Below are 66,720 nucleotides of genomic sequence, written 5' to 3' on the forward strand. Positions count from 1 at the left end.
AAGGATTCAGGCCAAGGCTATTCTGAAGGGATTTAAGCCAACAGTTCGGGACAAGACTTTTCCTAATGGGTTCAGATCAAAACCTTTCCAAACGGGTTCAGACCAAGGGTTCAGGCCAAGGCTTTTCCAAAGGGGTTCAGGCCAAGGCTTTTCCAAAGGGGTTCAGACCAAGGATTAAGGGCCAGGGTTCAGGCCAAGGCTTTTCCAAAGGGAATCATGCTAGGGATTCAGGCCAAGGGTTCAGGCAAAGGCTTTTCCAAAGGGGTTCAGGCCAAGAGTTCAGGCCAAGGATTCAGGCCAAGGCTTTTCCCAAGGGGTTCAGGCCCAGGGTTCAGGCCAAGGCTTTTCCAAAGGGGTTCAGGCCAAGGAATCAGGCCAAGGGTTCAGGACAAGGCTTTTCCCAAGGGGTCCAGACCAGGGGTTCAGGCCAAGGCTTTTCCAAAGGGCTTCAGGCCAGGAGTTCAGGCCAAGGCTTTTCCGAAGGGATTCAGGCCGACAGGTTTAGGTCAAGGCTTTTCCAAAGGGATTCAGGACAGGTTTTTCCAAAGGGGTTCAGGCCAAAACTTCGGGCCAAGGCTTTTCCAAAGGGAATCATGCTAGGGATTCAGGCCCAGGAATCAGCTCAAGGCTTTTCCCAAGAGGTCCAGGCCAGGGCTTCAGGACAAGGCTTTTCCAAAGGAGTTCAGGTCATGATTTCGGGCCAAGGCTTTTCCAAAGGGGTTCAGGCCAGGGGTTTAGACCAAGGCTTTTCCAAAGGGCTTCAGGCCAGGAGTTCAGGCCAAGGCTTTTCCAAAGGGATTTAGGCCGACAGGTTTAGGTCAAGGCTTTTCCAAAGGGATTCAGGCCGAGGGCTTCAGACCAAGGCTTTTCCAAAGGGGTTCAGGCCAGGAGTTCAGGCCAAGGCTTTTCCAAAGGGGTTCAGGACAGGTTTTTCCAAAGGGGTTCAGGCCAAAACTTCGGGCCAAGGCTTTTCCAAAGGGGTTCAGGCCAACAGTTCAGGCCCAGGGTTCAGGCCAAGGCTTTTCCAAAGGGATTCAGGCCAAGGATTCAGGCCAAGGCTTTTCCAAAGGGATTCAGGCCAAGGATTAAGGCCAAGGCTTTTCCAAAGGGATTCAGGCCAAGGATTCAGGCCACGGCTTTTCCAAAGGGGTTCAGGCCAAGGGTTCAGGCCAAGGCTTTTCCAAAGGGGTTCAGGTCAAGGGTTCCGAGCAAAGTTTTTCCAAAGGGGTTCAGGCCAAGGGTTCAGGCCAAGGAGTCCGGGCCAAGGCTTTTCCCAAGGGGTTCAGGCCCAGGGTTCAGGCCAAGGCTTTTCCAAAGGGATTCAGGCCAAGGGGTTTAGGCCAAGGCTTTTCCAAAGGGGTTCAGACCAGGGGTTCAGGCCACGGCTTTTCCAAATGGGTTTCAGGCCAAGGGTTCAGGCCAAGGCTTTTCCAAAGGGGTTCAGGCCAAGGATTCAGGCCAAGGCTATTCTGAAGGGATTTAAGCCAACAGTTCGGGACAAGACTTTTCCTAATGGGTTCAGATCAAAACCTTTCCAAACGGGTTCAGACCAAGGGTTCAGGCCAAGGCTTTTCCAAAGGGGTTCAGGCCAAGGCTTTTCCAAAGGGGTTCAGACCAAGGATTAAGGGCCAGGGTTCAGGCCAAGGCTTTTCCAAAGGGGTTCAGGTCAAGGATTCAGGCCAAGGGTTCAGAGCAAAACCTTTCCAAAGGGGTTCAGGCCAAGGCTTTTCCAAAGGGAATCATGCTAGGGATTCAGGCCAAGGGTTCAGGCCAAGACTTTTCCAAAGGGGTTCAGGCCAAGAGTTCAGGCCAAGGATTCAGGCCAAGGCTTTTCCCAAGGGGTTCAGGCCCTGGGTTCAGGCCCTGGGTTCAGGCCAAGGCTTTTCCCAAGGGATTCAGGCCCAGGGTTCAGACCAAGGATTTTACAAAGGGATTCAGCCCAAGGGATTTCGCCAAAGGCTTTTCCAAAGGGCTTCAGGCCAAGGCCTTTCCAAAGGGGTTCAAGCCAGGGGTTCAGGTCAAGGTTTTTCCAAAGGGGTTCAGGCCAAGGAATCAGGCCAAGGGTTCAGGCCAAGGCTTTTCCAAAGGGGTCCAGACCAGGGCTTCAGGACAAGGCTTTTCCAAAGGGATTCAGGCCGACAGGGTTAGGTCAAGGCTTTTCCAAAGGGATTCAGGCCGAGGGGTTCAGGTCAAGGCTTTTCCAAAGGGGTTCAGGCCAGGAGTTCAGGCCAAGGCTTTTCCAAAGGGATTCAGGCCGAGGGGTTCAGGTCAAGGCTTTTCCAAAGGGATTCAGGCCGAGGGGTTCAGGTCAAGGCTTTTCCAAAGGGGTTCAGGCCAGGAGTTCAGGCCAAGGTTTTCCCGAAGGGATTCAGGCCGACAGGTTTAGGTCAAGGCTTTTCCAAAGGGATTCAGGCCGACAGGTTTAGGTCAAGGCTTTTCCAAAGGGGTTCAGGCCAGGAGTTCAGGCCAAGGCTTTTCCAAAGGGGTTCAGGACAGGTTTTTCCAAAGGGGTTCAGGCCAAAACTTCGGGCCAAGGCTTTTCCAAAGGGAATCATGCTAGGGATTCAGGCCCAGGACTCAGCTCAAGGCTTTTCCAAAGGGATTCAGGTCAAGGATTCAGACCAGGGGTTCAGGCCAAAGATTTTCCCAAGGGGTTCAGACCAGGCATTCAGGCCAAGGCTTTTCCAAAGGGGTTCAGGCCAAGGGTTCAGGATCGGGGTTCAGGCCAAGGCTTTTCTGAAGGGATTCAGGCCAAGGATTCAGGCCAAGGCTTTTCCAAAGGGGTTCAGGCCAAGAGTTCAGGCCCAGGGTTTAGGCCAAGGCTTTTCCAACGGAGTTCAGACCTGGGGTTCAGGCCATGGCTTTTCCAAATGGGTTTCAGGCCAAGGGTTCAGGCCAAGGCTTTTCCAAAGGGGTTCAGGCCAAGGATTCAGGCCAAGGCTTTTCCAAAGGGGTTCAGACCAAGGATTAAGGGCCAGGGTTCAGGCCAAGGCTTTTCCAAAGGGGTTCAGGTCAAGGATTCAGGCCAAGGGTTCAGAGCAAATCCTTTCCAAAGGGGTTCAGGCAAAGGCTTTTCCAAAGGGGTTCAGGCCCTGGGTTCAGGCCAAGGATTCAGGCCAAGGCTATTCCCAAGGGGTTCAGGCCCAGGGTTCAGGCCAAGGCTTTTCCAAAGGGGTTCAGGCCAAGGAATCAGGCCAAGGGTTCAGGACAAGGCTTTTCCCAAGGGGTCCAGACCAGGGGTTCAGGCCAAGGCTTTTCCAAAGGGGTTCAGGTCAAGGGTTCCGAGCAAAGTTTTTCCAAAGGGGTTCAGGCCAAGGTTTCAGGCCAAGGATTCCGGGCCAAGGCTTCTCCCAAGGGGTTCAGGCCCAGGGTTCAGGCCAAGGCTTTTCCAAAGGGATTCAGGCCAAGGGGTTTAGGCCAAGGCTTTTCCAAAGGGGTTCAGACCAGGGGTTCAGGCCACGGCTTTTCCAAATGGGTTTCAGGCCAAGGGTTCAGGCCAAGGCTTTTCCAAAGGGGTTCAGGCCAAGGATTCAGGCCAAGGCTATTCTGAAGGGATTTAAGCCAACAGTTCGGGACAAGACTTTTCCTAATGGGTTCAGATCAAAACCTTTCCAAACGGGTTCAGACCAAGGGTTCAGGCCAAGGCTTTTCCAAAGGGGTTCAGGACAAGGCTTTTCCAAAGGGGTTCAGACCAAGGATTAAGGGCCAGGGTTCAGGCCAAGGCTTTTCCAAAGGGAATCATGCTAGGGATTCAGGCCAAGGGTTCAGGCAAAGGCTTTTCCAAAGGGGTTCAGGCCAAGAGTTCAGGCCAAGGATTCAGGCCAAGGCTTTTCCCAAGGGGTTCAGGCCCAGGGTTCAGGCCAAGGCTTTTCCAAAGGGGTTCAGGCCAAGGAATCAGGCCAAGGGTTCAGGACAAGGCTTTTCCCAAGGGGTCCAGACCAGGGGTTCAGGCCAAGGCTTTTCCAAAGGGCTTCAGGCCAGGAGTTCAGGCCAAGGCTTTTCCGAAGGGATTCAGGCCGACAGGTTTAGGTCAAGGCTTTTCCAAAGGGATTCAGGACAGGTTTTTCCAAAGGGGTTCAGGCCAAAACTTCGGGCCAAGGCTTTTCCAAAGGGAATCATGCTAGGGATTCAGGCCCAGGAATCAGCTCAAGGCTTTTCCCAAGAGGTCCAGGCCAGGGCTTCAGGACAAGGCTTTTCCAAAGGAGTTCAGGTCATGATTTCGGGCCAAGGCTTTTCCAAAGGGGTTCAGGCCAGGGGTTTAGACCAAGGCTTTTCCAAAGGGCTTCAGGCCAGGAGTTCAGGCCAAGGCTTTTCCAAAGGGATTTAGGCCGACAGGTTTAGGTCAAGGCTTTTCCAAAGGGATTCAGGCCGAGGGCTTCAGACCAAGGCTTTTCCAAAGGGGTTCAGGCCAGGAGTTCAGGCCAAGGCTTTTCCAAAGGGATTCAGGACAGGTTTTTCCAAAGGGGTTCAGGCCAAAACTTCGGGCCAAGGCTTTTCCAAAGGGGTTCAGGCCAACAGTTCAGGCCCAGGGTTCAGGCCAAGGCTTTTCCAAAGGGATTCAGGCCAAGGATTCAGGCCAAGGCTTTTCCAAAGGGATTCAGGCCAAGGGGTTTAGGCCAAGGCTTTTCCAAAGGGGTTCAGACCAGGGGTTCAGGCCACGGCTTTTCCAAATGGGTTTCAGGCCAAGGGTTCAGGCCAAGGCTTTTCCAAAGGGGTTCAGGCCAAGGATTCAGGCCAAGGCTATTCTGAAGGGATTTAAGCCAACAGTTCGGGACAAGACTTTTCCTAATGGGTTCAGATCAAAACCTTTCCAAACGGGTTCAGACCAAGGGTTCAGGCCAAGGCTTTTCCAAAGGGGTTCAGGCCAAGGCTTTTCCAAAGGGGTTCAGACCAAGGATTAAGGGCCAGGGTTCAGGCCAAGGCTTTTCCAAAGGGGTTCAGGTCAAGGATTCAGGCCAAGGGTTCAGAGCAAAACCTTTCCAAAGGGGTTCAGGCCAAGGCTTTTCCAAAGGGAATCATGCTAGGGATTCAGGCCAAGGGTTCAGGCCAAGACTTTTCCAAAGGGGTTCAGGCCAAGAGTTCAGGCCAAGGATTCAGGCCAAGGCTTTTCCCAAGGGGTTCAGGCCCTGGGTTCAGGCCCTGGGTTCAGGCCAAGGCTTTTCCCAAGGGATTCAGGCCCAGGGTTCAGACCAAGGATTTTACAAAGGGATTCAGCCCAAGGGATTTCGCCAAAGGCTTTTCCAAAGGGCTTCAGGCCAAGGCCTTTCCAAAGGGGTTCAAGCCAGGGGTTCAGGTCAAGGTTTTTCCAAAGGGGTTCAGGCCAAGGAATCAGGCCAAGGGTTCAGGCCAAGGCTTTTCCAAAGGGGTCCAGACCAGGGCTTCAGGACAAGGCTTTTCCAAAGGGATTCAGGCCGACAGGGTTAGGTCAAGGCTTTTCCAAAGGGATTCAGGCCGAGGGGTTCAGGTCAAGGCTTTTCCAAAGGGGTTCAGACCAGGCATTCAGGCCAAGGCTTTTCCAAAGGGATTCAGGCCGACAGGTTTAGGTCAAGGCTTTTCCAAAGGGATTCAGGCCGAGGGGTTCAGGTCAAGGCTTTTCCAAAGGGGTTCAGGCCAGGAGTTCAGGCCAAGGTTTTCCCGAAGGGATTCAGGCCGACAGGTTTAGGTCAAGGCTTTTCCAAAGGGATTCAGGCCGACAGGTTTAGGTCAAGGCTTTTCCAAAGGGGTTCAGGCCAGGAGTTCAGGCCAAGGCTTTTCCAAAGGGGTTCAGGACAGGTTTTTCCAAAGGGGTTCAGACCAAAACTTCGGGCCAAGGCTTTTCCAAAGGGAATCATGCTAGGGATTCCGGCCCAGGACTCAGCTCAAGGCTTTTCCAAAGGGATTCAGGTCAAGGATTCAGACCAGGGGTTCAGGCCAAAGATTTTCCCAAGGGGTTCAGACCAGGCATTCAGGCCAAGGCTTTTCCAAAGGGGTTCAGGCCAGGGGTTTAGACCAAGGCTTTTCCAAAGGGCTTCAGGCCAGGAGTTCAGGCCAAGGCTTTTCCAAAGGGATTTAGGCCGACAGGTTTAGGTCAAGGCTTTTCCAAAGGGATTCATGCCGAGGGCTTCAGACCAAGGCTTTTCCAAAGGGGTTCAGGCCAGGAGTTCAGGCCAAGGCTTTTCCAAAGGGGTTCAGGACAAGGAATCAGGCCAAGGGTTCAGGCCAAGGCTTTTCCCAAGAGGTCCAGACCAGGGGTTCAGGCCAAGGCTTTTCCAAAGGGGTTCAGGCCAAGAGTTCAGGCCAAGGATTCAGGCCAAGGCTTTTCCCAAGGGGTTCAGGCCAGGCATTCAGGCCAAGAGTTCAGGCCAAGGATTCAGGCCAAGGCTTTTCCCAAGGGGTTCAGGCCCTGGGTTCAGGCCCTGGGTTCAGGCCAAGGCTTTTCCCAAGGGATTCAGGCCCAGGGTTCAGACCAAGGATTTTACAAAGGGATTCAGCCCAAGGGATTTCGACAAAGGCTTTTCCAAAGGGCTTCAGACCAAGGCCTTTCCAAAGGGGTTCAAGCCAGGGGTTCAGGTCAAGGTTTTTCCAAAGGGGTTCAGGCCAAGGAATCAGGCCAAGGGTTCAGGCCAAGGCTTTTCCAAAGGGGTCCAGACCAGGAGTTCAGGCCAAGGCTTTTCCGAAGGGATTCAGGCCGACAGGGTTAGGTCAAGGCTTTTCCAAAGGGGTTCAGGACAGGAGTTCAGGTCAAGGTTTTCCCGAAGGGATTCAGGCCGACAGGGTTAGGTCAAGGCTTTTCCAAAGGGATTCAGGCCGAGGGGTTCAGGTCAAGGCTTTTCCAAAGGGGTTCAGGCCAGGAGTTCAGGCCAAGGCTTTTCCAAAGGGATTCAGGCCGACAGGTTTAGGTCAAGGCTTTTCCAAAGGGATTCAGGCCGAGGGGTTCAGGTCAAGGCTTTTCCAAAGGGGTTCAGGCCAGGAGTTCAGGCCAAGGTTTTCCCGAAGGGATTCAGGCCGACAGGTTTAGGTCAAGGCTTTTCCAAAGGGATTCAGGCCGACAGGTTTAGGTCAAGGCTTTTCCAAAGGGGTTCAGGCCAGGAGTTCAGGCCAAGGCTTTTCCAAAGGGATTCAGGCCGACAGGTTTAGGTCAAGGCTTTTCCAAAGGGATTCAGGCCGAGGGGTTCAGGTCAAGGCTTTTCCAAAGGGGTTCAGGCCAGGAGTTCAGGCCAAGGTTTTCCCGAAGGGATTCAGGCCGACAGGTTTAGGTCAAGGCTTTTCCAAAGGGATTCAGGCCGACAGGTTTAGGTCAAGGCTTTTCCAAAGGGGTTCAGGCCAGGAGTTCAGGCCAAGGCTTTTCCAAAGGGGTTCAGGACAGGTTTTTCCAAAGGGGTTCAGGCCAAAACTTCGGGCCAAGGCTTTTCCAAAGGGAATCATGCTAGGGATTCAGGCCCAGGACTCAGCTGAAGGCTTTTCCAAAGGGATTCAGGTCAAGGATTCAGACCAGGGGTTCAGGCCAAGGCTTTTCCAACGGAGTTCAGACCAGGCATTCAGGCCAAGGCTTTTCCAAAGGGGTTCAGGCCAAGGGTTCAGGATCAGGGTTCAGGCCAAGGCTTTTCTGAAGGGATTCAGGCCAAGGATTCAGGCCAAGGCTTTTCCAAAGGGGTTCAGGCCAAGAGTTCAGGCCCAGGGTTTAGGCCAAGGCTTTTCCAACGGAGTTCAGACCTGGGGTTCAGGCCATGGCTTTTCCAAATGGGTTTCAGGCCAAGGGTTCAGGCCAAGGCTTTTCCAAAGGGGTTCAGGCCAAGGATTCAGGCCAAGGCTTTTCCAAAGGGGTTCAGACCAAGGATTAAGGGCCAGGGTTCAGGCCAAGGCTTTTCCAAAGGGGTTCAGGTCAAGGATTCAGGCCAAGGGTTCAGAGCAAATCCTTTCCAAAGGGGTTCAGGCAAAGGCTTTTCCAAAGGGGTTCAGGCCCTGGGTTCAGGCCAAGGATTCAGGCCAAGGCTATTCCCAAGGGGTTCAGGCCCAGGGTTCAGGCCAAGGCTTTTCCAAAGGGGTTCAGGACAAGGAATCAGGCCAAGGGTTCAGGACAAGGCTTTTCCCAAGGGGTCCAGACCAGGGGTTCAGGCCAAGGCTTTTCCAAAGGGCTTCAGGCCAGGAGTTCAGGCCAAGGCTTTTCCGAAGGGATTCAGGCCGACAGGTTTAGGTCAAGGCTTTTCCAAAGGGATTCAAGACAGGTTTTTCCAAAGGGGTTCAGGCCAAAACTTCGGGCCAAGGCTTTTCCAAAGGGAATCATGCTAGGGATTCAGGCCCAGGAATCAGCTCAAGGCTTTTCCCAAGAGGTCCAGGCCAGGGCTTCAGGACAAGGCTTTTCCAAAGGAGTTCAGGTCATGATTTCGGGCCAAGGCTTTTCCAAAGGGGTTCAGGCCAGGGGTTTAGACCAAGGCTTTTCCAAAGGGCTTCAGGCCAGGAGTTCAGGCCAAGGCTTTTCCAAAGGGATTTAGGCCGACAGGTTTAGGTCAAGGCTTTTCCAAAGGGATTCATGCCGAGGGCTTCAGACCAAGGCTTTTCCAAAGGGGTTCAGGCCAGGAGTTCAGGCCAAGGCTTTTCCAAAGGGGTTCAGGACAAGGAATCAGGCCAAGGGTTCAGGCCAAGGCTTTTCCCAAGAGGTCCAGACCAGGGGTTCAGGCCAAGGCTTTTCCAAAGGGGTTCAGGCCAAGAGTTCAGGCCAAGGATTCAGGCCAAGGCTTTTCCCAAGGGGTTCAGGCCAGGCATTCAGGCCAAGAGTTCAGGCCAAGGATTCAGGCCAAGGCTTTTCCCAAGGGGTTCAGGCCCTGGGTTCAGGCCCTGGGTTCAGGCCAAGGCTTTTCCCAAGGGATTCAGGCCCAGGGTTCAGACCAAGGATTTTACAAAGGGATTCAGCCCAAGGGATTTCGACAAAGGCTTTTCCAAAGGGCTTCAGACCAAGGCCTTTCCAAAGGGGTTCAAGCCAGGGGTTCAGGTCAAGGTTTTTCCAAAGGGGTTCAGGCCAAGGAATCAGGCCAAGGGTTCAGGCCAAGGCTTTTCCAAAGGGGTCCAGACCAGGAGTTCAGGCCAAGGCTTTTCCGAAGGGATTCAGGCCGACAGGGTTAGGTCAAGGCTTTTCCAAAGGGGTTCAGGACAGGAGTTCAGGTCAAGGTTTTCCCGAAGGGATTCAGGCCGACAGGGTTAGGTCAAGGCTTTTCCAAAGGGATTCAGGCCGAGGGGTTCAGGTCAAGGCTTTTCCAAAGGGGTTCAGGCCAGGAGTTCAGGCCAAGGCTTTTCCAAAGGGATTCAGGCCGACAGGTTTAGGTCAAGGCTTTTCCAAAGGGATTCAGGCCGAGGGGTTCAGGTCAAGGCTTTTCCAAAGGGGTTCAGGCCAGGAGTTCAGGCCAAGGTTTTCCCGAAGGGATTCAGGCCGACAGGTTTAGGTCAAGGCTTTTCCAAAGGGATTCAGGCCGACAGGTTTAGGTCAAGGCTTTTCCAAAGGGGTTCAGGCCAGGAGTTCAGGCCAAGGCTTTTCCAAAGGGGTTCAGGACAGGTTTTTCCAAAGGGGTTCAGGCCAAAACTTCGGGCCAAGGCTTTTCCAAAGGGAATCATGCTAGGGATTCCGGACCAGGACTCAGCTCAAGGCTTTTCCAAAGGGATTCAGGTCAAGGATTCAGACCAGGTGTTCAGGCCAAAGATTTTCCCAAGGGGTTCACACCAGGCATTCAGGCCAAGGCTTTTCCAAAGGGGTTCAGGCCAAGGGTTCAGGATCGGGGTTCAGGCCAAGGCTTTTCTGAAGGGATTCAGGCCAAGGATTCAGGCCAAGGCTTTTCCAAAGGGGTTCAGGCCAAGAGTTCAGGCCCAGGGTTTAGGCCAAGGCTTTTCCAACGGAGTTCAGACCTGGGGTTCAGGCCACGGCTTTTCCAAATGGGTTTCAGGCCAAGGGTTCAGGCCAAGGCTTTTCCAAAGGGGTTCAGGCCAAGGATTCAGGCCAAGGCTTTTCTGAAGGGATTTAAGCCAACAGTTCGGGACAAGACTTTTCCTAATGGGTTCAGATCAAAACCTTTCCAAACGGGTTCAGACCAAGGGTTCAGGCCAAGGCTTTTCCAAAGGGGTTCCGGACAAGGCTTTTCCAAAGGGGTTCAGACCAAGGATTCAGGCCAAGGGTTCAGGCCAAGGCTTTTCCAAAGGGGTTCAGGCCAAGCATTCAGGCCAAGGATTCAGGCCAAGGCTTTTCCAAAGGGGTTCAGGCCAGGAGTTCAGGCCAAGGCTTTTCCGAAGGGATTCAGGCCGACAGGGTTACGTCAAGGCTTTTCCAAAGGGATTCAGGCCGAGGGGTTAAGGTCAAGGCTTTTCCAAAGGGGTTCAGGCCAGGAGTTCAGGCCAAGGCTTTTCCAAAAGGATTCAGGCCGACAGGTTTAGGTCAAGGCTTTTCCAAAGGGATTCAGGCCGAGGGGTTCAGGTCAAGGCTTTTCCAAAGGGGTTCAGGACAGGAGTTCAGGTCAAGGTTTTCCCGAAGGGATTCAGGTCGACAGGTTTAGGTCAAGGCTTTTCCAAAGGGATTCAGGCCGACAGGTTTAGGTCAAGGCTTTTCCAAAGGGGTTCAGGCCAGGAGTTCAGGCCAAGGCTTTTCCAAAGGGGTTCAGGACAGGTTTTTCCAAAGGGGTTCAGGCCAAAACTTCGGGCCAAGGCTTTTCCAAAGGGAATCATGCTAGGGATTCAGGCCCAGGACTCAGCTCAAGGCTTTTCCAAAGGGATTCAGGTCAAGGATTCAGACCAGGGGTTCAGGCCAAGGCTTTTCCAACGGGGTTCACACCAGGCATTCAGGCCAAGGCTTTTCCAAAGGGGTTCAGGCCAAGGGTTCAGGATCAGGGTTCAGGCCAAGGCTTTTCTGAAGGGATTCAGGCCAAGGATTCAGGCCAAGGCTTTTCCAAAGGGGTTCAGGCCAAGAGTTCAGGCCCAGGGTTTAGGCCAAGGCTTTTCCAACGGAGTTCAGACCTGGGGTTCAGGCCATGGCTTTTCCAAAGGGGTTCAGACCAAGGATTAAGGGCCAGGGTTCAGGCCAAGGCTTTTCCAAAGGGGTTCAGGTCAAGGATTCAGGCCAAGGGTTCAGAGCAAATCCTTTCCAAAGGGGTTCAGGCAAAGGCTTTTCCAAAGGGGTTCAGGCCCTGGGTTCAGGCCAAGGATTCAGGCCAAGGCTATTCCCAAGGGGTTCAGGCCCAGGGTTCAGGCCAAGGCTTTTCCAAAGGGGTTCAGGACAAGGAATCAGGCCAAGGGTTCAGGACAAGGCTTTTCCCAAGGGGTCCAGACCAGGGGTTCAGGCCAAGGCTTTTCCAAAGGGGTTCAGGCCAGGAGTTCTGGCCAAGGCTTTTCCGAAGGGATTAAGGCCGACAGGTTTAGGTCAAGGCTTTTCCAAAGGGATTCAAGACAGGTTTTTCCAAAGGGGTTCAGGCCAAAACTTCGGGCCAAGGCTTTTCCAAAGGGAATCATGCTAGGGATTCAGGCCCAGGAATCAGCTCAAGGCTTTTCCCAAGAGGTCCAGGCCAGGGCTTCAGGACAAGGCTTTTCCAAAGGAGTTCAGGTCATGATTTCGGGCCAAGGCTTTTCCAAAGGGGTTCAGGCCAGGGGTTTAGACCAAGGCTTTTCCAAAGGGCTTCAGGCCAGGAGTTCAGGCCAAGGCTTTTCCAAAGGGATTTAGGCCGACAGGTTTAGGTCAAGGCTTTTCCAAAGGGATTCATGCCGAGGGCTTCAGACCAAGGCTTTTCCAAAGGGGTTCAGGCCAGGAGTTCAGGCCAAGGCTTTTCCAAAGGGGTTCAGGACAAGGAATCAGGCCAAGGGTTCAGGCCAAGGCTTTTCCCAAGAGGTCCAGACCAGGGGTTCAGGCCAAGGCTTTTCCAAAGGGGTTCAGGCCAAGAGTTCAGGCCAAGGATTCAGGCCAAGGCTTTTCCCAAGGGGTTCAGGCCAGGCATTCAGGCCAAGAGTTCAGGCCAAGGATTCAGGCCAAGGCTTTTCCCAAGGGGTTCAGGCCCTGGGTTCAGGCCCTGGGTTCAGGCCAAGGCTTTTCCCAAGGGATTCAGGCCCAGGGTTCAGACCAAGGATTTTACAAAGGGATTCAGCCCAAGGGATTTCGACAAAGGCTTTTCCAAAGGGCTTCAGACCAAGGCCTTTCCAAAGGGGTTCAAGCCAGGGGTTCAGGTCAAGGTTTTTCCAAAGGGGTTCAGGCCAAGGAATCAGGCCAAGGGTTCAGGCCAAGGCTTTTCCAAAGGGGTCCAGACCAGGAGTTCAGGCCAAGGCTTTTCCGAAGGGATTCAGGCCGACAGGGTTAGGTCAAGGCTTTTCCAAAGGGGTTCAGGACAGGAGTTCAGGTCAAGGTTTTCCCGAAGGGATTCAGGCCGACAGGGTTAGGTCAAGGCTTTTCCAAAGGGATTCAGGCCGAGGGGTTCAGGTCAAGGCTTTTCCAAAGGGGTTCAGGCCAGGAGTTCAGGCCAAGGCTTTTCCAAAGGGATTCAGGCCGACAGGTTTAGGTCAAGGCTTTTCCAAAGGGATTCAGGCCGAGGGGTTCAGGTCAAGGCTTTTCCAAAGGGGTTCAGGCCAAAACTTCGGGCCAAGGCTTTTCCAAAGGGAATCATGCTAGGGATTCCGGCCCAGGACTCAGCTCAAGGCTTTTCCAAAGGGATTCAGGTCAAGGATTCAGACCAGGTGTTCAGGCCAAAGATTTTCCCAAGGGGTTCAGACCAGGCATTCAGGCCAAGGCTTTTCCAAAGGGGTTCAGGCCAAGGGTTCAGGATCGGGGTTCAGGCCAAGGCTTTTCTGAAGGGATTCAGGCCAAGGATTCAGGCCAAGGCTTTTCCAAAGGGGTTCAGGCCAAGAGTTCAGGCCCAGGGTTTAGGCCAAGGCTTTTCCAACGGAGTTCAGACCTGGGGTTCAGGCCATGGCTTTTCCAAATGGGTTTCAGGCCAAGGGTTCAGGCCAAGGCTTTTCCAAAGGGGTTCAGGCCAAGGATTCAGGCCAAGGCTTTTCCAAAGGGGTTCAGACCAAGGATTAAGGGCCAGGGTTCAGGCCAAGGCTTTTCCAAAGGGGTTCAGGTCAAGGATTCAGGCCAAGGGTTCAGAGCAAATCCTTTCCAAAGGGGTTCAGGCAAAGGCTTTTCCAAAGGGGTTCAGGCCCTGGGTTCAGGCCAAGGATTCAGGCCAAGGCTATTCCCAAGGGGTTCAGGCCCAGGGTTCAGGCCAAGGCTTTTCCAAAGGGGTTCAGGACAAGGAATCAGGCCAAGGGTTCAGGACAAGGCTTTTCCCAAGGGGTCCAGACCAGGGGTTCAGGCCAAGGCTTTTCCAAAGGGCTTCAGGCCAGGAGTTCAGGCCAAGGCTTTTCCGAAGGGATTCAGGCCGACAGGTTTAGGTCAAGGCTTTTCCAAAGGGATTCAGGACAGGTTTTTCCAAAGGGGTTCAGGCCAAAACTTCGGGCCAAGGCTTTTCCAAAGGGAATCATGCTAGGGATTCAGGCCCAGGAATCAGCTCAAGGCTTTTCCCAAGAGGTCCAGGCCAGGGCTTCAGGACAAGGCTTTTCCAAAGGAGTTCAGGTCATGATTTCGGGCCAAGGCTTTTCCAAAGGGCTTCAGGCCAGGAGTTCAGGCCAAGGCTTTTCCAAAGGGATTTAGGCCGACAGGTTTAGGTCAAGGCTTTTCCAAAGGGATTCAGGCCGAGGGCTTCAGACCAAGGCTTTTCCAAAGGGGTTCAGGCCAGGAGTTCAGGCCAAGGCTTTTCCAAAGGGGTTCAGGCCAAGGCTTTTCCAAAGGGGTTCAGGCCAAAACTTCGGGCCAAGGCTTTTCCAAAGGGGTTCAGGCCAACAGTTCAGGCCCAGGGTTCAGGCCAAGGCTTTTCCAAAGGGATTCAGGCCAAGGATTCAGGCCAAGGCTTTTCCAAAGGGATTCAGGTCAAGGATTAAGGCCAAGGCTTTTCCAAAGGGATTCAGGCCAAGGATTCAGGCCACGGCTTTTCCAAAGGGGTTCAGGCCAAGGGTTCAGGCCAAGGCTTTTCCAAAGGGGTTCAGGTCAAGGGTTCCGAGCAAAGTTTTTCCAAAGGGGTTCAGGCCAAGGGTTCAGGCCAAGGATTCCGGGCCAAGGCTTTTCCCAAGGGGTTCAGGCCCAGGGTTCAGGCCAAGGCTTTTCCAAAGGGATTCAGGCCAAGGGGTTTAGGCCAAGGCTTTTCCAAAGGGGTTCAGACCAGGGGTTCAGGCCACGGCTTTTCCAAATGGGTTTCAGGCCAAGGGTTCAGGCCAAGGCTTTTCCAAAGGGGTTCAGGCCAAGGATTCAGGCCAAGGCTATTCTGAAGGCATTTAAGCCAACAGTTTGGGACAAGACTTTTCCTAATGGGTTCAGATCAAAACCTTTCCAAACGGGTTCAGACCAAGGGTTCAGGCCAAGGCTTTTCCAAAGGGGTTCAGGCCAAGGCTTTTCCAAAGGGGTTCAGACCAAGGATTAAGGGCCAGTGTTCAGGCCAAGGCTTTTCCAAAGGGGTTCAGGTCAAGGATTCAGGCCAAGGGTTCAGAGCAAAACCTTTCCAAAGGGGTTCAGGCCAAGGCTTTTCCAAAGGGAATCATGCTAGGGGTTCAGGCCAAGGATTCAGGCCAAGACTTTTCCAAAGGGGTTCAGGCCAAGAGTTCAGGCTAAGGATTCAGGCCAAGGCTTTTCCCAAGGGGTTCAGGCCCTGGGTTCAGGCCCTGGGTTCAGGCCAAGGCTTTTCCCAAGGGATTCAGGCCCAGGGTTCAGACCAAGGATTTTACAAAGGGATTCAGCCCAAGGGATTTCGCCAAAGGCTTTTCCAAAGGGCTTCAGGCCAAGGCCTTTCCAAAGGGGTTCAAGCCAGGGGTTCAGGTCAAGGTTTTTCCAAAGGGGTTCAGGCCAAGGAATCAGGCCAAGGGTTCAGGCCAAGGCTTTTCCAAAGGGGTCCAGACCAGGGCTTCAGGACAAGGCTTTTCCAAAGGGATTCAGGCCGACAGGGTTAGGTCAAGGCTTTTCCAAAGGGATTCAGGCCGAGGGGTTCAGGTCAAGGCTTTTCCAAAGGGGTTCAGGCCAGGAGTTCAGGCCAAGGCTTTTCCAAAGGGATTCAGGCCGACAGGTTTAGGTCAAGGCTTTTCCAAAGGGATTCAGGCCGAGGGGTTCAGGTCAAGGCTTTTCCAAAGGGGTTCAGGCCAGGAGTTCAGGCCAAGGTTTTCCCGAAGGGATTCAGGCCGACAGGTTTAGGTCAAGGCTTTTCCAAAGGGATTCAGGCCGACAGGTTTAGGTCAAGGCTTTTCCAAAGGGGTTCAGGTCAGGAGTTCAGGCCAAGGCTTTTCCAAAGGGGTTCAGGACAGGTTTTTCCAAAGGGGTTCAGGCCAAAACTTCGGGCCAAGGCTTTTCCAAAGGGAATCATGCTAGGGATTCCGGCCCAGGACTCAGCTCAAGGCTTTTCCAAAGGGATTCAGGTCAAGGATTCAGACCAGGGGTTCAGGCCAAAGATTTTCCCAAGGGGTTCAGACCAGGCATTCAGGCCAAGGCTTTTCCAAAGGGGTTCAGGCCAAGGGTTCAGGATCAGGGTTCAGGCCAAGGCTTTTCTGAAGGGATTCAGGCCAAGGATTCAGGCCAAGGCTTTTCCAAAGGGGTTCAGGCCAAGAGTTCAGGCCCAGGGTTTAGGCCAAGGCTTTTCCAACGGAGTTCAGACCTGGGGTTCAGGCCATGGCTTTTCCAAATGGGTTTCAGGCCAAGGGTTCAGGCCAAGGCTTTTCCAAAGGGGTTCAGGCCAAGGATTCAGGCCAAGGCTTTTCCAAAGGGGTTCAGACCAAGGATTAAGGGCCAGGGTTCAGGCCAAGGCTTTTCCAAAGGGGTTCAGGTCAAGGATTCAGGCCAAGGGTTCAGAGCAAAACCTTTCCAAAGGGGTTCAGGCAAAGGCTTTTCCAAAGGGGTTCAGGCCAAGGAATCAGGCCAAGGATTCAGGCCAAGGCTATTCCCAAGGGGTTCAGGCCCAGGGTTCAGGCCAAGGCTTTTCCAAAGGGGTTCAGGCCAAGGAATCAGGCCAAGGGTTCAGGACAAGGCTTTTCCCAAGGGGTCCAGACCAGGGGTTCAGGCCAAGGCTTTTCCAAAGGGATTCAGGCCGACAGGGTTAGGTCAAGGCTTTTCCAAAGGGATTCAGGCCGAGGGGTTCAGGTCAAGGCTTTTCCAAAGGGGTTCAGGCCAGGAGTTCAGGCCAAGGCTTTTCCAAAGGGATTCAGGCCGACAGGTTTAGGTCAAGGCTTTTCCAAAGGGATTCAGGCCGAGGGGTTCAGGTCAAGGCTTTTCCAAAGGGGTTCAGGCCAGGAGTTCAGGCCAAGGTTTTCCCAAAGGGATTCAGGCCGACAGGTTTAGGTCAAGGCTTTTCCAAAGGGATTCAGGCCGACAGGTTTAGGTCAAGGCTTTTCCAAAGGGGTTCAGGCCAGGAGTTCAGGCCAAGGCTTTTCCAAAGGGGTTCAGGACAGGTTTTTCCAAAGGGGTTCAGGCCAAAACTTCGGGCCAAGGCTTTTCCAAAGGGAATCATGCTAGGGATTCCGGCCCAGGACTCAGCTCAAGGCTTTTCCAAAGGGATTCAGGTCAAGGATTCAGACCAGGGGTTCAGGCCAAAGATTTTCCCAAGGGGTTCAGACCAGGCATTCAGGCCAAGGCTTTTCCCAAGGGGTTCAGGCCCTGGGTTCAGGCCCTGGGTTCAGGCCAAGGCTTTTCCCAAGGGATTCAGGCCCAGGGTTCAGACCAAGGATTTTACAAAGGGATTCAGCCCAAGGGATTTCGACAAAGGCTTTTCCAAAGGGCTTCAGACCAAGGCCTTTCCAAAGGGGTTCAAGCCAGGGGTTCAGGTCAAGGTTTTTCCAAAGGGGTTCAGGCCAAGGAATCAGGCCAAGGGTTCAGGCCAAGGCTTTTCCAAAGGGGTCCAGACCAGGAGTTCAGGCCAAGGCTTTTCCGAAGGGATTCAGGCCGACAGGGTTAGGTCAAGGCTTTTCCAAAGGGGTTCAGGACAGGAGTTCAGGTCAAGGTTTTCCCAAAGGGATTCAGGCCGACAGGGTTAGGTCAAGGCTTTTCCAAAGGGATTCAGGCCGAGGGGTTCAGGTCAAGGCTTTTCCAAAGGGGTTCAGGCCAGGAGTTCAGGCCAAGGCTTTTCCAAAGGGATTCAGGCCGACAGGTTTAGGTCAAGGCTTTTCCAAAGGGATTCAGGCCGAGGGGTTCAGGTCAAGGCTTTTCCAAAGGGGTTCAGGCCAGGAGTTCAGGCCAAGGTTTTCCCGAAGGGATTCAGGCCGACAGGTTTAGGTCAAGGCTTTTCCAAAGGGATTCAGGCTGACAGGTTTAGGTCAAGGCTTTTCCAAAGGGGTTCAGGCCAGGAGTTCAGGCCAAGGCTTTTCCAAAGGGGTTCAGGACAGGTTTTTCCAAAGGGGTTCAGGCCAAAACTTCGGGCCAAGGCTTTTCCAAAGGGAATCATGCTAGGGATTCCGGCCCAGGACTCAGCTCAAGGCTTTTCCAAAGGGATTCAGGTCAAGGATTCAGACCAGGGGTTCAGGCCAAAGATTTTCCCAAGGGGTTCACACCAGGCATTCAGGCCAAGGCTTTTCCAAAGGGGTTCAGGCCAAGAGTTCAGGCCCAGGGTTTAGGCCAAGGCTTTTCCAACGGAGTTCAGACCTGGGGTTCAGGCCATGGCTTTTCCAAATGGGTTTCAGGCCAAGGGTTCAGGCCAAGGCTTTTCCAAAGGGGTTCAGGCCAAGGATTCAGGCCAAGGCTTTTCCAAAGGGGTTCAGACCAAGGATTAAGGGCCAGGGTTCAGGCCAAGGCTTTTCCAAAGGGGTTCAGGTCAAGGATTCAGGCCAAGGGTTCAGAGCAAATCCTTTCCAAAGGGGTTCAGGCAAAGGCTTTTCCAAAGGGGTTCAGGCCCTGGGTTCAGGCCAAGGATTCAGGCCAAGGCTATTCCCAAGGGGTTCAGGCCCAGGGTTCAGGCCAAGGCTTTTCCAAAGGGGTTCAGGACAAGGAATCAGGCCAAGGGTTCAGGACAAGGCTTTTCCCAAGGGGTCCAGACCAGGGGTTCAGGCCAAGGCTTTTCCAAAGGGCTTCAGGCCAGGAGTTCAGGCCAAGGCTTTTCCGAAGGGATTCAGGCCGACAGGTTTAGGTCAAGGCTTTTCCAAAGGGATTCAGGACAGGTTTTTCCAAAGGGGTTCAGGCCAAAACTTCGGGCCAAGGCTTTTCCAAAGGGAATCATGCTAGGGATTCAGGCCCAGGAATCAGCTCAAGGCTTTTCCCAAGAGGTCCAGGCCAGGGCTTCAGGACAAGGCTTTTCCAAAGGAGTTCAGGTCATGATTTTGGGCCAAGGCTTTTCCAAAGGGGTTCAGGCCAGGGGTTTAGACCAAGGCTTTTCCAAAGGGCTTCAGGCCAGGAGTTCAGGCCAAGGCTTTTCCAAAGGGATTTAGGCCGACAGGTTTAGGTCAAGGCTTTTCCAAAGGGATTCAGGCCGAGGGCTTCAGACCAAGGCTTTTCCAAAGGGGTTCAGGCCAGGAGTTCAGGCCAAGGCTTTTCCAAAGGGGTTCAGGACAGGTTTTTCCAAAGGGGTTCAGGCCAAAACTTCGGGCCAAGGCTTTTCCAAAGGGGTTCAGGCCAACAGTTCAGGCCCAGGGTTCAGGCCAAGGCTTTTCCAAAGGGATTCAGGCCAAGGATTCAGGCCAAGGCTTTTCCAAAGGGATTCAGGCCAAGGATTAAGGCCAAGGCTTTTCCAAAGGGATTCAGGCCAAGGATTCAGGCCACGGCTTTTCCAAAGGGGTTCAGGCCAAGGGTTCAGGCCAAGGCTTTTCCAAAGGGGTTCAGGTCAAGGGTTCCGAGCAAAGTTTTTCCAAAGGGGTTCAGGCCAAGGGTTCAGGCCAAGGAGTCCGGGCCAAGGCTTTTCCCAAGGGTTTCAGGCCCAGGGTTCAGGCCAAGGCTTTTCCAAAGGGATTCAGGCCAAGGGGTTTAGGCCAAGGCTTTTCCAAAGGGGTTCAGACCAGGGGTTCAGGCCACGGCTTTTCCAAATGGGTTTCAGGCCAAGGGTTCAGGCCAAGGCTTTTCCAAAGGGGTTCAGGCCAAGGATTCAGGCCAAGGCTATTCTGAAGGGATTTAAGCCAACAGTTCGGGACAAGACTTTTCCTAATGGGTTCAGATCAAAACCTTTCCAAACGGGTTCAGACCAAGGGTTCAGGCCAAGGCTTTTCCAAAGGGGTTCAGGACAAGGCTTTTCCAAAGGGGTTCAGACCAAGGATTAAGGGCCAGGGTTCAGGCCAAGGCTTTTCCAAAGGGGTTCAGGTCAAGGATTCAGGCCAAGGGTTCAGAGCAAAACCTTTCCAAAGGGGTTCAGGCCAAGGCTTTTCCAAAGGGAATCATGCTAGGGATTCAGGCCAAGGGTTCAGGCCAAGACTTTTCCAAAGGGGTTCAGGCCAAGAGTTCAGGCCAAGGATTCAGGCCAAGGCTTTTCCCAAGGGGTTCAGGCCCTGGGTTCAGGCCCTGGGTTCAGGCCAAGGCTTTTCCCAAGGGATTCAGGCCCAGGGTTCAGACCAAGGATTTTACAAAGGGATTCAGCCCAAGGGATTTCGCCAAAGGCTTTTCCAAAGGGCTTCAGGCCAAGGCCTTTCCAAAGGGGTTCAAGCCAGGGGTTCAGGTCAAGGTTTTTCCAAAGGGGTTCAGGCCAAGGAATCAGGCCAAGGGTTCAGGCCAAGGCTTTTCCAAAGGGGTCCAGACCAGGGCTTCAGGACAAGGCTTTTCCAAAGGGATTCAGGCCGACAGGGTTAGGTCAAGGCTTTTCCAAAGGGATTCAGGCCGAGGGGTTCAGGTCAAGGCTTTTCCAAAGGGGTTCAGGACAGGAGTTCAGGCCAAGGCTTTTCCAAAGGGATTCAGGCCGACAGGTTTAGGTCAAGGCTTTTCCAAAGGGATTCAGGCCGAGGGGTTCAGGTCAAGGCTTTTCCAAAGGGGTTCAGGCCAGGAGTTCAGGCCAAGGTTTTCCCGAAGGGATTCAGGCCGACAGGTTTAGGTCAAGGCTTTTCCAAAGGGATTCAGGCCGACAGGTTTAGGTCAAGGCTTTTCCAAAGGGGTTCAGGCCAGGAGTTCAGGCCAAGGCTTTTCCAAAGGGGTTCAGGACAGGTTTTTCCAAAGGGGTTCAGGCCAAAACTTCGGGCCAAGGCTTTTCCAAAGGGAATCATGCTAGGGATTCCGGCCCAGGACTCAGCTCAAGGCTTTTCCAAAGGGATTCAGGTCAAGGATTCAGACCAGGGGTTCAGGCCAAAGATTTTCCCAAGGGGTTCACACCAGGCATTCAGGCCAAGGCTTTTCCAAAGGGGTTCAGGCCAAGGGTTCAGGATCGGGGTTCAGGCCAAGGCTTTTCTGAAGGGATTCAGGCCAAGGATTCAGGCCAAGGCTTTTCCAAAGGGGTTCAGGCCAAGAGTTCAGGCCCAGGGTTTAGGCCAAGGCTTTTCCAACGGAGTTCAGACCTGGGGTTCAGGCCATGGCTTTTCCAAATGGGTTTCAGGCCAAGGGTTCAGGCCAAGGCTTTTCCAAAGGGGTTCAGGCCAAGGATTCAGGCCAAGGCTTTTCCAAAGGGGTTCAGACCAAGGATTAAGGGCCAGGGTTCAGGCCAAGGCTTTTCCAAAGGGGTTCAGGTCAAGGATTCAGGCCAAGGGTTCAGAGCAAATCCTTTCCAAAGGGGTTCAGGCAAAGGCTTTTCCAAAGGGGTTCAGGCCCTGGGTTCAGGCCAAGGATTCAGGCCAAGGCTATTCCCAAGGGGTTCAGGCCCAGGGTTCAGGCCAAGGCTTTTCCAAAGGGGTTCAGGCCAAGGAATCAGGCCAAGGGTTCAGGACAAGGCTTTTCCCAAGGGGTCCAGACCAGGGGTTCAGGCCAAGGCTTTTCCAAAGGGGTTCAGGTCAAGGGTTCCGAGCAAAGTTTTTCCAAAGGGGTTCAGGCCAAGGTTTCAGGCCAAGGATTCCGGGCCAAGGCTTTTCCCAAGGGGTTCAGGCCCAGGGTTCAGGCCAAGGCTTTTCCAAAGGGATTCAGGCCAAGGGGTTTAGGCCAAGGCTTTTCCAACGGGGTTCAGACCAGGGGTTCAGGCCACGGCTTTTCCAAATGGGTTTCAGGCCAAGTGTTCAAGCCAAGGCTTTTCCAAAGGGGTTCAGGCCAAGGATTCAGGCCAAGGCTATTCTGAAGGGATTTAAGCCAACAGTTCGGGACAAGACTTTTCCTAATGGGTTCAGATCAAAACCTTTCCAAACGGGTTCAGACCAAGGGTTCAGGCCAAGGCTTTTCCAAAGGGGTTCAGGACAAGGCTTTTCCAAAGGGGTTCAGACCAAGGATTAAGGGCCAGGGTTCAGGCCAAGGCTTTTCCAAAGGGAATCATGCTAGGGATTCAGGCCAAGGGTTCAGGCAAAGGCTTTTCCAAAGGGGTTCAGGCCAAGAGTTCAGGCCAAGGATTCAGGCCAAGGCTTTTCCCAAGGGGTTCAGGCCCAGGGTTCAGGCCAAGGCTTTTCCAAAGGGGTTCAGGCCAAGGAATCAGGCCAAGGGTTCAGGACAAGGCTTTTCCCAAGGGGTCCAGACCAGGGGTTCAGGCCAAGGCTTTTCCAAAGGGCTTCAGGCCAGGAGTTCAGGCCAAGGCTTTTCCGAAGGGATTCAGGCCGACAGGTTTAGGTCAAGGCTTTTCCAAAGGGATTCAGGACAGGTTTTTCCAAAGGGGTTCAGGCCAAAACTTCGGGCCAAGGCTTTTCCAAAGGGAATCATGCTAGGGATTCAGGCCCAGGAATCAGCTCAAGGCTTTTCCCAAGAGGTCCAGGCCAGGGCTTCAGGACAAGGCTTTTCCAAAGGAGTTCAGGTCATGATTTCGGGCCAAGGCTTTTCCAAAGGGGTTCAGGCCAGGAGTTTAGACCAAGGCTTTTCCAAAGGGCTTCAGGCCAGGAGTTCAGGCCAAGGCTTTTCCAAAGGGATTTAGGCCGACAGGTTTAGGTCAAGGCTTTTCCAAAGGGATTCAGGCCGAGGGCTTCAGACCAAGGCTTTTCCAAAGGGGTTCAGGCCAGGAGTTCAGGCCAAGGCTTTTCCAAAGGGGTTCAGGACAGGTTTTTCCAAAGGGGTTCAGGCCAAAACTTCGGGCCAAGGCTTTTCCAAAGGGGTTCAGGCCAACAGTTCAGGCCCAGGGTTCAGGCCAAGGCTTTTCCAAAGGGATTCAGGCCAAGGATTCAGGCCAAGGCTTTTCCAAAGGGATTCAGGCCAAGGATTAAGGCCAAGGCTTTTCCAAAGGGATTCAGGCCAAGGATTCAGGCCACGGCTTTTCCAAAGGGGTTCAGGCCAAGGGTTCAGGCCAAGGCTTTTCCAAAGGGGTTCAGGTCAAGGGTTCCGAGCAAAGTTTTTCCAAAGGGGTTCAGGCCAAGGGTTCAGGCCAAGGAGTCCGGGCCAAGGCTTTTCCCAAGGGGTTCAGGCCCAGGGTTCAGGCCAAGGCTTTTCCAAAGGGATTCAGGCCAAGGGGTTTAGGCCAAGGCTTTTCCAAAGGGGTTCAGACCAGGGGTTCAGGCCACGGCTTTTCCAAATGGGTTTCAGGCCAAGGGTTCAGGCCAAGGCTTTTCCAAAGGGGTTCAGGCCAAGGATTCAGGCCAAGGCTATTCTGAAGGGATTTAAGCCAACAGTTCGGGACAAGACTTTTCCTAATGGGTTCAGATCAAAACCTTTCCAAACGGGTTCAGACCAAGGGTTCAGGCCAAGGCTTTTCCAAAGGGGTTCAGGACAAGGCTTTTCCAAAGGGGTTCAGACCAAGGATTAAGGGCCAGGGTTCAGGCCAAGGCTTTTCCAAAGGGGTTCAGGTCAAGGATTCAGGCCAAGGGTTCAGAGCAAAACCTTTCCAAAGGGGTTCAGGCCAAGGCTTTTCCAAAGGGAATCATGCTAGGGATTCAGGCCAAGGGTTCAGGCCAAGACTTTTCCAAAGGGGTTCAGGCCAAGAGTTCAGGCCAAGGATTCAGGCCAAGGCTTTTCCCAAGGGGTTCAGGCCCTGGGTTCAGGCCCTGGGTTCAGGCCAAGGCTTTTCCCAAGGGATTCAGGCCCAGGGTTCAGACCAAGGATTTTACAAAGGGATTCAGCCCAAGGGATTTCGCCAAAGGCTTTTCCAAAGGGCTTCAGGCCAAGGCCTTTCCAAAGGGGTTCAAGCCAGGGGTTCAGGTCAAGGTTTTTCCAAAGGGGTTCAGGCCAAGGAATCAGGCCAAGGGTTCAGGCCAAGGCTTTTCCAAAGGGGTCCAGACCAGGGCTTCAGGACAAGGCTTTTCCAAAGGGATTCAGGCCGACAGGGTTAGGTCAAGGCTTTTCCAAAGGGATTCAGGCCGAGGGGTTCAGGTCAAGGCTTTTCCAAAGGGGTTCAGACCAGGCATTCAGGCCAAGGCTTTTCCAAAGGGGTTCAGGCCGACAGGTTTAGGTCAAGGCTTTTCCAAAGGGATTCAGGCCGAGGGGTTCAGGTCAAGGCTTTTCCAAAGGGGTTCAGGCCAGGAGTTCAGGCCAAGGTTTTCCCGAAGGGATTCAGGCCGACAGGTTTAGGTCAAGGCTTTTCCAAAGGGATTCAGGCCGACAGGTTTAGGTCAAGGCTTTTCCAAAGGGGTTCAGGCCAGGAGTTCAGGCCAAGGCTTTTCCAAAGGGGTTCAGGACAGGTTTTTCCAAAGGGGTTCAGGCCAAAACTTCGGGCCAAGGCTTTTCCAAAGGGAATCATGCTAGGGATTCCGGCCCAGGACTCAGCTCAAGGCTTTTCCAAAGGGATTCAGGTCAAGGATTCAGACCAGGGGTTCAGGCCAAAGATTTTCCCAAGGGGTTCAGACCAGGCATTCAGGCCAAGGCTTTTCCAAAGGGGTTCAGGCCAGGGGTTTAGACCAAGGCTTTTCCAAAGGGCTTCAGGCCAGGAGTTCAGGCCAAGGCTTTTCCAAAGGGATTTAGGCCGACAGGTTTAGGTCAAGGCTTTTCCAAAGGGATTCAGGCCGAGGGCTTCAGACCAAGGCTTTTCCAAAGGGGTTCAGGCCAGGAGTTCAGGCCAAGGCTTTTCCAAAGGGGTTCAGGACAAGGAATCAGGCCAAGGGTTCAGGCCAAGGCTTTTCCCAAGAGGTCCAGACCAGGGGTTCAGGCCAAGGCTTTTCCAAAGGGGTTCAGGCCAAGAGTTCAGGCCAAGGATTCAGGCCAAGGCTTTTCCCAAGGGGTTCAGGCCAGGCATTCAGGCCAAGAGTTCAGGCCAAGGATTCAGGCCAAGGCTTTTCCCAAGGGGTTCAGGCCCTGGGTTCAGGCCCTGGGTTCAGGCCAAGGCTTTTCCCAAGGGATTCAGGCCCAGGGTTCAGACCAAGGATTTTACAAAGGGATTCAGCCCAAGGGATTTCGACAAAGGCTTTTCCAAAGGGCTTCAGACCAAGGCCTTTCCAAAGGGGTTCAAGCCAGGGGTTCAGGTCAAGGTTTTTCCAAAGGGGTTCAGGCCAAGGAATCAGGCCAAGGGTTCAGGCCAAGGCTTTTCCAAAGGGGTCCAGACCAGGAGTTCAGGCCAAGGCTTTTCCGAAGGGATTCAGGCCGACAGGGTTAGGTCAAGGCTTTTCCAAAGGGGTTCAGGACAGGAGTTCAGGTCAAGGTTTTCCCGAAGGGATTCAGGCCGACAGGGTTAGGTCAAGGCTTTTCCAAAGGGATTCAGGCCGAGGGGTTCAGGTCAAGGCTTTTCCAAAGGGGTTCAGGCCAGGAGTTCAGGCCAAGGCTTTTCCAAAGGGATTCAGGCCGACAGGTTTAGGTCAAGGCTTTTCCAAAGGGATTCAGGCCGAGGGGTTCAGGTCAAGGCTTTTCCAAAGGGGTTCAGGCCAAAACTTCGGGCCAAGGCTTTTCCAAAGGGAATCATGCTAGGGATTCCGGCCCAGGACTCAGCTCAAGGCTTTTCCAAAGGGATTCAGGTCAAGGATTCAGACCAGGTGTTCAGGCCAAAGATTTTCCCAAGGGGTTCAGACCAGGCATTCAGGCCAAGGCTTTTCCAAAGGGGTTCAGGCCAAGGGTTCAGGATCGGGGTTCAGGCCAAGGCTTTTCTGAAGGGATTCAGGCCAAGGATTCAGGCCAAGGCTTTTCCAAAGGGGTTCAGGCCAACAGTTCAGGCCCAGGGTTTAGGCCAAGGCTTTTCCAACGGAGTTCAGACCTGGGGTTCAGGCCATGGCTTTTCCAAATGGGTTTCAGGCCAAGGGTTCAGGCCAAGGCTTTTCCAAAGGGGTTCAGGCCAAGGATTCAGGCCAAGGCTTTTCCAAAGGGGTTCAGACCAAGGATTAAGGGCCAGGGTTCAGGCCAAGGCTTTTCCAAAGGGGTTCAGGTCAAGGATTCAGGCCAAGGGTTCAGAGCAAATCCTTTCCAAAGGGGTTCAGGCAAAGGCTTTTCCAAAGGGGTTCAGGCCCTGGGTTCAGGCCAAGGATTCAGGCCAAGGCTATTCCCAAGGGGTTCAGGCCCAGGGTTCAGGCCAAGGCTTTTCCAAAGGGGTTCAGGACAAGGAATCAGGCCAAGGGTTCAGGACAAGGCTTTTCCCAAGGGGTCCAGACCAGGGGTTCAGGCCAAGGCTTTTCCAAAGGGCTTCAGGCCAGGAGTTCAGGCCAAGGCTTTTCCGAAGGGATTCAGGCCGACAGGTTTAGGTCAAGGCTTTTCCAAAGGGATTCAGGACAGGTTTTTCCAAAGGGGTTCAGGCCAAAACTTCGGGCCAAGGCTTTTCCAAAGGGAATCATGCTAGGGATTCAGGCCCAGGAATCAGCTCAAGGCTTTTCCCAAGAGGTCCAGGCCAGGGCTTCAGGACAAGGCTTTTCCAAAGGAGTTCAGGTCATGATTTCGGGCCAAGGCTTTTCCAAAGGGCTTCAGGCCAGGAGTTCAGGCCAAGGCTTTTCCAAAGGGATTTAGGCCGACAGGTTTAGGTCAAGGCTTTTCCAAAGGGATTCAGGCCGAGGGCTTCAGACCAAGGCTTTTCCAAAGGGGTTCAGGCCAGGAGTTCAGGCCAAGGCTTTTCCAAAGGGGTTCAGGACAGGTTTTTCCAAAGGGGTTCAGGCCAAAACTTCGGGCCAAGGCTTTTCCAAAGGGGTTCAGGCCAACAGTTCAGGCCCAGGGTTCAGGCCAAGGCTTTTCCAAAGGGATTCAGGCCAAGGATTCAGGCCAAGGCTTTTCCAAAGGGATTCAGGTCAAGGATTAAGGCCAAGGCTTTTCCAAAGGGATTCAGGCCAAGGATTCAGGCCACGGCTTTTCCAAAGGGGTTCAGGCCAAGGGTTCAGGCCAAGGCTTTTCCAAAGGGGTTCAGGTCAAGGGTTCCGAGCAAAGTTTTTCCAAAGGGGTTCAGGCCAAGGGTTCAGGCCAAGGATTCCGGGCCAAGGCTTTTCCCAAGGGGTTCAGGCCCGGGGTTCAGGCCAAGGCTTTTCCAAAGGGATTCAGGCCAAGGGGTTTAGGCCAAGGCTTTTCCAAAGGGGTTCAGACCAGGGGTTCAGGCCACGGCTTTTCCAAATGGGTTTCAGGCCAAGGGTTCAGGCCAAGGCTTTTCCAAAGGGGTTCAGGCCAAGGATTCAGGCCAAGGCTATTCTGAAGGCATTTAAGCCAACAGTTCGGGACAAGACTTTTCCTAATGGGTTCAGATCAAAACCTTTCCAAACGGGTTCAGACCAAGGGTTCAGGCCAAGGCTTTTCCAAAGGGGTTCAGGCCAAGGCTTTTCCAAAGGGGTTCAGACCAAGGATTAAGGGCCAGTGTTCAGGCCAAGGCTTTTCCAAAGGGGTTCAGGTCAAGGATTCAGGCCAAGGGTTCAGAGCAAAACCTTTCCAAAGGGGTTCAGGCCAAGGCTTTTCCAAAGGGAATCATGCTAGGGATTCAGGCCAAGGATTCAGGCCAAGACTTTTCCAAAGGGGTTCAGGCCAAGAGTTCAGGCTAAGGATTCAGGCCAAGGCTTTTCCCAAGGGGTTCAGGCCCTGGGTTCAGGCCCTGGGTTCAGGCCAAGGCTTTTCCCAAGGGATTCAGGCCCAGGGTTCAGACCAAGGATTTTACAAAGGGATTCAGCCCAAGGGATTTCGCCAAAGGCTTTTCCAAAGGGCTTCAGGCCAAGGCCTTTCCAAAGGGGTTCAAGCCAGGGGTTCAGGTCAAGGTTTTTCCAAAGGGGTTCAGGCCAAGGAATCAGGCCAAGGGTTCAGGCCAAGGCTTTTCCAAAGGGGTCCAGACCAGGGCTTCAGGACAAGGCTTTTCCAAAGGGATTCAGGCCGACAGGGTTAGGTCAAGGCTTTTCCAAAGGGATTCAGGCCGAGGGGTTCAGGTCAAGGCTTTTCCAAAGGGGTTCAGGCCAGGAGTTCAGGCCAAGGCTTTTCCAAAGGGGTTCAGGCCGACAGGTTTAGGTCAAGGCTTTTCCAAAGGGATTCAGGCCGAGGGGTTCAGGTCAAGGCTTTTCCAAAGGGGTTCAGGCCAGGAGTTCAGGCCAAGGTTTTCCCGAAGGGATTCAGGCCGACAGGTTTAGGTCAAGGCTTTTCCAAAGGGATTCAGGCCGACAGGTTTAGGTCAAGGCTTTTCCAAAGGGATTCAGGCCGAGGGCTTCAGACCAAGGCTTTTCCAAAGGGGTTCAGGCCAGGAGTTCAGGCCAAGGCTTTTCCAAAGGGGTTCAGGACAGGTTTTTCCAAAGGGGTTCAGGCCAAAACTTCGGGCCAAGGCTTTTCCAAAGGGAATCATGCTAGGGATTCCGGCCCAGGACTCAGCTCAAGGCTTTTCCAAAGGGATTCAGGTCAAGGATTCAGACCAGGTGTTCAGGCCAAAGATTTTCCCAAGGGGTTCAGACCAGGCATTCAGGCCAAGGCTTTTCCAAAGGGGTTCAGGCCAAGGGTTCAGGATCAGGGTTCAGGCCAAGGCTTTTCTGAAGGGATTCAGGCCAAGCATTCAGGCCAAGGCTTTTCCAAAGGGGTTCAGGCCAAGAGTTCAGGCCCAGGGTTTAGGCCAAGGCTTTTCCAACGGAGTTCAGACCTGGGGTTCAGGCCATGGCTTTTCCAAATGGGTTTCAGGCCAAGGGTTCAGGCCAAGGCTTTTCCAAAGGGGTTCAGGCCAAGGATTCAGGCCAAGGCTTTTCCAAAGGGGTTCAGACCAAGGATTAAGGGCCAGGGTTCAGGCCAAGGCTTTTCCAAAGGGGTTCAGGTCAAGGATTCAGGCCAAGGGTTCAGAGCAAATCCTTTCCAAAGGGGTTCAGGCAAAGGCTTTTCCAAAGGGGTTCAGGCCAAGGAATCAGGCCAAGGATTCAGGCCAAGGCTATTCCCAAGGGGTTCAGGCCCAGGGTTCAGGCCAAGGCTTTTCCAAAGGGGTTCAGGCCAAGGAATCAGGCCAAGGGTTCAGGACAAGGCTTTTCCCAAGGGGTCCAGACCAGGGGTTCAGGCCAAGGCTTTTCCAAAGGGATTCAGGCCGACAGGGTTAGGTCAAGGCTTTTCCAAAGGGATTCAGGCCGAGGGGTTCAGGTCAAGGCTTTTCCAAAGGGGTTCAGGCCAGGAGTTCAGGCCAAGGCTTTTCCAAAGGGATTCAGGCCGACAGGTTTAGGTCAAGGCTTTTCCAAAGGGATTCAGGCCGAGGGGTTCAGGTCAAGGCTTTTCCAAAGGGGTTCAGGCCAGGAGTTCAGGCCAAGGTTTTCCCAAAGGGATTCAGGCCGACAGGTTTAGGTCAAGGCTTTTCCAAAGGGATTCAGGCCGACAGGTTTAGGTCAAGGCTTTTCCAAAGGGGTTCAGGCCAGGAGTTCAGGCCAAGGCTTTTCCAAAGGGGTTCAGGACAGGTTTTTCCAAAGGGGTTTAGGCCAAAACTTCGGGCCAAGGCTTTTCCAAAGGGAATCATGCTAGGGATTCCGGCCCAGGACTCAGCTCAAGGCTTTTCCAAAGGGATTCAGGTCAAGGATTCAGACCAGGGGTTCAGGCCAAAGATTTTCCCAAGGGGTTCAGACCAGGCATTCAGGCCAAGGCTTTTCCCAAGGGGTTCAGGCCCTGGGTTCAGGCCCTGGGTTCAGGCCAAGGCTTTTCCCAAGGGATTCAGGCCCAGGGTTCAGACCAAGGATTTTACAAAGGGATTCAGCCCAAGGGATTTCGACAAAGGCTTTTCCAAAGGGCTTCAGACCAAGGCCTTTCCAAAGGGGTTCAAGCCAGGGGTTCAGGTCAAGGTTTTTCCAAAGGGGTTCAGGCCAAGGAATCAGGCCAAGGGTTCAGGCCAAGGCTTTTCCAAAGGGGTCCAGACCAGGAGTTCAGGCCAAGGCTTTTCCGAAGGGATTCAGGCCGACAGGGTTAGGTCAAGGCTTTTCCAAAGGGGTTCAGGACAGGAGTTCAGGTCAAGGTTTTCCCGAAGGGATTCAGGCCGACAGGGTTAGGTCAAGGCTTTTCCAAAGGGATTCAGGCCGAGGGGTTCAGGTCAAGGCTTTTCCAAAGGGGTTCAGGCCAGGAGTTCAGGCCAAGGCTTTTCCAAAGGGATTCAGGCCGACAGGTTTAGGTCAAGGCTTTTCCAAAGGGATTCAGGCCGAGGGGTTCAGGTCAAGGCTTTTCCAAAGGGGTTCAGGCCAGGAGTTCAGGCCAAGGTTTTCCCGAAGGGATTCAGGCCGACAGGTTTAGGTCAAGGCTTTTCCAAAGGGATTCAGGCTGACAGGTTTAGGTCAAGGCTTTTCCAAAGGGGTTCAGGCCAGGAGTTCAGGCCAAGGCTTTTCCAAAGGGGTTCAGGACAGGTTTTTCCAAAGGGGTTCAGGCCAAAACTTCGGGCCAAGGCTTTTCCAAAGGGAATCATGCTAGGGATTCCGGCCCAGGACTCAGCTCAAGGCTTTTCCAAAGGGATTCAGGTCAAGGATTCAGACCAGGGGTTCAGGCCAAAGATTTTCCCAAGGGGTTCACACCAGGCATTCAGGCCAAGGCTTTTCCAAAGGGGTTCAGGCCAAGGGTTCAGGATCGGGGTTCAGGCCAAGGCTTTTCTGAAGGGATTCAGGCCAAGGATTCAGGCCAAGGCTTTTCCAAAGGGGTTCAGGCCAAGAGTTCAGGCCCAGGGTTTAGGCCAAGGCTTTTCCAACGGAGTTCAGACCTGGGGTTCAGGCCATGGCTTTTCCAAATGGGTTTCAGGCCAAGGGTTCAGGCCAAGGCTTTTCCAAAGGGGTTCAGGCCAAGGATTCAGGCCAAGGCTATTCCAAAGGGGTTCAGACCAAGGATTAAGGGCCAGGGTTCAGGCCAAGGCTTTTCCAAAGGGGTTCAGGTCAAGGATTCAGGCCAAGGGTTCAGAGCAAATCCTTTCCAAAGGGGTTCAGGCAAAGGCTTTTCCAAAGGGGTTCAGGCCCTGGGTTCAGGCCAAGGATTCAGGCCAAGGCTATTCCCAAGGGGTTCAGGCCCAGGGTTCAGGCCAAGGCTTTTCCAAAGGGGTTCAGGACAAGGAATCAGGCCAAGGGTTCAGGACAAGGCTTTTCCCAAGGGGTCCAGACCAGGGGTTCAGGCCAAGGCTTTTCCAAAGGGCTTCAGGCCAGGAGTTCAGGCCAAGGCTTTTCCGAAGGGATTCAGGCCGACAGGTTTAGGTCAAGGCTTTTCCAAAGGGATTCAGGACAGGTTTTTCCAAAGGGGTTCAGGCCAAAACTTCGGGCCAAGGCTTTTCCAAAGGGAATCATGCAAGGGATTCAGGCCCAGGAATCAGCTCAAGGCTTTTCCCAAGAGGTCCAGGCCAGGGCTTCAGGACAAGGCTTTTCCAAAGGGATTCAGGCCAAGGATTCAGGCCAAGGCTTTTCCAAAGGGATTCAGGCCAAGGATTAAGGCCAAGGCTTTTCCAAAGGGATTCAGGCCAAGGATTCAGGCCACGGCTTTTCCAAAGGGGTTCAGGCCAAGGGTTCAGGCCAAGGCTTTTCCAAAGGGGTTCAGGTCAAGGGTTCCGAGCAAAGTTTTTCCAAAGGGGTTCAGGCCAAGGGTTCAGGCCAAGGAGTCCGGGCCAAGGCTTTTCCAAAGGGGTTCAGGCCCAGGGTTCAGGCCAAGGCTTTTCCAAAGGGATTCAGGCCAAGGGGTTTAGGCCAAGGCTTTTCCAAAGGGGTTCAGACCAGGGGTTCAGGCCACGGCTTTTCCAAATGGGTTTCAGGCCAAGGGTTCAGGCCAAGGCTTTTCCAAAGGGGTTCAGGCCAAGGATTCAGGCCAAGGCTATTCTGAAGGGATTTAAGCCAACAGTTCGGGACAAGACTTTTCCTAATGGGTTCAGATCAAAACCTTTCCAAACGGGTTCAGACCAAGGGTTCAGGCCAAGGCTTTTCCAAAGGGGTTCAGGACAAGGCTTTTCCAAAGGGGTTCAGACCAAGGATTAAGGGCCAGGGTTCAGGCCAAGGCTTTTCCAAAGGGGTTCAGGTCAAGGATTCAGGCCAAGGGTTCAGAGCAAAACCTTTCCAAAGGGGTTCAGGCCAAGGCTTTTCCAAAGGGAATCATGCTAGGGATTCAGGCCAAGGGTTCAGGCCAAGACTTTTCCAAAGGGGTTCAGGCCAAGAGTTCAGGCCAAGGATTCAGGCCAAGGCTTTTCCCAAGGGGTTCAGGCCCTGGGTTCAGGCCCTGGGTTCAGGCCAAGGCTTTTCCCAAGGGATTCAGGCCCAGGGTTCAGACCAAGGATTTTACAAAGGGATTCAGCCCAAGGGATTTCGCCAAAGGCTTTTCCAAAGGGCTTCAGGCCAAGGCCTTTCCAAAGGGGTTCAAGCCAGGTGTTCAGGTCAAGGTTTTTCCAAAGGGGTTCAGGCCAAGGAATCAGGCCAAGGGTTCAGGCCAAGGCTTTTCCAAAGGGGTCCAGACCAGGGCTTCAGGACAAGGCTTTTCCAAAGGGATTCAGGCCGACAGGGTTAGGTCAAGGCTTTTCCAAAGGGATTCAGGCCGAGGGGTTCAGGTCAAGGCTTTTCCAAAGGGGTTCAGGCCAGGAGTTCAGGCCAAGGCTTTTCCAAAGGGATTCAGGCCGACAGGTTTAGGTCAAGGCTTTTCCAAAGGGATTCAGGCCGAGGGGTTCAGGTCAAGGCTTTTCCAAAGGGGTTCAGGCCAGGAGTTCAGGCCAAGGTTTTCCCGAAGGGATTCAGGCCGACAGGTTTAGGTCAAGGCTTTTCCAAAGGGATTCAGGCCGACAGGTTTAGGTCAAGGCTTTTCCAAAGGGGTTCAGGCCAGGAGTTCAGGCCAAGGCTTTTCCAAAGGGGTTCAGGACAGGTTTTTCCAAAGGGGTTCAGGCCAAAACTTCGGGCCAAGGCTTTTCCAAAGGGAATCATGCTAGGGATTCCGGCCCAGGACTCAGCTCAAGGCTTTTCCAAAGGGATTCAGGTCAAGGATTCAGACCAGGGGTTCAGGCCAAAGATTTTCCCAAGGGGTTCACACCAGGCATTCAGGCCAAGGCTTTTCCAAAGGGGTTCAGGCCAAGGGTTCAGGATCGGGGTTCAGGCCAAGGCTTTTCCAACAGAGTTCAGACCTGGGGTTCAGGCCATGGCTTTTCCAAAGGGGTTCAGGCCAAGAGTTCAGGCCAAGGCTTTTCCAAAGGGGTTCAGGCCAAGGATTCAGGCCAAGGCTTTTCCAAAGGGGTTCAGACCAAGGATTAAGGGCCAGGGTTCAGGCCAAGGCTTTTCCAAAGGGGTTCAGGTCAAGGATTCAGGCCAAGGGTTCAGAGCAAATCCTTTCCAAAGGGGTTCAGGCAAAGGCTTTTCCAAAGGGGTTCAGGCCCTGGGTTCAGGCCAAGGATTCAGGCCAAGGCTATTCCCAAGGGGTTCAGGCCCAGGGTTCAGGCCAAGGCTTTTCCAAAGGGGTTCAGACCAAGGAATCAGGCCAAGGGTTCAGGACAAGGCTTTTCCCAAGGGGTCCAGACCAGGGGTTCAGGCCAAGGCTTTTCCAAAGGGGTTCAGGTCAAGGGTTCCGAGCAAAGTTTTTCCAAAGGGGTTCAGGCCAAGGTTTCAGGCCAAGGATTCCGGGCCAAGGCTTTTCCCAAGGGGTTCAGGCCCAGGGTTCAGGCCAAGGCTTTTCCAAAGGGATTCAGGCCAAGGGGTTTAGGCCAAGGCTTTTCCAACGGGGTTCAGACCAGGGGTTCAGGCCACGGCTTTTCCAAATGGGTTTCAGGCCAAGTGTTCAAGCCAAGGCTTTTCCAAAGGGGTTCAGGCCAAGGATTCAGGCCAAGGCTATTCTGAAGGGATTTAAGCCAACAGTTCGGGACAAGACTTTTCCTAATGGGTTCAGATCAAAACCTTTCCAAACGGGTTCAGACCAAGGGTTCAGGCCAAGGCTTTTCCAAAGGGGTTCAGGACAAGGCTTTTCCAAAGGGGTTCAGACCAAGGATTAAGGGCCAGGGTTCAGGCCAAGGCTTTTCCAAAGGGGTTCAGGTCAAGGATTCAGGCCAAGGGTTCAGAGCAAAACCTTTCCAAAGGGGTTCAGGCCAAGGCTTTTCCAAAGGGAATCATGCTAGGGATTCAGGCCAAGGGTTCAGGCCAAGACTTTTCCAAAGGGGTTCAGGCCAAGAGTTCAGGCCAAGGATTCAGGCCAAGGCTTTTCCCAAGGGGTTCAGGCCCTGGGTTCAGGCCCTGGGTTCAGGCCAAGGCTTTTCCCAAGGGATTCAGGCCCAGGGTTCAGACCAAGGATTTTACAAAGGGATTCAGCCCAAGGGATTTCGCCAAAGGCTTTTCCAAAGGGCTTCAGGCCAAGGCCTTTCCAAAGGGGTTCAAGCCAGGGGTTCAGGTCAAGGTTTTTCCAAAGGGGTTCAGGCCAAGGAATCAGGCCAAGGGTTCAGGCCAAGGCTTTTCCCAAGGGGTCCAGACCAGGGGTTCAGGACAAGGCTTTTCCAAAGGGGTTCAGGCCAGGAGTTCAGGCCAAGGCTTTTCCAAAGGGATTCAGGCCGACAGGTTTAGGTCAAGGCTTTTCCAAAGGGATTCAGGCCGAGGGGTTCAGGTCAAGGCTTTTCCAAAGGGGTTCAGGACAGGAGTTCAGGCCAAGGTTTTCCCGAAGGGATTCAGGCCGACAGGTTTAGGTCAAGGCTTTTCCAAAGGGATTCAGGCCGACAGGTTTAGGTCAAGGCTTTTCCAAAGGGGTTCAGGCCAGGAGTTCAGGCCAAGGCTTTTCCAAAGGGGTTCAGGACAGGTTTTTCCAAAGGGGTTCAGGCCAAAACTTCGGGCCAAGGCTTTTCCAAAGGGAATCATGCTAGGGATTCCGGCCCAGGACTCAGCTCAAGGCTTTTCCAAAGGGATTCAGGTCAAGGATTCAGACCAGGGGTTCAGGCCAAAGATTTGCCCAAGGGGTTCACACCAGGCATTCAGGCCAAGGCTTTTCCAAAGGGGTTCAGGCCAAGGGTTCAGGATCAGGGTTCAGGCCAAGGCTTTTCTGAAGGGATTCAGGCCAAGGATTCAGGCCAAGGCTTTTCCAAAGGGGTTCAGGCCAAGAGTTCAGGCCCAGGGTTTAGACCAAGGCTTTTCCAACGGAGTTCAGACCTGGGGTTCAGGCCATGGCTTTTCCAAATGGGTTTCAGGCCCCGGGTTCAGGCCAAGGCTTTTCCAAAGGGGTTCAGGCCAAGGATTCAGGCCAAGGCTTTTCCAAAGGGGTTCAGACCAAGGATTAAGGGCCAGGGTTCAGGCCAAGGCTTTTCCAAAGGGGTTCAGGTCAAGGATTCAGGCCAAGGGTTCAGAGCAAATCCTTTCCAAAGGGGTTCAGGCAAAGGCTTTTCCAAAGGGGTTCAGGCCAAGGAATCAGGCCAAGGATTCAGGCCAAGGCTATTCCCAAGGGGTTCAGGCCCAGGGTTCAGGCCAAGGCTTTTCCAAAGGGATTCAGGCCAAGGGGTTTAGGCCAAGGCTTTTCCAACGGGGTTCAGACCAGGGGTTCAGGCCACGGCTTTTCCAAATGGGTTTCAGGCCAAGTGTTCAGGCCAAGGCTTTTCCAAAGGGGTTCAGGCCAAGGAATCAGGCCAAGGGTTCAGGACAAGGCTTTTCCCAAGGGGTCCAGACCAGGGGTTCAGGCCAAGGCTTTTCCAAAGGGGTTCAGGTCAAGGGTTCCGAGCAAAGTTTTTCCAAAGGGGTTCAGGCCAAGGGTTCAGGCCAAGGATTCCGGGCCAAGGCTTCTCCCAAGGGTTTCAGGCCCAGGGTTCAGGCCAAGGCTTTTCCAAAGGGATTCAGGCCAAGGGGTTTAGGCCAAGGCTTTTCCAACGGGGTTCAGACCAGGGGTTCAGGCCACGGCTTTTCCAAATGGGTTTCAGGCCAAGTGTTCAGGCCAAGGCTTTTCCAAAGGGGTTCAGGCCAAGGATTCAGGCCAAGGCTTTTCTGAAGGGATTTAAGCCAACAGTTCGGGACAAGACTTTTCCTAATGGGTTCAGATCAAAACCTTTCCAAACGGGTTCAGACCAAGGGTTCAGGCCAAGGCTTTTCCAAAGGGGTTCAGACCAAGGATTAAGGGCCAGGGTTCAGGCCAAGGCTTTTCCAAAGGGGTTCAGGTCAAGGATTCAGGCCAAGGGTTCAGAGCAAAACCTTTCCAAAGGGGTTCAGGCCAAGGCTTTTCCAAAGGGGTTCAGGTCAAGGATTCAGGCCAAGGGTTCAGAGGAAAACCTTTCCAAAGGGGTTCAGACCAAGGCTTTTCCAAAGGGAATCATGCTAGGGATTCAGGCCAAGGGTTCAGGCCAAGACTTTTCCAAAGGGTTTCAGGCCAAGAGTTCAGGCCAAGGATTCAGGCCAAGGCTTTTCCCAAGGGGTTCAGGCCCTGGGTTCAGGCCAAGGCTTTTCCCAAGGGATTCAGGCCCAGGGTTCAGACCAAGGATTTTACAAAGGGATTCAGCCCAAGGGATTTCGCCAAAGGCTTTTCCAAAGGGCTTCAGGCCAAGGCCTTTCCAAAGGGGTTCAAGCCAGGGGTTCAGGCCAAGGCTTTTCCAAAGGGGTTCAGGCCAAGGAATCAGGCCAAGGCTTTTCCGAAGGGATTCAGGCCGACAGGGTTAGGTCAAGGCTTTTCCAAAGGGATTCAGGCCGAGGGGTTCAGGTCAAGGCTTTTCCAAAGGGGTTCAGGCCAGGAGTTCAGGCCAAGGCTTTTCCAAAGGGATTCAGGCCGACAGGTTTAGGTCAAGGCTTTTCCAAAGGGATTCAGGCCGAGGGGTTCAGGTCAAGGCTTTTCCAAAGGGGTTCAGGCCAGGAGTTCAGGCCAAGGTTTTCCCGAAGGGATTCAGGCCGACAGGTTTAGGTCAAGGCTTTTCCAAAGGGATTCAGGCTGACAGGTTTAGGTCAAGGCTTTTCCAAAGGGATTCAGGCCCTGGGTTCAGGCCAAGGCTTTTCCAAAGGGGTTCAGGACAGGTTTTTCCAAAGGGGTTCAGGCCAAAACTTCGGGCCAAGGCTTTTCCAAAGGGAATCATGCTAGGGATTCCGGCCCAGGACTCAGCTCAAGGCTTTTCCAAAGGGATTCAGGTCAAGGATTCAGACCAGGGGTTCAGGCCAAAGATTTTCCCAAGGGGTTCAGACCAGGCATTCAGGCCAAGGCTTTTCCAAAGGGGTTCAGGCCAAGGGTTCAGGATCAGGGTTCAGGCCAAGGCTTTTCTGAAGGGATTCAGGCCAAGCATTCAGGCCAAGGCTTTTCCAAAGGGGTTCAGGCCAAGAGTTCAGGCCCAGGGTTTAGGCCAAGGCTTTTCCAACGGAGTTCAGACCTGGGGTTCAGGCCATGGCTTTTCCAAATGGGTTTCAGGCCAAGGGTTCAGGCCAAGGCTTTTCCAAAGGGGTTCAGGCCAAGGATTCAGGCCAAGGCTTTTCCAAAGGGGTTCAGACCAAGGATTAAGGGCCAGGGTTCAGGCCAAGGCTTTTCCAAAGGGGTTCAGGTCAAGGATTCAGGCCAAGGGTTCAGAGCAAATCCTTTCCAAAGGGGTTCAGGCAAAGGCTTTTCCAAAGGGGTTCAGGCCCTGGGTTCAGGCCAAGGATTCAGGCCAAGGCTATTCCCAAGGGGTTCAGGCCCAGGGTTCAGGCCAAGGCTTTTCCAAAGGGGTTCAGGACAAGGAATCAGGCCAAGGGTTCAGGACAAGGCTTTTCCCAAGGGGTCCAGACCAGGGGTTCAGGCCAAGGCTTTTCCAAAGGGCTTCAGGCCAGGAGTTCAGGCCAAGGCTTTTCCAAAGGGGTTCAGGACAAGGAATCAGGCCAAGGGTTCAGGACAAGGCTTTTCCCAAGGGGTCCAGACCAGGGGTTCAGGCCAAGGCTTTTCCGAAGGGATTCAGGCCGACAGGTTTAGGTCAAGGCTTTTCCAAAGGGATTCAGGACAGGTTTTTCCAAAGGGATTCAGGACAGGTTTTTCCAAAGGGGTTCAGGCCAAAACTTCGGGCCAAGGCTTTTCCAAAGGGAATCATGCTAGGGATTCAGGCCCAAGAATCAGCTCAAGGCTTTTCCCAAGAGGTCCAGGCCAGGGCTTCAGGACAAGGCTTTTCCAAAGGAGTTCAGGTCATGATTTCGGGCCAAGGCTTTTCCAAAGGGGTTCAGGCCAGGGGTTTAGACCAAGGCTTTTCCAAAGGGCTTCAGGCCAGGAGTTCAGGCCAAGGCTTTTCCAAAGGGATTTAGGCCGACAGGTTTAGGTCAAGGCTTTTCCAAAGGGATTCAGGCCGAGGGCTTCAGACCAAGGCTTTTCCAAAGGGGTTCAGGCCAGGAGTTCAGGCCAAGGCTTTTCCAAAGGGGTTCAGGACAGGTTTTTCCAAAGGGGTTCAGGCCAAAACTTCGGGCCAAGGCTTTTCCAAAGGGGTTCAGGGCAACAGTTCAGGCCCAGGGTTCAGGCCAAGGCTTTTCCAAAGGGATTCAGGCCAAGGATTCAGGCCAAGGCTTTTCCAAAGGGATTCAGGCCAAGGATTCAGGCCAAGGCTTTTCCAAAGGGATTCAGGCCAAGGATTCAGGCCACGGCTTTTCCAAAGGGGTTCAGGCCAAGGGTTCAGGCCAAGGCTTTTCCAAAGGGGTTCAGGTCAAGGGTTCCGAGCAAAGTTTTTCCAAAGGGGTTCAGGCCAAGGGTTCAGGCCAAGGATTCCGGGCCAAGGCTTTTCCCAAGGGGTTCAGGCCCAGGGTTCAGGCCAAGGCTTTTCCAAAGGGATTCAGGCCAAGGGGTTTAGGCCAAGGCTTTTCCAACGGGGTTCAGACCAGGGGTTCAGGCCACGGCTTTTCCAAATGGGTTTCAGGCCAAGTGTTCAGGCCAAGGCTTTTCCAAAGGGGTTCAGGCCAAGGATTAAGGGCCAGGGTTCAGGCCAAGGCTTTTCCAAAGGGGTTCAGGTCAAGGATTCAGGCCAAGGGTTCAGAGCAAAACCTTTCCAAATGGGTTCAGGCCAAGGCTTTTCCAAAGGGAATCATGCTAGGGATTCAGGCCAAGGATTCAGGCCAAGGCTTTTCCCAAGGGGTTCAGGCCCTGGGTTCAGGCCCTGGGTTCAGGCCAAGGCTTTTCCCAAGGGATTCAGGCCCAGGGTTCAGACCAAGGATTTTACAAAGGGATTCAGCCCAAGGGATTTCGCCAAAGGCTTTTCCAAAGGGCTTCAGGCCAAGGCCTTTCCAAAGGGGTTCAAGCCAGGGGTTCAGGTCAAGGTTTTTCCAAAGGGGTTCAGGCCAAGGAATCAGGCCAAGGGTTCAGGCAAAGGCTTTTCCCAAGGGGTCCAGACCAGGGGTTCAGGACAAGGCTTTTCCAAAGGGGTCCAGACCAGGGCTTCAGGACAAGGCTTTTCCAAAGGAGTTCAGGTCATGATTTCGGGCCAAGGCTTTTCCAAAGGGGTTCAGGCCGAGGGGTTCAGGTCAAGGCTTTTCCAAAGGGGTTCAGGCCAGGAGTTCAGGCCAAGGCTTTTCCAAAGGGATTTAGGCCGACAGGTTTAGGTCAAGGCTTTTCCAAAGGGATTCAGGCCGAGGGCTTCAGACCAAGGTTTTTCCAAAGGGGTTCAGGCCAGGAGTTCAGGCCAAGGCTTTTCCAAAGGGGTTCAGGACAGGTTTTTCCAAAGGGGTTCAGGCCAAAACTTCGGGCCAAGGCTTTTCCAAAGGGGTTCAGGCCAACAGTTCAGGCCCAGGGTTCAGGCCAAGGCTTTTCCAAAGGGGTTCAGGCCAAAACTTCGGGCCAAGGCTTTTCCAAAGGGGTTCAGGCCAACAGTTCAGGCCCAGGGTTCAGGCCAAGGCTTTTCCAAAGGGGTTCAGGCCAAGGATTCAGGCCAAGGCTTTTCCAAAGGGATTCAGGCCAAGGATTCAGGCCAAGGCTTTTCCAAAGGGATTCAGGCCAAGGATTCAGGCCACGGCTTTTCCAAAGGGGTTCAGGCGCAGGGTTCAGGCCAAGGCTTTTCCAAATGGGTTCAGGTCAAGGGTTCAGGCCAAGGATTCCGGGCCAAGGCTTTTCCCAAGGGTTTCAGGTCCAGGGTTCAGGCCAAGGCTATTCTGAAGGGATTCAGGCCAAGGGGTTTAGGCCAAGGCTTTTCCAACGGGGTTCAGGCCAGGGGTTCAGGCCACGGCTTTTCCAAATGGGTTTCAGGCCAAGTGTTCAGGCCAAGGCTTTTCCAAAGGGGTTCAGGCCAAGGATTCAGGCCAAGGCTTTTCTGAAGGGATTTAAGCCAACAGTTCGGGACAAGACTTTTCCTAATGGGTTCAGATCAAAACCTTTCCAAACGGGTTCAGACCAAGGGTTCAGGCCAAGGCTTTTCCAAAGGGGTTCAGGCCAAGAGTTCAGGCCAAGGATTCAGGCCAAGGCTTTTCCCAAGGGGTTCAGGCCCTGGGTTCAGGCCCTGGGTTCAGGCCAAGGCTTTTCCAAAGGGATTCAGGCCCAGGGTTCAGACTAAGGATTTTACAAAGGGATTCAGCCCAAGGGATTTCGCCAAAGGCTTTTCCAAAGGGCTTCAGGCCAAGGCCTTTCCAAAGGGGTTCAAGCCAGGGGTTCAGGTCAAGGTTTTTCCAAAGGGGTTCAGGCCAAGGATTCAGGCCAAGGGTTCAGGCCAAGGCTTTTCCCAAGGGGTCCAGACCAGGGGTTCAGGACAAGGCTTTTCCAAAGGGGTCCAGGCCAGGGCTTCAAGACAAGGCTTTTCCAAAGGAGTTCAGGTCAGGATTTCGGGCCAAGGCTTTTCCAAAGGGGTTCAGGCCAGGGGTTTAGACCAAGGCTTTTCCAAAGGGGTTCGGGCCAAGGGTTCAGGCCAAGGCTTTTCCCAAGAGGTCCAGACCAAGGGGTTCAGGTCAAGGCTTTTCCAGAGGGGTTCAGGACAGGTTTTTCTAAAGGGGTTCAGGCCAAAGCTTCGGGCCAAGACTTTTCCAAAGGGATTCAGCCCAGGGATTCAGACCCAGGTCTCAGTGTAAGGCTTTTCCAAAGCGGTTCAGGCCAAGGGTTCAGGCCAAGGCTTTTCCCAAGGAGTCCAGACCAGGGGTTCAGGCCAAGGCTTTTCCAAAGGGGTTCAGGCCAAGGCTTTTCCAGAGGGGTTCAGGCCGACAATTTAGGTCAAGGCTTTTCCAAAGGGGTTCAGGTCAAGGATTCAGGCCAAGGGTTCAGAGCAAAACCTTTCCAAAGGGGTTCAGGCCAAGGCTTTTCCAAAGGAGTTCAGGTCATGATTTCGGGCCAAGGCTTTTCCAAAGGGGTTCAGGCCAGGGGTTTAGACCAAGGCTTTTCCCAAGGGGTTCAGGCCAGGAGTTCAGGCCAAGGCTTTTCCAAAGGGATTTAGGCCGACAGGTTTAGGTCAAGGCTTTTCCAAAGGGATTCAGGCCAAGGGCTTCAGACCAAGGCTTTTCCAAAGGGGTTCAGGACAGGTTTTTCCAAAGGGGTTCAGGCCAAAACTTCGGGCCAAGGCTTTTCCAAAGGGGTTCAGGCCAACAGTTCAGGCCCAGGGTCCAGGCCAAGGCTTTTCCAAAGGGATTCAGGCCAAGGATTCAGGCCAAGGCTTTTCCAAAGGGATTCAGGCCAAGGATTCAGGCCAAGGCTTTTCCAAAGGGCTTCAGGCCAAGGATTCAGGCCACGGCTTTTCCAAAGGGGTTCAGGCCAAGGGTTCAGGCCAAGGCTTTTCCAAAGGGGTTCAGGTCAAGGGTTCCGAGCAAAGTTTTTCCAAAGGGGTTCAGGCCAAGGGTTCAGGCCAAGGATTCCGGGCCAAGGCTTTTCCAAAGGGGTTCAGGCCCAGGGTTCAGGCCAAGGCTTTTCCAAAGGGATTCAGGCCAAGGGGTTTAGGCCAAGGCTTTTCCAACAGGGTTCAGACCAGGGGTTCAGGCCACGGCTTTTCCAAATGGGTTTCAGGCCAAGGGTTCAGGCCAAGGCTTTTCCAAAGGGGTTCAGGCCAAGGATTCAGGCCAAGGCTTTTCTGAAGGGATTTAAGCCAACAGTTCGGGACAAGACTTTTCCTAATGGGTTCAGATCAAAACCTTTCCAAACGGCTTCAGGCCAAGGGTTCAGGCCAAGGCTTTTCCAAAGGGGTTCAGGCCAGGGGTTTAGACCAAGGCTTTTCCAAAGGGGTTCAGGCCAAGGCTTTTCCAAAGGGGTTCAGACCAAGGATTAAGGGCCAGGGTTCAGGCCAAGGCTTTTCCAAAGGGTTTCAGGTCAAGGATTCAGGCCAAGGGTTCAGAGCAAAACCTTTCCAAAGGGGTTCAGGCCAAGGCTTTTCCAAAGGGGTTCAGGCCAAGAGTTCAGGCCAAGGATTCAGGCCAAGGCTTTTCCAAAGGGGTTCAGGCCAAGAGTTCAGGCCAAGGATTCAGGCCAAGGCTTTTAAAAGGGGTTCAGGCCCAGGGTTCAGACCAAGGATTTTACAAAGGGATTCAGCCCAAGGGATTTTGACAAAGGCTTTTCCAAAGGGGTTCAGGCCCAGGGTTCAGACCAAGGATTTTACAAAGGGATTCAGCCCAAGGGATTTCGCCAAAGGCTTTTCCAAAGGGCTTCAGGCCAAGGCTTTTCCAAAGGGGTTCAGGCCAGGGGTTCAGGCCAAGGTTTTTCCAAAGGGGTTCAGGCCAAGGATTCAGGCCAAGGCTATTCTGAAGGGATTTAAGCCAACAGTTTGGGACAAGACTTTTCCTAATGTGTTCAGATCAAAACCTTTCCAAACGGGTTCAGGCCAAGGATTCAGGCCAAGGCTTTTCCAAAGGGGTTCAGGCCAAGGGTTCAGGCCCAGGGTTCAGGCCAAGGCTTTTCCAAAGGGATTCAGGCCAAGGGGTTTAGGCCAAGGCTTTTCCAACAGGGTTCAGACCAGGGGTTCAGGCCACGGCTTTTCCAAATGGGTTTCAGGCCAAGGGTTCAGGCCAAGGCTTTTCCAAAGGGGTTCAGGCCAAGGATTCAGGCCAAGGCTTTTCTGAAGGGATTTAAGCCAACAGTTCGGGACAAGACTTTTCCTAATGGGTTCAGATCAAAACCTTTCCAAACGGCTTCAGGCCAAGGGTTCAGGCCAAGGCTTTTCCAAAGGGGTTCAGGCCAGGGGTTTAGACCAAGGCTTTTCCAAAGGGGTTCAGGCCAAGGCTTTTCCAAAGGGGTTCAGACCAAGGATTAAGGGCCAGGGTTCAGGCCAAGGCTTTTCCAAAGGGTTTCAGGTCAAGGATTCAGGCCAAGGGTTCAGAGCAAAACCTTTCCAAAGGGGTTCAGGCCAAGGCTTTTCCAAAGGGGTTCAGGCCAAGAGTTCAGGCCAAGGATTCAGGCCAAGGCTTTTCCAAAGGGGTTCAGGCCAAGAGTTCAGGCCAAGGATTCAGGCCAAGGCTTTTAAAAGGGGTTCAGGCCCAGGGTTCAGACCAAGGATTTTACAAAGGGATTCAGCCCAAGGGATTTTGACAAAGGCTTTTCCAAAGGGGTTCAGGCCCAGGGTTCAGACCAAGGATTTTACAAAGGGATTCAGCCCAAGGGATTTCGCCAAAGGCTTTTCCAAAGGGCTTCAGGCCAAGGCTTTTCCAAAGGGGTTCAGGCCAGGGGTTCAGGCCAAGGTTTTTCCAAAGGGGTTCAGGCCCAGGGTTCAGGCCAAGGCTTTTCCAAAGGGATTCAGGCCAAGGGGTTTAGGCCAAGGCTTTTCCAACGGGGTTCAGACCAGGGGTTCAGGCCACGGCTTTTCCAAATGGGTTTCAGGCCAAGGGTTCAGGCCAAGGCTTTTCCAAAGGGGTTCAGGCCAAGGATTCAGGCCAAGGCTTTTCTGAAGGGATTTAAGCCAACAGTTCGGGACAAGACTTTTCCTAATGGGTTCAGATCAAAACCTTTCCAAACGGCTTCAGGCCAAGGGTTCAGGCCAAGGCTTTTCCAAAGGGGTTCAGGCCAGGGGTTTAGACCAAGGCTTTTCCAAAGGGGTTCAGGCCAAGGCTTTTCCAAAGGGGTTCAGACCAAGGATTAAGGGCCAGGGTTCAGGCCAAGGCTTTTCCAAAGGGTTTCAGGTCAAGGATTCAGGCCAAGGGTTCAGAGCAAAACCTTTCCAAAGGGGTTCAGGCCAAGGCTTTTCCAAAGGGGTTCAGGCCAAGAGTTCAGGCCAAGGATTCAGGCCAAGGCTTTTCCAAAGGGGTTCAGGCCAAGAGTTCAGGCCAAGGATTCAGGCCAAGGCTTTTAAAAGGGGTTCAGGCCCAGGGTTCAGACCAAGGATTTTACAAAGGGATTCAGCCCAAGGGATTTTGACAAAGGCTTTTCCAAAGGGGTTCAGGCCCAGGGTTCAGACCAAGGATTTTACAAAGGGATTCAGCCCAAGGGATTTCGCCAAAGGCTTTTCCAAAGGGCTTCAGGCCAAGGCTTTTCCAAAGGGGTTCAGGCCAGGGGTTCAGGCCAAGGTTTTTCCAAAGGGGTTCAGGCCAAGGATTCAGGCCAAGGCTATTCTGAAGGGATTTAAGCCAACAGTTTGGGACAAGACTTTTCCTAATGTGTTCAGATCAAAACCTTTCCAAACGGGTTCAGGCCAAGGATTCAGGCCAAGGCTTTTCCAAAGGGGTTCAGGCCAAGGGTTCAGGCCCAGGGTTCAGGCCAAGGCTTTTCTGAAGGGATTCAGGCCAAGGGTTCAGGCCAAGGCTTTTCCAAAGGGGTTCAGGCCAAGAGTTCAGGCCAAGGATTCAGGCCAAGGCTTTTCCAAAGGGGTTCAGGCCCAGGGTTCAGACCAAGGATTTTACAAAGGGATTCAGCCCAAGGGATTTTGACAAAGGCTTTTCCAAAGGGGTTCAGGCCAAGGATTCAGACCAGGGGTTCAGGCCAAGGCTTTTCTAAAGGGATGCAGGCCAAGGGTTCAGGCCAAGGCTTTTCCCAAGGGGTCCAGACCAAGGGGTTCAGGCCAAAGCTTCGGGCCAAGGCTTTTCCAAAGGGATTCAGCCCAGGGATTCAGACCCAGGTCTCAGTGCAAGGCTTTTCCAAAGGGGTTCAGGCCAAGGGTTCAGGCCAAGGCTTTTCCCAAGGGGTCCAGACCAGGGGTTCAGGCCAAGGCTTTTCCAAAGGGGTTCAGGTCAGGAGTTCAGGCCAAGGCTTTTCCGAAGGGATTCAGGCCGACAGGTTTAGGTCTCAGGACTCAGCTCAAGGCTTTTCCAAAGGGGTTCAGGCCAAGGATTCAGGCCAATGGTTCAGGCCAAGGCTTTTCCCAAGAGGTCCAGGCCAGGGCTTCAAGACAAGGCTTTTCCAAAGGAGTTTAGGTCAGGATTTCGGGCCAAGGCTTTTCCAAAGCGGTTCAGGCCAGGGGTTTAGACCAAGGCTTTTCCAAAGGGGTTCAGGCCAAGGGTTGAGGCCAAGGCTTTTCCCAAGAGGTCCAGACCAAGGGGTTCAGGTCAAGGCTTTTCCAAAGGGGTTCAGGCCAGGTTTTTCTAAAGGGGTTCAGGCCAAAGCTTCGGGCCAAGACTTTTCCCAAGAGGTCCAGGCCAGGGATTCAGACCCAGGTCTCAGTGCAAGGCTTTTCCAAAGGGGTTCAGGCCAGGGGTTCAGGCCAAGGCTTTTCCCAAGGGGTCCAGACCAGGGGTTCAGGCCAAGGCTTTTCCCAAGAGGTCCAGACCAAGGGGTTCAGGTCAAGGCTTTTCCAAAGGGGTTCAGGACAGGTTTTTCTAAAGGGGTTCAGGCCAAAGCTTCGGGCCAAGACTTTTCCAAAGGGATTCAGCCCAGGGATTCAGACCCAGGTCTCAGTGCAAGGCTTTTCCAAAGCGGTTCAGGCCAAGGGTTCAGGCCAAGGCTTTTCCCAAGGGGTCCAGACCAGGGGTTCAGGCCAACGGTTCAGGTCAAAGTTTTTCCGAAGAGGTTCAGGCCAAGAGTTCAGGCCAGGGCTTCAGACCAAGGCTTTTCCAAAGGGGTTCAGACCAGGAGTTCAGGCCAAGGTTTTCCCGAAGGGATTCAGGGCGACAGGTTTAGGTCAAGGCTTTTCCAAAGGGGTTCAGGACAGGTTTTTCCAAAGGGGTTCAGGCCAAAACTTCGGGCCAAGGCTTTTCCAAAGGGAATCATGCTAGGGATTCAGGCCCAGGACTCAGCTCAAGGCTTTTCCAAAGGGATTCAGGTCAAGGATTCAGACCAGGGGTTCAGGGCAAAGATTTTCCCAAGGGGTTCAGACCAGGCATTCAGGCCAAGGCTTTTCCAAAGGGGTTCAGGCCAAGGGTTCAGGTCAGGGGTTCAGACCAAGGATTTTCCAAAGGGGTTCAGACCAGGCATTCAGGCCAAGGCTTTTCCAAAGGGGTTCAGGCCAAAGGTTCAGGCCAAGGCTTTTCCAAAGGGGTTCAGGCCAAGGCTTTTCCAAAGGGGTTCAGGTCAAGGATTCAGGCCAAGGGTTCAGGCCAAGGCTTTTCCAAAGGGGTTCAGGCCAAGGCTTTTCCAAAGGGGTTCAGGCCAGGCATTCAGGCCAAGGGTTCATGCCAAGGCTTTTCCAAAGGGGTTCAGGCCAAGGATTAAGGCCAATGGTTCAGGCCAAGGCTTTTCCCAAGGGGTTCAGGCCCAGGGTTCAGACCAAGGATTTTACAAAGGGATGCAGGCCAAGGGTTCAGGGCAAGGCTTTTCCAAAGGGGTTCAGGCCGACAGGTTTAGGTCAAGGCTTTTCCAAAGGGATTCAGGCCAAAACTTCGGGCCAAGGCTTTTCCAAAGGGAATCATGCTAGGGATTCAGGCCCAGGACTCAGCTCAAGGCTTTTCCCAAGGGATTCAGGCCAAGGGTTCAGGCCAAGGCTTTTCCCTAGGGGTTCAGGCCCTGGGTTCAGGCCAAGGATTCAGGCCAAGGCTTTTCCCAAGGGGTTCAGGCCGAGGGTTCAGGCCAAGGATTTTACAAAGGGATTCAGCCCAAGGGATTTCGACAAAGGCTTTTCCAAAGGGGTTCAGGCCAAGGCTTTTCCAAAGGGGTTCAGGCCAAGGATTCAGGCCAAGGGTTCAGGCCAAGGCTTTTCCAAAGGGATGCAGGCCAAGGGTTCAGGCCAAGGCTTTTCCCAAGAGGTCCAGACCAAGAGTTCAGGCCAAGGCTTTTCCAAAGGGGTTCAGGCCAGGAGTTCAGGCCAAGGCTTTTCCGAAGGGATTCAGGCCGACAGGTTTAGGTCAAGGCTTTTCCAAAGGGATTCAGGCCAAGGGGTTTAGGCCAAGGCTTTTCCAACGGGGTTCAGACCAGGGGTTCAGGCCACGGCTTTTCCAAATGGGTTTCAGGCCAAGTGTTCAGGCCAAGGCTTTTCCAAAGGGGTTCAGGCCAAGGATTCAGGCCAAGGCTTTTCTGAAGGGATTTAAGCCAACAGTTCGGGACAAGACTTTTCCTAATGGGTTCAGATCAAAACCTTTCCAAACGGGTTCAGACCAAGGGTTCAGGCCAAGGCTTTTCCAAAGGGGTTCAGGCCAAGGCTTTCCAAAGGGGTTCAGACCAAGGATTAAGGGCCAGGGTTCAGGCCAAGGCTTTTCCAAAGGGGTTCAGGTCAAGGATTCAGGCCAAGGGTTCAGAGCAAAACCTTTCCAAAGGGGTTCAGGACAAGGCTTTTCCAAAGGGGTTCAGGCCAGGGCTTTTCCAAAGGGGTTCAGACCAAGGATTAAGGGCCAGGGTTCAGGCCAAGACTTCTCCAAAGGGGTTCAGGTCAAGGATTCAGGCCAAGGGTTCAGAGCAAAACCTTTCCAAAGGGGTTCAGGCCAAGGCTTTTCCAAAGGGGTTCAGGCCAGGCATTCAGGCCAAGGGTTCAGGCCAAGGCTTTTCCAAAGGGGTTCAGGCCAAGAGTTCAGGCCAAGGATTCAGCCCAAGGCTTTTCCCAAGGGGTTCAGGCCCTGGGTTCAGGCCCTGGGTTCAGGCCAAGGCTTTTCCCAAGGGATTCAGGTCCAGCGTTCAGACCAAGGATTTTACAAAGGGATTCAGCCCAAGGGATTTCGACAAAGGCTTTTCCAAAGGGGTTCAGGCCAGGGGTTTAGACCAAGGCTTTTTCAAAGGTTTTCAGGCCAAGGAATCAGGCCAAGGATTCAGGCCAAGGCTTTTCCCAAGAGGTCCAGACCAGGGGTTCAGGCCAAGGCTTTTCCAAAGGGGTTCAGGCCAGGAGTTCAGGCCAAGGCTTTTCCGAAGGGGTTCAGGCCGACAGGTTTAGGTCAAGGCTTTTCCAAAGGGATTCAGGACAGGTTTTTCCAAAGGGATTCAGGACAGGTTTTTCCAAAGGGGTTCAGGCCAAAACTTCGGGCCAAGGCTTTTCCAAAGGGAATCATGCTAGGGATTCAGGCCCAGGACTCAGCTCAAGGCTTTTCCAAAGGGATTCAGGCCAAGGATTCAGGCCAATGGTTCAGGCCAAGGCTTTTCCCAAGAGGTCCAGGCCAGGGCTTCAAGACAAGGCTTTTCCAAAGGAGTTCAGGTCAGGATTTCGGGCCGAGGCTTTTCCAAAGGGGTTCAGGCCAAGGGTTCAGGCCAAGGGTTCAGGCCAAGGCTTTTCCCAAGGGGTTCAGGCCAAGGGTTCAGACCAAGGATTTTAAAAAGGGATTCAGCCCAAGGGATTTTGACAAAGGCTTTTCCAAAGCCTTTTCCAAAGGAGTTCAGGTCAGGATTTCGGGCAAAGGCTTTTCCAAAGGGGTTCAGGCCCTGGGTTCAGGCCAAGGATTCAGACCAAGGCTATTCCCAAGGGGTTCAGGCCCAGGGTTCAGACCAAGGATTTTACAAAGGGATGCAGGCCAAGGGTTCAGGACAAGGCTTTTCCCAAGAGGTCCAGACCAGGGGTTCAGGCCAAGGCTTTTCCAAAGGGGTTCAGACCAGGGGTTCAGGCCACGGCTTTTCCAAATGGGTTTCAGGCCAAGTGTTCAGGCCAAGGCTTTTCCAAAGGGGTTCAGGCCAAGGATTCAGGCCAAGGCTATTCTGAAGGGATTTAAGCCAACAGTTTGGGACAAGACTTTTCCTAATGGGTTCAGATCAAAACCTTTCCAAACGGGTTCAGACCAAGGGTTCAGGCCAAGGCTTTTCCAAAGGGGTTCAGGCCCAGGCTTTTCCAAAGGGGTTCAGACCAAGGATTAAGGGCCAGGGTTCAGGCCAAGGCTTTTCCAAAGGGGTTCAGGCCCAGGCTTTTCCAAAGGGGTTCAGACCAAGGATTAAGGGCCAGGGTTCAGGCCAAGGCTTTTCCCAAGGGGTTCAGGCCAAGAGTTCAGGCCAAGGATTCAGGCCAAGGCTTTTCCCAAGGGGTTCAGGCCCTGGGTTCAGGCCAAGGGTTCAGGCCAAGGCTTTTCCAAAGGGGTTCAGGCCAAGGCTTTTCCAAAGGGGTTCAGGCCCTGGGTTCAGGCCAAGGATTCAGACCAAGGCTATTCCCAAGGGGTTCAGGCCCAGGGTTCAGGCCAAGGATTTTACAAAGGGATGCAGGCCAAGGGTTCAGGACAAGGCTTTTCCCAAGAGGTCCAGACCAGGGGTTCAGGCCAAGGCTTTTCCAAAGGGATTCAGGCCGAGGGGTTCAGGCCAAGGCTTTTCCAAAGGGATTCAGGCCGAGGGGTTCAGGTCAAGGCTTTTCCAAAGGGGTTCAGGACAGGTTTTTCCAAAGGGGTTCAGGCCAAAACTTCGGTCCAAGGCTTTTCCAAAGGGAATCATGCTAGGGATTCAGGCCCAGGACTCAGCTCAAGGCTTTTCCCAAGGGATTCAGGCCAAGGATTCAGGCCAAGGCTTTTCCAAAGGGGTTCAGGCCAAGGCTTTTCCAAAGGGGTTCAGACCAAGGATTCAGGCCAAGGATTCAGGCCAAGGCTTTTCCCAAGGGGTTCAGGCCCAGGGTTCAGGCCAAGGATTCAGGCCAAGGCTTTTCCAAAGGGGTTCAGGCCCAGGGTTCAGACCAAGGATTTTACAAAGGGATTCAGCCCAAGGGATTTCGACAAAGGCTTTTCCAAAGGGCTTCAGGCCAAGGCTTTTCCAAAGGGGTTCAGGCCAGGGGTTTAGACCAAGGCTTTTCCAAAGGGGTTCAGGCCAAGGAATCAGGCCAAGGATTCAGGCCAAGGCTTTTCCCAAGAGGTCCAGACCAGGGGTTCAGGCCAAGGCTTTTCCAAAGGGGTTCAGGCCAGGAGTTCAGGCCAAGGCTTTTCCGAAGGGATTCAGGCCGACAGGTTTAGGTCAAGGCTTTTCCAAAGGGATTCAGGACAGGTTTTTCCAAAGGGATTCAGGACAGGTTTTTCCAAAGGAGTTCAGGCCAAAACTTCGGGCCAAGGCTTTTCCAAAGGGAATCATGCTAGGGATTCAGGCCCAGGACTCAGCTCAAGGCTTTTCCAAAGGGGTTCAGGCCAAGGATTCAGGCCAATGGTTCAGGCCAAGGCTTTTCCCAAGAGGTCCAGGCCAGGGCTTCAAGACAAGGCTTTTCCAAAGGAGTTCAGGTCAGGATTTCGGGCCGAGGCGTTTCCAAAGGGGTTCAGGCCAAGGGTTCAGGCCAAGGCTTTTCCCAAGGGGTCCAGACCAGGGGTTCAGGCCACGGGTTCAGGTCAAAGTTTTTCCGAAGGGGTTCAGGCCAAGAGTTCAGGCCAGGGCTTCAGACCAAGGCTTTTCCAAAGGGCTTCAGGCCAGGAGTTCAGGCCAAAGTTTTCCCGAAGGGATTCAGGCCAACAGGTTTAGGTCAAGGCTTTTCCATAGGGATTCAGGCCGAGGGCTTCAGACCAAGGCTTTTCCAAAGGGATTCAGGCCGAGGGGTTCAGGTCAAGGCTTTTCCAAAGGGGTTCAGGCCAGGAGTTCAGGTCAAGGCTTTTCCAGAGGGGTTCAGGACAGGTGTTTCCAAAGGGGTTCAGGCCAAAACTTCGGGCCAAGGCTTTTCCAAAGGGAATCATGCTAGGAATTCAGGCCCAGGACTCAGCTCAAGGCTTTTCCAAAGGGATTCAGGTCAAGTATTCAGACCAGGGGTTCAGGCCAAAGATTTTCCCAAGGGGTCCAGACCAGGCATTCAGGCCAAGGCTTTTCCAAAGGGGTTCAGGCCCAGGGTTCAGGCCCAGGGTTCAGGCCAAGGCTTTTCTGAAGGGATTCAGGCCAAGGATTCAGGCCAAGGCTTTTCCAAAGGGGTTCAGGCCAAGGCTTTTCCAAAGGGGTTCAGACCAAGGATTAAGGGCCAGGGTTCAGGCCAAGGCTTTTCCAAAGGGGTTCAGGTCAAGGATTCAGGCCAAGGGTTCAGAGTAAAACCTTTCCAAAGGGGTTCAGGACAAGGCTTTTCCAAAGGGGTTCAGGCCAGGGGTTCAGGCCAAGGCTTTTCCAAAGGGATTCAGGCCGACAGGTTTAGGTCAAGGCTTTTCCAAAGGGATTCAGGCCCTGGGTTCAGGTCAAGGCTTTTCCAAAGGGGTTCAGGACAGGTTTTTCCAAAGGGGTTCAGGCCAAAACTTCGGGCCAAGGCTTTTCCAAAGGGAATCATGCTAGGGATTCAGGCCCAGGACTCAGCTCAAGGCTTTTCCAAAGGGATTCAGGTCAAGGATTCAGACCAGGGGTTCAGGCCAAAGATTTTCCCAAGGGGTTCAGGCCCTGGGTTCAGGCCAAGGTTTCAGGCCAAGGCTTTTCCCAAGGGGTTCAGGCCCAGGGTTCAGACCAAGGATTTTACAAAGGGATTCAGCCCAAGGGATTTCGACAAAGGCTTTTCCAAAGGGCTTCAGGCCAAGGCTTTTCCAAAGGGGTTCAGGCCAGGAGTTCAGGTCAAGGCTTTTCCAAAGGGGTTCAGGCCAAGGAATCAGGCCAAGGATTCAGGCCAAGGCTTTTCCCAAGAGGTCCAGACCAGGAGTTCAGGCCAAGGCTTTTCCGAAGGGATTCAGGCCGACAGGTTTTGGTCAAGGCTTTTCCAAAGGGATTCAGGACAGGTTTTTCCAAAGGGGTTCAGGCCAAAACTTCGGGCCAAGGCTTTTCCAAAGGGAATCATGCTAGGGATTCAGGCCCAGGACTCAGCTCAAGGCTTTTCCAAAGCGGTTCAGGCCAAGGATTCAGGCCAAGGGTTCAGGCCAAGGCTTTTCCCAAGAGGTCCAGGCCAGGGCTTCAAGACAAGGCTTTTCCAAAGGAGTTCAGGTCAGGATTTCGGGCCGAGGCTTTTCCAAAGGGGTTCAGGCCAAGGGTTCAGGCCAAGGCTTTTCCCAAGGGGTCCAGACCAGGGGTTCAGGCCACGGGTTCAGGTCAAAGTTTTTCCGAAGGGGTTCAGGCCAAGAGTTCAGGCCAGGGCTTCAGACCAAGGCTTTTCCAAAGGGCTTCAGGCCAGGAGTTCAGGCCAAGGTTTTCCCAAAGGGATTCAGGCCAACAGGTTTAGGTCAAGGCTTTTCCATAGGGATTCAGGCCGAGGGCTTCAGACCAAGCCTTTTCCAAAGGGGTTCAGGCCAGGAGTTCAGGCCAAGGCTTTTCCAAAGGGGTTCAGGACAGGTTTTTCCAAAGGGGTTCAGGCCAAAACTTTGGGCCAAGGCTTTTCCAAAGGGAATCATGCTAGGGCTTCAGGCCCAGGACTCAGCTGAAGGCTTTTCCAAAGGGATTCAGGTCAAGGATTCAGACCAGGGGTTCAGGCCAAAGATTTTCCCAAGGGGTCCAGACCAGGCATTCAGGCCAAGGCTTTTCCAAAGGGGTTCAGGCCCAGGGTTCAGGCCCAGGGTTCAGGCCAAGGCTTTTCTGAAGGGATTCAGGCCAAGGATTCAGGCCAAGGCTTTTCCAAAGGAGTTCAGGCCAAGAGTTCAGGCCCAGGGTTCAGGCCAAGGTTTTTCCAAATGGGTTTCAGGCCAAGGGGTTCAGGCCACGGCTTTTCCAAATGGGTTTCAGGCCAAGGGTTCAGGCCAAGGCTTTTCCAAACGGGTTCAGACCAAGGGTTCAGGCCAAGGCTTTTCCAAAGGGGTTCAGGTCAAGGCTTTTCCAAAGGGGTTCAGACCAAGGATTAAGGGCCAGGGTTCAGGCCAAGGCTTTTCCAAAGGGGTTCAGGTCAAGGATTCAGGCCAAGGGTTCAGAGCAAATCCTTTCCAAAGGGGTTCAGGCAAAGGCTTTTCCAAAGGGGTTCAGGCCAGGCATTCAGGCCAAGGGTTCAGGCCAAGGCTTTTCCAAAGGGGTTCAGGCCCAGGGTTCAGACCAAGGATTTTAAAAAAGGATTCAGCCCAAGGGATTTCGCCAAAGGCTTTTCCAAAGGGGTTCAGGCCAGGGGTTCAGGCCAAGGCTTTTCCAAGGGGGTTCAGGCCGACAGGTTTAGGTCAAGGCTTTTCCAAAGGGATTCAGGCCGAGGGGTTCAGGTCAAGACTTTTCCAAAGGGGTTCAGGACAGGTTTTTCCAAAGGGGTTCAGGCCAAAACTTCGGGCCAAGGCTTTTCCAAAGGGAATCATGCTAGGAATTCAGGCCCAGGACTCAGCTCAAGGCTTTTCCAAAGGGATTCAGGTCAAGGATTCAGACCAGGGGTTCAGGCCAAAGATTTTCCAAAGGGGTTCAGGCCCTGGGTTCAGGCCAAGGATTCAGGCCAAGGCTTTTCCCAAGGGGTTCAGGCCCAGGGTTCAGACCAAGGATTTTACAAAGGGATTCAGCCCAAGGGATTTCGCCAAAGGCTTTTCCAAAGGGCTTCAGGCCAAGGCTTTTCCAAAGGGGTTCAGGCCAGGAGTTCAGGCCAAGGCTTTTCCGAAGGGATTCAGGCCGACAGGTTTAGGTCAAGGCTTTTCCAAAGGGATTCAGGACAGGTTTTTCCAAAGGGATTCAGGACAGGTTTTTCCAAAGGGGTTCAGGCCAAAACTTCGGGCCAAGGCTTTTCCAAAGGGAATCATGCTAGGGATTCAGGCCCAGGACTCAGCTCAAGGCTTTTCCAAAGGGGTTCAGGCCAAGGATTCAGGCCAAGGGATCAGGCCAAGGCTTTTCCCAAGGGGTCCAGACCAGGCATTCAGGCCAAGGCTTTTCCAAATGGGTTTCAGGCCAAGTGTTCAGGCCGAGGCTTTTCCAAAGGGGTTCAGGCCAAGGATTCAGGCCAAGGCTATTCTGAAGGGATTTAAGCCAACAGTTTGGGACAAGACTTTTCCTAATGGGTTCAGATCAAAACCTTTCCAAACGGGTTCAGACCAAGGGTTCAGGCCAAGGCTTTTCCAAAGGGGTTCAGGCCAAGGCTTTTCCAAAGAGGTTCAGACCAAGGATTAAGGGCCAGGGTTCAGGCCAAGGCTTTTCCAAAGGGGTTCAGGTCAAGGATTCAGGCCAAGGCTATTCTGAAGGGATTTAAGCCAACAGTTTGGGACAAGACTTTTCCTAATGGGTTCAGATCAAAACCTTTCCAAATGGGTTCAGACCAAGGGTTCAGGCCAAGGCTTTTCCAAAGGGGTTCAGGCCAAGGCTTTTCCAAAGGGGTTCAGACCAAGGATTAAGGGCCAGGGTTCAGGCCAAGGCTTTTCCAAAGGGGTTCAGGTCAAGGATTCAGGCCAAGGGTTCAGAGCAAAACCTTTCCAAAGGGGTTCAGGCCAAGGCTTTTCCAAAGGGGTTCAGGCCAGGCATTCAGGCCAAGGGTTCAGGCCAAGGCTTTTCCAAAGGGGTTCAGGCCAAGAGTTCAGGCCAAGGGTTCAGGCCAAGGCTTTTCCAAACGGGTTCAGACCAAGGGTTCAGGCCAAGGCTTTTCCAAAGGGGTTCAGGTCAAGGCTTTTCCAAAGGGGTTCAGACCAAGGATTAAGGGCCAGGGTTCAGGCCAAGGCTTTTCCAAAGGGGTTCAGGTCAAGGATTCAGGCCAAGGGTTCAGAGCAAAACCTTTCCAAAGGGGTTCAGGCCAAGGCTTTTCCAAAGGGGTTCAGGCCAGGCATTCAGGCCAAGGGTTCAGGCCAAGGCTTTTCCAAAGGGGTTCAGGCCCAGGGTTCAGACCAAGGATTTTAAAAAAGGATTCAGCCCAAGGGATTTCGCCAAAGGCTTTTCCAAAGGGGTTCAGGCCAGGGGTTCAGACCAAGGCTTTTCCAAGGGGGTTCAGGCCGACAGGTTTAGGTCAAGGCTTTTCCAAAGGGATTCAGGCCGAGGGGTTCAGGTCAAGGCTTTTCCAAAGGGGTTCAGGCCAGGTTTTTCCAAAGGGGTTCAGGCCAAAACTTTGGGCCAAGGCTTTTCCAAAGGGAATCATGCTAGGAATTCAGGCCCAGGACTCAGCTCAAGGCTTTTCCAAAGGGATTCAGGTCAAGGATTCAGACCAGGGGTTCAGGCCAAAGATTTTCCAAAGGGGTTCAGGCCCTGGGTTCAGGCCAAGGATTCAGGCCAAGGCTTTTCCCAAGGGGTTCAGGCCCAGGGTTCAGACCAAGGATTTTACAAAGGGATTCAGCCCAAGGGATTTCGCCAAAGGCTTTTCCAAAGGGCTTCAGGCCAAGGCTTTTCCAAAGGGGTTCAGGCCAGGAGTTCAGGCCAAGGCTTTTCCGAAGGGATTCAGGCCGACAGGTTTAGGTCAAGGCTTTTCCAAAGGGATTCAGGACAGGTTTTTCCAAAGGGATTCAGGACAGGTTTTTCCAAAGGGATTCAGGCCAAAACTTCGGGCCAAGGCTTTTCCAAAGGGAATCATGCTAGGGATTCAGGCCCAGGACTCAGCTCAAGGCTTTTCCAAAGGGGTTCAGGCCAAGGATTCAGGCCAAGGGTTCAGGCCAAGGCTTTTCCCAAGGGGTCCAGACCAGGCATTCAGGCCAAGGCTTTTCCAAATGGGTTTCAGGCCAAGGGTTCAGGCCAAGGCTTTTCCAAAGGGGTTCAGGCCAAGGATTCAGGCCAAGGCTATTCTGAAGGGATTTAAGCCAACAGTTTGGGACAAGACTTTTCCTAATGGGTTCAGATCAAAACCTTTCCAAACGGGTTCAGACCAAGGGTTCAGGCCAAGGCTTTTCGAAAGGGGTTCAGGCCAAGGCTTTTCCAAAGAGGTTCAGACCAAGGATTAAGGGCCAGGGTTCAGGCCAAGGCTTTTCCAAAGGGGTTCAGGCCAGGCATTCAGGCCAAGGGTTCAGGCCAAGGCTTTTCCAAAGGGGTTCAGGCCAAGAGTTCAGGCCAAGGATTCAGGCCAAGGCTTTTCCCAAGGGATTTAGGCCCAGGGTTCAGACCAAGGATTTTAAAAAAGGATTCAGCCCAAGGGATTTCGCCAAAGGCTTTTCCAAAGGGGTTCAGGCCAGGGGTTCAGGCCAAGGCTTTTCCAAAGGGGTTCAGGCCGACAGGTTTAGGTCAAGGCTTTTCCAAAGGGATTCAGGCCCTGGGTTCAGGTCAAGGCTTTTCCAAACGGGTTCAGGACAGGTTTTTCCAAAGGGGTTCAGGCCAAAACTTCGGGCCAAGGCTTTTCCAAAGGGAATCATGCTAGGGATTCAGGCCCAGGACTCAGCTCAAGGCTTTTCCAAAGGGATTCAGGTCAAGGATTCAGACCAGGAGTTCAGGCCAAAGATTTTCCCAAGGGGTTCAGGCCCTGGGTTCAGGCCAAGGATTCAGGCCACGGCTTTTCCAAATGGGTTTCAGGCCCAGGGTTCAGACCAAGGATTTTACAAAGGGATTCAGCCCAAGGGATTTTGACAAAGACTTTTCCAAAGGACTTCAGGCCAAGGCTTTTCCAAAGGGGTTCAGGCCAGGGGTTTAGACCAAGGCTTTTCCAAAGGGGTTCAGGACAAGGATTCAGGCCAAGGCTTTTCCCAAGAGGTCCAGACCAGGGGTTCAGGCCAAGGCTTTTCCAAAGGGGTTCAGGCCGACAGGTTTAGGTCAAGGCTTTTCCAGAGGGATTCAGGACAGGTTTTTCCAAAGGGGTTCAGGCCAAAACTTCGGGCCAAGGCTTTTCCAAAGGGAATCATGCTAGGGATTCAGGCCCAGGACTCAGCTCAAGGCTTTTCCAAAGGGGTTCAGGCCAAGGATTCAGGCCAATGGTTCAGGCCAAGGCTTTTCCCAAGAGGTCCAGGCCAGGGCTTCAAGACAAGGCTTTTCCAAAGGAGTTCAGGTCAGGATTTCGGGCCGAGGCTTTTCCAAAGAGGTTCAGGCCAAGGGTTCAGGCCAAGGCTTTTCCCAAGGGGTCCAGACCAGGGGTTCAGGCCAAGGGTTCAGGTCAAAGTTTTTCCGAAGGGGTTCAGGCCAAGAGTTCAGGCCAGGGCTTCAGACCAAGGCTTTTCCAAAGGGCTTCAGGCCAGGAGTTCAGGCCAAGGTTTTCCCGAAGGGATTCAGGCCGACAGGTTTAGGTCAAGGCTTTTCCATAGGGATTCAGGCCGAGGGCTTCAGACCAAGGCTTTTCCATAGGGATTCAGGCCGAGGGCTTCAGACCAAGGCTTTTCCAAAGGGGTTCAGGCCAGGAGTTCAGGCCAAGGCTTTTCCAAAGGGGTTCAGGACAGGATTTTCCAAAGGGGTTCAGGCCAAAACTTTGGGCCAAGGCTTTTCCAAAGGGAATCATGCTAGGGATTCCGGCCCAGGACTCAGCTCAAGGCTTTTCCAAAGGGATTCAGGTCAAGGATTCAGACCAGGGGTTCAGGCCAAAGATTTTCCCAAGGAGTTCAGGCCCTGGGTTCAGGCCAAGGATTCAGGCCAAGGCTTTTTCAAAGCGATTCAGGCCCAGGGTTCAGACCAAGGATTTTACAAAGGGATTCAGCCCAAGGGATTTCGACAAAGGCTTTTCCAAAGGGCTTCAGGCCAAGGCTTTTCCAAAGGGGTTCAGGCCAGGGGTTTAGACCAAGGCTTTTCCAAAGGGGTTCAGGCCAAGGAATCAGGCCAAGGCTTTTCCCAAGGGGTCTAGACCAGGGGTTCAGGCCAAGGGTTCAGGTCAAAGTTTTTCCGAAGGGGTTCAGGCCAAGAGTTCAGGCCAGGGCTTCAGACCAAGGCTTTTCCAAAGGGCTTCAGGCCAGGAGTTCAGGCCAAGGTTTTCCCAAAGGGATTCAGGCCAACAGGTTTAGGTCAAGGCTTTTCCATAGGGATTCAGGCCGAGGGATTCAGACCAAGGCTTTTCCAAAGGGGTTCAGGCCAGGAGTTCAGGCCAAGGCTTTTCCAAAGGGAATCATGCTAGGGATTCAGGCCCAGGACTCAGCTCAAGGCTTTTCCAAAGGGATTCAGGTCAAGGATTCAGACCAGGGGTTCAGGCCAAAGATTTTCCCAAGGGGTTCAGACCAGGCATTCAGGCCAAGGCTTTTCCAAAGGGGTTCAGGCCCTGGGTTCAGGCCAAGGATTCAGGCCAAGGCTTTTCCCAAGGGGTTCAGGCCCTGAGTTCAGGCCAAGGATTCAGGCCAAGGCTTTTCCCAAGGGATTTAGGCCCAGGGTTCAGACCAAGGATTTTAAAAAAGGATTCAGCCCAAGGGATTTTGAGAAAGGCTTTTCCAAAGGGGTTCAGGCCAGGGGTTCAGGCCAAGGCTTTTCCAAGGGGGTTCAGGCCGACAGGTTTAGGTCAAGGCTTTTCCAAAGGGATTCAGGCCGAGGGGTTCAGGTCAAGGCTTTTCCAAAGGGGTTCAGGACAGGTTTTTCCAAAGGGGTTCAGGCCAAAACTTCGGGCCAAGGCTTTTCCAAAGGGAATCATGCTAGGAATTCAGGCCCAGGACTCAGCTCAAGGCTTTTCCAAAGGGATTCAGGTCAAGGATTCAGACCAGGAGTTCAGGCCAAAGATTTTCCCAAGGGGTTCAGACCAGGCATTCAGGCCAAGGCTTGTCCAAAGGGGTTCAGGCCAAGGATTCAGGCCAAGGCTTTTCCCAAGGGGTTCAGGCCCAGGGTTCAGACCAAGGATTTTACAAAGGGATTCAGCCCAAGGGATTTCGACAAAGGCTTTTCCAAAGGGCTTCAGGCCAAGGCTTTTCCAAAGGGGTTCAGGCCAGGGGTTCAGGCCAAGGCTTTTCCAAAGGGGTTCAGGCCAAGGAATCAGGCCAAGGATTCAGGCCAAGGCTTTTCCCAAGAGGTCCAGACCAGGGTTTCAGGCCAAGGCTTTTCCAAAGGGGTTCAGGCCAGGAGTTCAGGCCAAGGCTTTTCCGAAGGGATTCAGGCCAACAGGTTTAGGTCAAGGCTTTTCCAAAGGGATTCAGGACAGGTTTTTCCAAAGGGATTCAGGACAGGTTTTTCCAAAGGGGTTCAGGCCAAAACTTCGGGCCAAGGCTTTTCCAAAGGGAATCATGCTAGGGATTCAGGCCCAGGACTCAGCTCAAGGCTTTTCCAAAGCGGTTCAGGCCAAGGATTCAGGCCAAGGGTTCAGGCCAAGGCTTTTCCCAAGAGGTCCAGGCCAGGGCTTCAAGACAAGGCTTTTCCAAAGGAGTTCAGGTCAGGATTTCGGGCCGAGGCTTTTCCAAAGGGGTTCAGGCCAAGGGTTCAGGCCAAGGCTTTTCCCAAGGGGTCCAGACCAGGGGTTCAGGCCAAGGGTTCAGGTCAAAGTTTTTCCGAAGGGGTTCAGGCCAAGAGTTCAGGCCAGGGCTTCAGACCAAGGCTTTTCCAAAGGGGTTCAGGCCAGGGGTTCAGGCCAAGGCTTTTCCAAGGGGGTTCAGGCCGACAGGTTTAGGTCAAGGCTTTTCCAAAGGGATTCAGGCCGAGGGGTTCAGGTCAAGGCTTTTCCAAAGGGGTTCAGGACAGGTTTTTCCAAAGGGGTTCAGGCCAAAACTTCGGGCCAAGGCTTTTCCAAAGGGAATCATGCTAGGAATTCAGGCCCAGGACTCAGCTCAAGGCTTTTCCAAAGGGATTCAGGTCAAGGATTCAGACCAGGAGTTCAGGCCAAAGATTTTCCCAAGGGGTTCAGGCCCTGGGTTCAGGCCAAGGATTCAGGCCAAGGCTTTTCCCAAGGGGTTCAGGCCCAGGGTTCAGACCAAGGATTTTACAAAGGGATTCAGCCCAAGGGATTTCGACAAAGGCTTTTCCAAAGGGCTTCAGGCCAAGGCTTTTCCAAAGGGGTTCAGGCCAGGGGTTCAGGCCAAGGCTTTTCCAAAGGGGTTCAGGCCAAGGAATCAGGCCAAGGATTCAGGCCAAGGCTTTTCCCAAGAGGTCCAGACCAGGGGTTCAGGCCAAGGCTTTTCCAAAGGGGTTCAGGCCAGGAGTTCAGGCCAAGGCTTTTCCGAAGGGGTTCAGGCCGACAGGTTTAGGTCAAGGCTTTTCCAAAGGGATTCAGGACAGGTTTTTCCAAAGGGATTCAGGACAGGTTTTTCCAAAGGGGTTCAGGGCAAAACTTCGGGCCAAGGCTTTTCCAAAGGGAATCATGCTAGGGATTCAGGCCCAGGACTCAGCTCAAGGCTTTTCCAAAGCGGTTCAGGCCAAGGATTCAGGCCAAGGGTTCAGGCCAAGGCTTTTCCCAAGAGGTCCAGGCCAGGGCTTCAAGACAAGGCTTTTCCAAAGGAGTTCAGGTCAGGATTTCGGGCCGAGGCTTTTCCAAAGGGGTTCAGACCAAGGATTAAGGGCCAGGGTTCAGGCCAAGGCTTTTCCAAAGGGGTTCAGGTCAAGGATTCAGGCCAAGGGTTCAGAGCAAAACCTTTCCAAAGGGGTTCAGGCCAAGGCTTTTCCAAAGGGGTTCAGGCCAGGCATTCAGGCCAAGGGTTCAGGCCAAGGCTTTTCCAAAGGGGTTCAGGCCAAGAGTTCAGGCCAAGGATTCAGGCCAAGGCTTTTCCCAAGGGATTTAGACCCAGGGTTCAGACCAAGGATTTTAAAAAAGGATTCAGCCCAAGGGATTTCGCCAAAGGCTTTTCCAAAGGGGTTCAGGCCAGGGGTTCAGGCCAAGGCTTTTCCAAAGGGGTTCAGGCCGACAGGTTTAGGTCAAGGTTTTTCCAAAGGGATTCAGGCCCTGGGTTCAGGTCAAGGCTTTTCCAAACGGGTTCAGGACAGGTTTTTCCAAAGGGGTTCAGGCCAAAACTTCGGGCCAAGGCTTTTCCAAAGGGAATCATGCTAGGGATTCAGGCCCAGGACTCAGCTCAAGGCTTTTCCAAAGGGATTCAGGTCAAGGATTCAGACCAGGAGTTCAGGCCAAAGATTTTCCCAAGGGGTTCAGGCCCTGGGTTCAGGCCAAGGATTCAGGCCACGGCTTTTCCAAATGGGTTTCAGGCCCAGGGTTCAGACCAAGGATTTTACAAAGGGATTCAGCCCAAGGGATTTTGACAAAGACTTTTCCAAAGGACTTCAGGCCAAGGCTTTTCCAAAGGGGTTCAGGCCAGGGGTTTAGACCAAGGCTTTTCCAAAGGGGTTCAGGCCAAGGAATCAGGCCAAGGCTTTTCCCAAGAGGTCCAGACCAGGGGTTCAGGCCAAGGCTTTTCCAAAGGGGTTCAGGCCGACAGGTTTAGGTCAAGGCTTTTCCAGAGGGATTCAGGACAGGTTTTTCCAAAGGGGTTCAGGCCAAAACTTCGGGCCAAGGCTTTTCCAAAGGGAATCATGCTAGGGATTCAGGCCCAGGACTCAGCTCAAGGCTTTTCCAAAGGGGTTCAGGCCAAGGATTCAGGCCAATGGTTCAGGCCAAGGCTTTTCCCAAGAGGTCCAGGCCAGGGCTTCAAGACAAGGCTTTTCCAAAGGAGTTCAGGTCAGGATTTCGGGCCGAGGCTTTTCCAAAGAGGTTCAGGCCAAGGGTTCAGGCCAAGGCTTTTCCCAAGGGGTCCAGACCAGGGGTTCAGGCCAAGGGTTCAGGTCAAAGTTTTTCCGAAGGGGTTCAGGCCAAGAGTTCAGGCCAGGGCTTCAGACCAAGGCTTTTCCAAAGGGCTTCAGGCCAGGAGTTCAGGCCAAGGTTTTCCCGAAGGGATTCAGGCCGACAGGTTTAGGTCAAGGCTTTTCCATAGGGATTCAGGCCGAGGGCTTCAGACCAAGGCTTTTCCATAGGGATTCAGGCCGAGGGCTTCAGACCAAGGCTTTTCCAAAGGGGTTCAGGCCAAGGGGTTCAGGCCAAGGCTTTTCCAAAGGGGTTCAGGACAGGATTTTCCAAAGGGGTTCAGGCCAAAACTTTGGGCCAAGGCTTTTCCAAAGGGAATCATGCTAGGGATTCAGGCCCAGGACTCAGCTCAAGGCTTTTCCAAAGGGATTCAGGTCAAGGATTCAGACCAGGGGTTCAGGCCAAAGATTTTCCCAAGGAGTTCAGGCCCTGGGTTCAGGCCAAGGATTCAGGCCAAGGCTTTTCCAAAGCGATTCAGGCCCAGGGTTCAGACCAAGGATTTTACAAAGGGATTCAGCCCAAGGGATTTCGACAAAGGCTTTTCCAAAGGGCTTCAGGCCAAGGCTTTTCCAAAGGGGTTCAGGCCAGGGCTTCAGACCAAGGCTTTTCCAAAGGGCTTCAGGCCAGGAGTTCAGGCCAAGGTTTTCCCAAAGGGATTCAGGCCAACAGGTTTAGGTCAAGGCTTTTCCATAGGGATTCAGGCCGAGGGCTTCAGACCAAGGCTTTTCCAAAGGGCTTCAGGCCAGGAGTTCAGGCCAAGGCTTTTCCAAAGGGAATCATGCTAGGGATTCAGGCCCAGGACTCAGCTGAAGGCTTTTCCAAAGGGATTCAGGTCAAGGATTCAGACCAGGGGTTCAGGCCAAAGATTTTCCCAAGGGGTTCAGACCAGGCATTCAGGCCAAGGCTTTTCCAAAGGGGTTCAGGCCCTGGGTTCAGGCCAAGGATTCAGGCCAAGGCTTTTCCCAAGGGGTTCAGGCCCTGAGTTCAGGCCAAGGATTCAGGCCAAGGCTTTTCCCAAGGGATTTAGGCCCAGGGTTCAGACCAAGGATTTTAAAAAAGGATTCAGCCCAAGGGATTTTGACAAAGGCTTTTCCAAAGGGGTTCAGGCCAGGGGTTCAGGCCAAGGCTTTTCCAAGGGGGTTCAGGCCGACAGGTTTAGGTCAAGGCTTTTCCAAAGGGATTCAGGCCGAGGGGTTCAGGTCAAGGCTTTTCCAAAGGGGTTCAGGACAGGTTTTTCCAAAGGGGTTCAGGCCAAAACTTCGGGCCAAGGCTTTTCCAAAGGGAATCATGCTAGGAATTCAGGCCCAGGACTCAGCTCAAGGCTTTTCCAAAGGGATTCAGGTCAAGGATTCAGACCAGGAGTTCAGGCCAAAGATTTTCCCAAGGGGTTCAGGCCCTGGGTTCAGGCCAAGGATTCAGGCCAAGGCTTTTCCCAAGGGGTTCAGGCCCAGGGTTCAGACCAAGGATTTTACAAAGGGATTCAGCCCAAGGGATTTCGACAAAGGCTTTTCCAAAGGGCTTCAGGCCAAGGCTTTTCCCAAGGGGTTCAGGCCAGGGGTTCAGGCCAAGGCTTTTCCAAAGGGGTTCAGGCCAAGGAATCAGGCCAAGGATTCAGGCCAAGGCTTTTCCCAAGAGGTCCAGACCAGGGGTTCAGGCCAAGGCTTTTCCAAAGGGGTTCAGGCCAGGAGTTCAGGCCAAGGCTTTTCTGAAGGGATTCAGGCCGACAGGTTTAGGTCAAAGCTTTTCCAAAGGGATTCAGGACAGGTTTTTCCAAAGGGATTCAGGACAGGTTTTTCCAAAGGGGTTCAGGCCAAAACTTCGGGCCAAGGCTTTTCCAAAGGGAATCATGCTAGGGATTCAGGCCCAGGACTCAGCTCAAGGCTTTTCCAAAGCGGTTCAGGCCAAGGATTCAGGCCAAGGGTTCAGGCCAAGGCTTTTCCCAAGAGGTCCAGGCCAGGGCTTCAAGACAAGGCTTTTCCAAAGGAGTTCAGGTCAGGATTTCGGGCCGAGGCTTTTCCAAAGGGGTTCAGGCCAAGGGTTCAGGCCAAGGCTTTTCCCAAGGGGTCCAGACCAGGGGTTCAGGCCAAGGGTTCAGGTCAAAGTTTTTCCGAAGGGGTTCAGGCCAAGAGTTCAGGCCAGGGCTTCAGACCAAGGCTTTTCCAAAGGGCTTCAGGCCAGGAGTTCAGGCCAAGGTTTTCCCAAAGGGATTCAGGCCAACAGGTTTAGGTCAAGGCTTTTCCAAAGGGATTCAGGCCAAGGGGTTCAGGCCACGGCTTTTCCAAATGGGTTCAGACCAAGGGTTCAGGCCAAGGCTTTTCCAAAGGGATTCAGGCCAAGGCTTTTCCAAAGGGGTTCAGAGCAAGGATTAAGGGCCAGGGTTCAGACCAAGGCTTTTCCAAAGGGGTTCAGGTCAAGGATTCAGGCCAAGGGTTCAGAGCAAAACCTTTCCAAAGGGGTTCAGGCCAAGGCTTTTCCAAAGGGGTTCAGGCCAGGCACTCAGGCCAAGGGTTCAGGCCAAGGCTTTTCCAAAGGGGTTCAGGCCAAGAGTTCAGGCCAAGGATTCAGGCCAAGGCTTTTCCCAAGGGGTTCAGGCCCTGGGTTCAGGCCAAGGATTCAGGCCAAGAGTTCAGGCCAAGGATTCAGGCCAAGGCTTTTCCCAAGGGGTTCAGGCCCTGGGTTCAGGCCAAGGATTCAGGCCAAGGCTTTTCCCAAGGGATTTAGGCCCAGGGTTCAGACCAAGGATTTTAAAAAAGGATTCAGCCCAAGGGATTTCGCCAAAGGCTTTTCCAAAGGGGTTCAGGCCAGGGGTTCAGGCCAAGGCTTTTCCAAGGGGGTTCAGGCCGACAGGTTTAGGTCAAGGCTTTTCCAAAGGGATTCAGGCCGAGGGGTTCAGGTCAAGGCTTTTCCAAAGGGGTTCAGGACAGGTTTTTCCAAAGGGGTTCAGGCCAAAATTTCGGGCCAAGGCTTTTCCAAAGGGAATCATGCTAGGAATTCAGGCCCAGGACTCAGCTCAAGGCTTTTCCAAAGGGATTCAGGTCAAGGATTCAGACCAGGAGTTCAGGCCAAAGATTTTCCCAAGGGGTTCAGGCCCTGGGTTCAGGCCAAGGATTCAGGCCAAGGCTTTTCCCAAGGGGTTCAGGCCCAGGGTTCAGACCAAGGATTTTACAAAGGGATTCAGCCCAAGGGATTTCGACAAAGGCTTTTCCAAAGGGCTTCAGGCCAAGGCTTTTCCAAAGGGGTTCAGGCCAGGGGTTCAGGCCAAGGCTTTTCCAAAGGGGTTCAGGCCAAGGAATCAGGCCAAGGATTCAGGCCAAGGCTTTTCCCAAGAGGTCCAGACCAGGGGTTCAGGCCAAGGCTTTTCCAAAGGGGTTCAGGCCAGGAGTTCAGGCCAAGGCTTTTCCGAAGGGATTCAGGCCGACAGGTTTAGGTCAAGGCTTTTCCAAAGGGATTCAGGACAGGTTTTTCCAAAGGGATTCAGGACAGGTTTTTCCAAAGGGGTTCAGGCCAAAACTTCGGGCCAAGGCTTTTCCAAAGGGAATCATGCTAGGGATTCAGGCCCAGGTCTCAGCTCAAGGCTTTTCCAAAGCGGTTCAGGCCAAGGATTCAGGCCAATGGTTCAGGCCAAGGCTTTTCCCAAGAGGTCCAGGCCAGGGCTTCAAGACAAGGCTTTTCCAAAGGAGTTCAGGTCAGGATTTCGGGCCGAGGCTTTTCCAAAGGGGTTCAGGCCAAGGGTTCAGGCCAAGGCTTTTCCCAAGGGGTCCAGACCAGGGGTTCAGGCCAAGGCTTTTCCAAAGGGGTTCAGGCCAGGAGTTCAGGCCAAGGTTTTCCCAAAGGGATTCAGGCCGACAGGTTTAGGTCAAGGCTTTTCCAAAGGGGTTCAGGCCAGGCATTCAGGCCAAGGGTTCAGGCCAAGGCTTTTCCCAAGGAGTTCAGGCCCTGGGTTCAGGCCAAGGATTCAGGCCAAGGCTTTTCCCAAGGGATTCAGGCCCAGGGTTCAGGCCAAGGATTTTAAAAAAGGATTCAGCCCAAGGGATTTCGCCAAAGGCTTTTCCAAAGGGGTTCAGGCCAGGGGTTCAGGCCAAGGCTTTTCCAAAGGGGTTCAGGCCAAGGATTCAGGCCAAGGCTATTCTGAAGGGATTTAAGCCAACAGTTTGGGACAAGACTTTTCCTAATGGGTTCAGATCAAAACCTTTCCAAATGGGTTCAGACCAAGGGTTTAGGCCAAGGCTTTTCCAAAGGGGTTCAGGCCAAGGCTTTTCCAAAGGGGTTCAGACCAAGGATTAAGGGCCAGGGTTCAGGCCAAGGCTTTTCCAAAGGGGTTCAGGTCAAGGATTCAGGCCAAGGGTTCAGAGCAAAACCTTTCCAAAGGGGTTCAGGCCAAGGCTTTTCCAAAGGGGTTCAGGCCAGGCATTCAGGCCAAGGGTTCAGGCCAAGGCTTTTCCAAAGGGGTTCAGCCCAAGAGTTCAGGCCAAGGATTCAGGCCAAGGCTTTTCCCAAGGGGTTCAGGCCCTGGGTTCAGGCCAAGGATTCAGGCCAAGGCTTTTCCCAAGGGATTTAGGCCCAGGGTTCAGACCAAGGATTTTAAAAAAGGATTCAGCCCAAGGGATTTCGACAAAGGCTTTTGCAAAGGGGTTCAGGCCAGGGGTTCAGGCCAAGGCTTTTCCAAGGGGGTTCAGGCCGAGGGGTTCAGGTCAAGGCTTTTCCAAAGGGGTTCAGGACAGGTTTTTCCAAAGGGGTTCAGGCCAAAACTTCGGGCCAAGGCTTTTCCAAAGGGAATCATGCTAGGGATTCAGGCCCAGGACTCAGCTCAAGGCTTTTCCAAAGGGATTCAGGTCAAGGATTCAGACCAGGGGTTCAGGCCAAAGATTTTCCCAAGGGGTTCAGGCCCTGGGTTCAGGCCAAGGATTCAGGCCAAGGCTTTTCCCAAGGGGTTCAGGCCCAGGGTTCAGACCAAGGATTTTACAAAGGGATTCAGCCCAAGGGATTTCGACAAAGGCTTTTCCAAAGGGCTTCAGGCCAAGGCTTTTCCAAAGGGGTTCAGGCCAAGGGTTCAGGCCAAGGCTTTTCCAAAGGGGTTCAGGCCAAGGAATCAGGCCAAGGATTCAGGCCAAGGCTTTTCCCAAGAGGTCCAGACCAGGGGTTCAGGCCAAGGCTTTTCCAAAGGGGTTCAGGCCAGGAGTTCAGGCCAAGGCTTTTCCGAAGGGATTCAGGCCGACAGGTTTAGGTCAAGGCTTTTCCAAAGGGATTCAGGACAGGTTTTTCCAAAGGTATTCAGGACAGGTTTTTCCAAAGGGGTTCAGGCCAAAACTTCGGGCCAAGGCTTTTCCAAAGGGAATCATGCTAGGGATTCAGGCCCAGGACTCAGCTCAAGGCTTTTCCAAAGCGGTTCAGGCCAAGGATTCAGGCCAAGGGTTCAGGCCAAGGCTTTTCCCAAGAGGTCCAGGCCAGGGCTTCAAGACAAGGCTTTTCCAAAGGAGTTCAGGTCAGGATTTCGGGCCGAGGCTTTTCCAAAGGGGTTCAGGCCAAGGGTTCAGGCCAAGGCTTTTCCCAAGGGGTCCAGACCAGGGGTTCAGGCCAAGGGTTCAGGTCAAAGTTTTTCCGAAGGGGTTCAGGCCAAGAGTTCAGGCCAGGGCTTCAGACCAAGGCTTTTCCAAAGGGCTTCAGGCCAGGAGTTCAGGCCAAGGTTTTCCCAAAGGGATTCAGGCCAACAGGTTTAGGTCAAGGCTTTTCCATAGGGATTCAGGCCGAGGGCTTCAGACCAAGGCTTTTCCAAAGGGGTTCAGGCCAGGAGTTCAGGCCAAGGCTTTTCCAAAGGGGTTCAGGACAGGTTTTTCCAAAGGGGTTCAGGCCAAAACTTCGGGCCAAGGCTTTTCCAAAGGGAATCATGCCAGGGATTCAGGCCCAGGACTCAGCTCAAGGCTTTTCCAAAGCGGTTCAGGCCAAGGATTCAGGCCAAGGCTTTTCCCAAGAGGTCCAGACCAGGGGTTCAGGCCAAGGCTTTTCCAAAGGG

The sequence above is a fragment of the Struthio camelus genome, chromosome W (assembly GCF_040807025.1).
Source record: "Struthio camelus isolate bStrCam1 chromosome W, bStrCam1.hap1, whole genome shotgun sequence".
In the NCBI taxonomy this organism is placed as follows: domain Eukaryota; kingdom Metazoa; phylum Chordata; class Aves; order Struthioniformes; family Struthionidae; genus Struthio; species Struthio camelus.